Genomic DNA, 72089 nt, shown 5'->3' with positions numbered 1-72089 from the left:
AAAAGAAAAAACACTTGGTGCAGACAAATGTAGACCACTCACAGTACAAAATGGGCCAACAGAAAATGGAGAACAAGGAAATCGCTGAGCAATTAAATAGCTACATTAGTTCTTCACAGAAGAACATACAGAAAATTTACTAGAAATACTAAGACACATAAGAACCTAAAAACTAACAGCAGGAGTAGTCAGTTTAGTCTCTTGAGCCTGCTCCACCATTTAATATGATCATAGCTGAGCTCATCTCAACCTCAACTCCATTTCCTGCCGACTCTTCATAAACCTTCAATCCTTTACTAATGAACACCTGTCTTTATCTCCTCTTAAATTTATTCAATGTCCCCGCATCCATCGCACTCTGGGAGAGTGGATTCCACAGATTCATAATCCTTTGAGGGAAGTAATTTCTCCTCATTTCCATTTTAAATCTGCTACCCCTTATCCTAGAACTATGACCTCTCACTATAAGTTGCTCCACAGAAGGAAACATCATTTACACATCTACTTTGTCAATTTCCTTCAGCATCTTATGTATCTCAATTAGACCTCCTCTCATTTTTCTAATTTATGAGGGTATAGACCTAAACTGCTCAATCCCTCTTATCTCAGGAAGCAAGGGTCTACTGAGAAGGAGGAATACAACGTGGGTAAATGTGAAGTTGTCCACTTTGGTATGAAAAATAGAATGTAGGTTTTATTTAAATGCTAATAGATTGGGAGATGTGGTTGTACAAAGGGATCAGGGTGTTTTTGTACATCAGTCACTGAAAACAAACCTGCAGGATGGCAAGCAGGAAGGCAAATGGCTTATTGGTCTTTGTTGCAAGAGGGCTTGAGTACAGAATCAAGGAAGTTTTGCTGTATGGAGCCTTGGTGAGACTATTGCTAGAATATTGTGTGCATTTTTATCTCCTTACCTAAGAAATATACTTGCCCTGGAGAGAATGCAGACCGATTCCTGGAGTGACAGGGCTGATATATGAGGAGAGATTAGAATGGGTGGGTCTGTATTCACTGGAGTTTAGAATAATAAAGGCATCTCATTGAAACATATAAAATTCTGACAGATTGGACAGACTGGATGCAGGGAAAATGTTTCTCCTAGTCAGACATGTCCAGAATAGGAGATCACGTCTCAGGCTAAAGCATAGGCAGTTTAGACTGAATTGATGAGATCTTTCTTCTTGATCAAGTTGAATGGCATTGCAGGGCCAATAAGCCAAATGGCCCTAATCCTGCTACTATTATCTGTGTTTCTATCTTGGTCTGTACCACTATATTACCAGTTAAATACCTACTTTATACACAATCCCAATGAAATAACTCTATAGTCTGGTATGCCGGACTAGCACCAAGTTACCCTTTATTTACATATGGAGAGTCCTTGACACTGATCCAAGTCCCTCAGAGCTAATCCTGTTCTTATCTGTTGGCCAGAACCTCTATGAGGTCCACCTGGTTGACCTCATTACCTTACAATCATTAAACCCAGAGGCACCAGTAAGGATGTTATTTTCTTGTCTTACTTATATGCCAATGTTTTAATGCCAAGAGTGATTTTCTTGATTTTCCCATATTTTGGAATCATTTCTGCAGTTTCTGCTTAAGCTGTTTCATTTTCTATTTGTTGTCCCATGCCAAATTTGTCTATAACAATCCACTCTGTCTTAACTGCAAAAATTTGAGATCTCTTGTTCAGGTACCCACTGTAATTATCCTTTAGCATCTTTCTACCAATGTATACTATACCATACTCTGGTTCTTGAACTCATTTTATCTAATGCATCATAATTATTACAGCTTTCTCCCATCCAGTCAGTATCTATAGTCACATAAACTAACAATTTTCAACTTAAACATTTGATTGCATTTGACCCATATCATTCTAAACATTTCCTATTCATGTACCTGTCCAAATATCTTTAAAATGTTGTAATTGTACTTGCATTTACCAGTTCCTCTGGCAGTTCATTCCACACATGAATGTGAAAACATTGTCCCACAGTTCCTTTTAAATCTTTTTTCTCTCACGTTTAAAATTATGCCCTCTAGTTTTGAACTCTCCCTTTGTTATTTGCCTTTTCTCTATTTTATAATTTTATAAACTTCTACAAGATCACCCCTCAACCTCCTACGATCCAGGGAATAAAGTCACAGCTTATCCAGCCACTTCCTTATAACTCAAACCCTCCAGTCCCAGTAACATATTTGTAAATGTTTTCTTTCAAATTTCTATTCTTATTTGGAAAGACATGGATTAAGAGTTTTAATTTCAGATGCAAACTTGCATCCAAGTTTGAGGAAGGATTTCTGCTCATTTGATGGCAACAGTAGAGATTTAGTGCGTACATTTCAATCGAAATTCTAGTGAATTCAGACACATTTATCTTGTTAAATTCACTGAAACTGCAAAAAAACAAAAGAAAATTACACTTACTTAGCACCTTTCATGACCTTCAATGTACCGAAGAACTGCCGATTAAGCACATTTGAAGTATAACTACTGTTGTCATCTTGGAACTACATAGGCAATTTACACACAGCCAACTCCTGCAGACATCAATCATCAATTGTGATTTTTATTAGGTTGGTTGAAGGATAAATATCTATCAGGATTCCAAGTATACTGCTCATGCACTTCTTCGAAATACTGTAATTGCTTTTTTCATGTCTATCATAGATGGCAGATAAAATGTAAAACAATTTTTTAAATATAAAAAGACAACAAAGAACAGCTTGCCCCTATGTATATGCCACAATCTGTAAATGCTGAAGTTGTGGTTTAAATAATTTAAAAGTTGGCTTCCTTTTCCACACAGAGTCCCTGAATTGAGCACGCTATCAGAGAAAGGGAGCAGCTGAGAAACCCAAGTGCAAAATGAAATGGAAAACCAATTTGACAGCACTGTTACTTCTCAGATAAACATCCCCCATTCTATTCAGAAGCAGATCTGTGCCCCGGAGATTAGTGAGATTGAAGGTTAAAATAAAGTGACAGTTTCTAACGTAAAAATAATACAGATGGCAGATTTAATAATTTTTTCTTAAGTGTTTTGAATACACTATCAGTTTATCTAGTTAGTTAACACCACAATCTGAAAATTGGCTGTTAAAATAAGAACACTTTATACCAAATATGTTCTTGTTGTTCATCTGTTAAAGATAGGATAGAACTATGGAATATTTCCTAAAGACTTCATCTGTTCTGAATAAAGGAAGATCTGTTTCCAACCTCTATCACTCACTGTTGCACATCAAATGTGTTGGTGAAATAAAATGTAAAAGATAAAGTCACTATAATCCTGCTATCTCATTAGCGAGTAGTGACTGGTGGTGGTTTAACCTGAGGGTCACCATGCCTCAGTGAGGGGAGAGGTTTAGAAGGAAGGACCTTCATGGTAAACCTCAGCCAGTGCAAGAATTGAACCCAATCTGTTGGCATAACTCTGTGTAAATATTTTTCAAATATTTTCTGGGAAACATTAAATCCTCAGGGTCACAGGTCAGAGGATTGACTAAGCCTGAGAGTGAAAAACTGTTGAAATGCCATAACTGAAGAGATTGCTTTGAAGAATACTTAATGGAGAAGAATTGTTAATGTGATCAAAATTGTTAGTAGGAGTATAAAATGGATCTGACCCTGTTTCTCTGTTGTAACATTCAGCCATTTGTTCAAGAGCTCAGTAGTACTTCAAAGGCAGTTCTGATGAAATGTCAATGACCTGAAACATTGTTAGTACTGTTGTCTTGATGAGTTCCTCATGATACATTAGCATAAAATGTATGTAGATGTTAATCACAATTTCTACCTTCCTTGATTATTTAGTTCTGAGTTTGGTTTCCAAAATCTGTCAAAGGACTTTGTATTTAGATAGTGTTATTCCTAACATCAGACCACTCCCAAGCACTTTACTATCAATGAAGCACTAATCACACTGTTAATGTCCTGTAAAAATATGAGTCATACAACATCCCAGAAGTCATTTCCTAGGAAACAACTAGTGATTCTTCAGCATATCCAACCACCATGATGTGGGTAATTTTTGCCCACATAGTTTTAAATCTGTCATGAAAATTCCCATGTGTAAACCTAACCCTCTCTTATTAGTTTAATGGGCTACCAGAATTTACACATCAACACATTTGCTGCTGATAGTGCTTTGTTTAATTTATGCCCATCAGGTAAAAAAACTGAAAAAGCAGAACATGATGGAAATACACAGCAGGAACAGGCCCAAATGCAAAATGTAAGAGAAAAGGAAGTTTCCCTTTATAGAACAGTTCAATATATAATTTTGCTTACCACAAAGAAATATTAACTAAACAGCAAACTGTAAGTCCTCATTGTTCTTAGATCAGCAATTTTCTTTGCTGCCACTTGCCAGGTTAAGATTCAGCAACTGTCACTGCACAATAATCTAAAGCAAAGACTGACACACCTCTCCCCACAGAGTCAAGCAATAGAGGAATCAACCAGCTTGGTGCAGGTTAGGTATTGAACCCAGCTGCTACAATGCACTGCCTTTACAAACTGAAATTTTCTCTACAGATATTTTACAGACTACTGTGATTTAGTAATGGTATTAATAATTCTCGGTCACTAGAGGTATTCATTAACAAGTTTCACCATGCACAGATTAAACTTCATTATTCTGTCTCAGGAGTTGGATACTGCTTACATGACAAAATGAATTGCACATCCCTAACTGCCCTTGAAATGTTGATGATAAGCCATCTCCTTGAACCATAACATCATTTATTGAAAGTTTTAAAAGTATTTACTGGAGAAGACAGGGTATGTAAAGAAACTATTCCCACTGGTTGGGAATCTCACTTAGAATTAGGGCCTAACTGTTCAGGAGAGCTGTTAGGAAGCACTTCTATACTCAAAGGGTGATAGATGTTTGGAACTCTCTTCCATAAATGACGGTAGGTGCTGGACCAGTTCTAAATTTCAAATCTGAGATATATAAACTTTCATTAAGAAAAAGTACTAAGGATATGGAGCCAAAAGCAGATGAATGGAGTTAGGCCACAGATCAGCCATGATCTCATTGAATGGGGAACAGGTTCGAGGGGCTGAATAGCCTATTCCTGTTCCTATGTTCTTGTGTTCCTACGAAAGTCTTATGCATGCTATTCGAAGAGAGTTCAAGGATTTTGATCACTTTCTGGTCGTGTCTTTCTAGAAAGTGGAAGTTGCAATTTGGAAGGTAGAGGGAGTTTTAGCAATTTGCTGCAATGCATCTTGTGTACGGTACATAGTGCAGCCTTGTGCAATGATGGCAGAAGAGGTGAATGAGGTGAACATTGTGCTATTGTCGGTGATCATCTCCACTTCTGGCCATTGATGGAGTAGCACAATGAGGTTATGAAAGCAGCACTAAGTTACTTTCTTCCGAGATCTCAACCATATTCCTTTGTGTGCAGTAAGACTCCAATAAATGGAGAATGTATCCCTTGCTTCCCATTGACATTGGTTTTACTTGGGTTCCTTGAAGCTATTCTCAAGTGAAACACTGCCTTGATTGTCGGGCAGGCTGTAAAATTCTGTGACAAATTTCCTTCCATAGAAGACATTAGTGAATCCAGTGGGTTTTTCAAACAATCCAGCAGTTTCACCTTGACTATTACTGACGGAAGCATTTTATTCCAGACTAATTTAATTTCCTGAGTTCAAATGCTTCAGCTTCAATGGTGGGATTTGAACACATAGCTCCAGAATATTAGCCCAGGTTTCTGGATTGCCAGTCCTGTAACACAGTTATTTTACAATAGTCATAATATTCCTGCCTGTCACAAAGACAAATCATGACAAATAAGATATACTTCTGTCTAGTCTTGTTTACGTAACCAGCAAACATGTTCAGAAACCTTGATTTTCATGCTTGAGATAACCATTTACAGACAAATTGACCACAAGCAAATTCCTTAAGAATAGATGCTTACTGAAAATGATCAGCAGAGTTACACCCAAAGATTTACATTTCACTATGTACAAATACTTAGCTAAGAAAAGGACACAAAGTATCATTGACATCAAATTAGATTTGTAGTATTCTTGTTGCAGTAATTTCCTATATAATTGAATAATTACAAACCATGTGTATGGCAAAACTCCAATACCTATAGGTTTAAGTTATTAGTGACATAGAATCTGCACACTAACTGATTAATTTGTATGTACAACAAAAGAGACTCCAGTATCAGGAATAAGTGATCAGGTGGTATAGATAGCTTTCTTAAAAAAAAGTGTGTATATTTGAGGACCAGACAAAACTGTCATTTACACTTGTTTAAAAATACATATTGTCAGTGATTGTGTGCAAAAGGAGCAACATCTTGAGCCTGTTCTGACTTTCACTCAGATCATGTCTGTGCCTTAACACCAGTTGCCCAGCTTTGATAATATTCCTTGATAATGTTACCCACTAAAAATCTGTTTATCTCAATCTCAAAAATTTCTGTTGGAAAATGAATAACACGGTCAAGGACTTTGGAAGGAAAAAAGAGGTTAAAGATGTGACAATTGTTTGGAAGGACAAAGCAATTTGATTTTTATATTGTCCTATGAAAAAGTGTTTCCTGATTTGAACATTTCTGACTTTGGTCAGGGCTGTCTCACTGCTGTGGTTTGGGTGTAAACTCAATTAGGGAGGTTAAACCGCAGAGTGATGGGAATGATGGGCTCGGGGCTGGGAAGCAACATGTTCAAGGACTTCGAAGAAGAAAGGGAGGTTAAAGATAGAACAAGTGTTGGGAAGAACAATGCATTTGGATTTTTTTTCCAATGATAAGATATTTCCTGATTTCATTCCTGAAGAGACTAGCTCTAATTGCACTGGATTCCATAGCAGAAGAAATGGATTCTCCATATGCTGATTCCCACATTAAAGTGGAAGGTGGGTATTGGTGGGGATAAAATCATTATCTAGGACCTCCCTGCCAACAGGAAATATTGTTTTAAGATCATTTATCTGGACCAAGAAACATTGTGTCATCAACATTTGTTTACAATTTGGAGAATGTGTGTGTATTAATGAGGTCCACAGTTAAAATGATAGATGTTGGACCGAAGGGTCTGTTTCCATGCTATACATCTCTATGACTCTATGTGTCTCGATTGAATTATGGAGATGCATTTGTTAAATTATAAGTTAGGGGGCAGTCCTCTGGGCCTGACTGTATGACAGATTTTGTCGTGTTAAAAGTGTTAATATCTGGTGTTTGTCTTTTTCATCAAACATTTTCCCTATTGAATCAAGCAATTAGAGCCAAGAAGAAAAAGGAAGCATACGTAAGGTTTAGGAAACTGAAGACAGATAGAGCCCTCAAAGAATACAAAGATAATAGGAAAATACTCAAGCAAGAAATTAGGAGGGCTAAAAGGGACCATGAAATGTCTTTGGCAAACAGAATTAAGTAAGATCTCAAGACATCATGTACATATATAAGGAGCAAGCGGGTAATTTAGGAAACGGTAGGTCCACCCATGGATAAAGGAGGAAATTTATGTCAAGATTAAGTGGTGCTGGAGGAGCACAGCAGGTCAGGCAGCATCCGAGGAGCAAGGAAATCGACATTTCAAACAAAGGGTTTTTGCCCAAAATATTGATTTTCCTGCTTCTCAGATGCTGCCTGACCTGCCATGCTTTTCCAGCACCACCCTAATCTTGACTCTAATCTCCAGCATCTGCAGTACCCACTTTCGCTGAGGGAATTTATGTGTGGAGCTGGAAGAAGTAGTTGAGGTCCCTACTAAATACTTTGCATCAGTAATCTCAAAGGAGAAGGACATAGTGGATGGTGAGTCTCAGGAGAGGTCTATGAGGAGGCAAGTGAGGAAATTGCTGGGGCTTTGTATGAAATCTTTGTATCCTCTTTAGGCACAGGAGAGTTCCCAGAGGAATAACAAATAGCCAACATTGTTCCTTTGTTTAAAAAGGACAACAGAGATAATCCAAAAATCACAGGCCATTGAGCCTTACATCAATGGTAGGGAAATTATTGGAGAAGATTCTTCGGGATAGGATTTAATCACATTTGGAAAAATAGGGATTTATTATTAATAGGTAGCATGGCTTCGTGAAGGCAAGGTCGTGTCTCACAAATACGATTATGTTTTTTCAGGAAGTGACAATGATGATTGATAAGCGCAGGGCAGGAGATGTTGTCTATGTGGACATCAGCAAAGCTTTTGGCAAGGTCTCTAATCCAAAGAAAGCTGATGTAAGAGTGAAGTCACATGGGATCTATGGTGAGCTTGTAAGATGGATACAAACTAGCTTAGTTACAAAGAGTAGCAGTGGGAGAGTGTTTTGCTGACTGGAGATCTGTGACCAGTAGTGTTTAGGAGGCTTCAGTGCTGGCATCCCTGTTATTTGTAATATATATGGAAATTATTTGAAAGAGAAGGTTGTTGGCCTGGTTAATCATTTTCTGGATGACAAAATGATTGTGGAAGCTACGGATAATTAGAAAGATTGCCTAAGACAAAGCAGGATATAGATAGACTGGAGAATTGTGCAGAGAAATGGCAGATAGAGCTTAATGCAAACAAAAGCAAAGCAATGCATTTTGGAAGATCTAATTCAGGAGAAAAATATAGAGTAAATGGCAGAACCAATAGTAGCATCAACATTTGGAAGGTCTAGACATACAGGTCCACAATTTCCTGAAAGTGGTAACACAAGTGGATAAGGTGGTCAAGAAGGCACATAGCTTGCTTGCTATCATTGGGAAAGGCACAGAGTATAAAAATGGCAAGTCCTGTTACAGATGTATAGACCTTTAGTTAAACCACATCTAGAACATTGTGTTCGGTTCTAGTACCATACTGAAGGCTTTGGAGAAGCTACAGAAATAGTTTATCAGAATGTTGCCTGGTTTGGAGGGTATTAGTTATAAGGAGAGATTGGACAAACTTGGTTTGTTTTTATGAGAACATCAACAGTTGAAGAGTGAACTGATAGAAGTTGACAAAATTATGGATAGAATGGATAGTCAGTCTTTTTCCAGAATAAAAATGTTAATTACTAGGGGTCATAGGTTTAAGGTTAAACAGGATAAGTTTAAAGGAGATGTGAGAGGCAAGTTACTTATACAGAAATGGTAAGTGACTGGATAGCACTGCCAGAGGGAATGGTGGAGATAGATACAATAGCAACATTAAGAAGCATTTTGACAGACATAATGAAGACGCAGGAATAGAAGGATACAGACCCATATAAAGACAAAAAGGTTTTTAGTTTAGCAAGGCCCCATGTGTCAGCGCAAACTTTGTGGGCCAAAGGGCCTGTTCTTCTGCTGTACTGTACAGTTCTCTAAAGAATCTAAAATGGTCTATTCAATTATGTTGTCAAGATGGATATTTTAAACTTATTGCAACTGGTAATTCTTAATTGAAATAACGAAACAAAAGAAAAGTTGTATCTGAAAATGATGGGATTGAAAATAGCATAGAACGAGAATTCATATCACAGACCACTGCAAACCCCCGCCACCCATCATCTTTACTCCCCAGCCAATTTATTTGCACCAGGTGGAGTTAAAATCTCTCTTGGCCTCAAGTTAATTTTGCTTGACTTGCTTTTGTATTCTCAATCATTTTCTTACCAATGTGGATAATTAGAAATTGGTTTTCCCTGCTTGCTGAGTGACAATAGACAACATTGATGTCTTCTCATCACTTACATATTTAGACTCCACAAACAACAGTAGTTTGTCATTGGGTTCTGAAATCAACACATACATTGCAAAAACTCCAACTGTTATGCCCAACAGAGTAGGAACAACAGCAACTTGACTAAGGCCTGGAAGGGAGTTTCTCAAAATGGAGAACTATGACTGGTGGTGTTCCACAGGGATCCATGCTGGAACCACTGTTGTTTGCGATATACATAAATGATCTGGAGGAAGGTATAGGTAGTCTGATTGGCAAGTTTGCAGATGACATTAAGATTGGTGGAGTAGCAGATAGTGAAGGGGACTGTCAGAGAATGCAGCAGAATATAGATAGATTGGAGAGTTAGGCAGAAAAATGGCAAATGGAGTTCAATCCGGGCAAATGTGAGGTGATGCATCTTGGAAGATCTAATTCAGAGCGAACTCTACTGTAAATGGAAAAGTCCTAGGGGACATTGATGTACAGAGAGATCTGGGTGTTTAGATCCATTGTCCCCTCAAGGTGCCAACACAGATCAATAGAATGATCATGGAGTCATAGAGATGTACAGCATGGAAACAGACTCTTCTGTCCAACTTGTCCTTGCCGACCAGATATCCCAACCCAATCTAGACCCATTTGTCAGCATGTTGTCCATATCCCTCCAAACCCTTACTATTCATATACCCATCCAGATGCCTTTGAAATTGTACCAGCCTCCATCACTTCCTCTGGCAGCTTATTCCATACACGCACCACCCTGTGCGTGAAAAGGTTGCCTCTTAGGTCTCTTTTATATCTTTCCCCTCTCACTCTAAACCTATGCCCTCTAGTTCTGGACTCTCCCACCCCAGGGAAAAGATGTTGCCTCCTTATCCTATCCATGCCCCTCATGATTTTATTAACCTTTATAAGGTCACCTCTCAGCCTCTGATGCTCCAGGGAAAACAGCCCCAGCCTATTCAGCCTCTCTCTATAGCTTAAATCCTCAACCCTGGCAACATCCTTGTAAATCATTTCTGAACTCTTTCAAGTTTCACAACATCTTTCTGATAGGAAGGAGACCAGAACTTCACGTAATATTCCAACAGTGGCCTAACCAATGTCCTGTACAGTCACAACATGACCTCCCAATTCCTGTACTCAATATGCTGACCAATAAAGGAAAGCATACCAAATGCCTTCTTCACTATCCTATCTACCTGCGACTCTACTTTCAAGGAGCTATGAACCTGCACTCCAAGGTCTCTTTGTTCAGCAACACTGCCCAGGACCTTACCATTAAATGTACAAATCTTGCTATAAATTGCTTTTCTAAAATGCAGCACCTTGCATTTATCTAAATTAAACTCCATCTGCCACTCCTCAGCCCATTGGCCCATCTGATCAAGATCTTGTTGTACACTGAGGTAACCTTCTTCACTGTTCACAACAAGCCCAAGTTTGGTGTCATTTGCAAACTTACTAACTTAAGAAGGCATACGGCATGCTTTCCTCCATTGGATGGAGTATTGAGTACAAGAGTTGGCAAGTCATGTTACAGATATATAGGATTTTGGTTCGGCCACATTTGGAATACCGTATACAGTTCTGGTTGCCACATTACCAAAAGGATGTGGATGCTTTGGAGAGGGTGCAGAGGAGGTTCACCAGGATGTTGCCTGGTATGGAGGGTGATAGCTATGAAGAGAGGTTGAGTAGATTAGGATTATTTTCATTACAAGACAGAGGTTGGGGTGGGGGGGGGAAACCTGAATGAGGTCTACAAAATCATATAGACAGCGTGGATAGCAAGAAGCTTTTTCCCAGAGTGGAGGAACTCAATTACTAGGGCTCACGTGTTCAAGATGAGAGGGGAAACATTTAACGGAGATTTGCGTGGAAAGTTCTTTACGCAGAGGGTGGTGATTGCCTGGAACACGTTGCCAGTGGAGGTGGTCGAGGCGGGCACATTAGTGTCATTTAAGGTGTATCTAGACAGATACATGAATGGGCAGGGAGCAGAGGGATATAGATCCTTAGAAAATAAGCAACAGGTTTAGATAGAGGACGTGGATAGGTGCAGGTTTGAAGGGCCAAAGGGCCTGTTCCTGTGCTGTAATGTTCTTTGTTCTAAAACCACAGAGCACATGATTGTGACATGTCAGAAGACTCACTTATTTTGTGTGATGCCAGATAAATATAACATAATTGATTTAATAATTGTGTTGTCCAGCAATATCAATAGGATGACTTCATTCTTCTGTACCATTGGTGAGTAATCCAGGGAACTGTCTGCATATAGCTATCAGACCTCATCAGCATAAACATCTGTGCTAACCAGATTTTTCTTGCTTCAGTGTCTTTGTGAGAAACTAATTAAAGTTGGTAGATGGAATAACTCTTTTGAAATGTTAAAGATACATGTATTGACATGATCGTGAAACAGACCAGTCTGATTCCTTGATTTTCTGGCTCAGTAGGAGAAATGTTTGGAGAAAGAGACTAACAACCAGATATGAACACTTGCAACAAGGTGTGAAATCTGTCACGCTTCCAGTCTGTTTACATCAAGGAAATAACAATAGAGGCTCAAAAGAACAACAACTTGTATTGATATAGTGCCTCCTGGAAAAGTTCTGCAGGACTGGTAGCATCTATGAAGTAGGAAAGAGAATTAATATTTTGAGTAAGTCAAACTGAAAGAAGGACAGTCTTACTCATAAGATAATGAAAGGAAGACATTTCAAAGGAGGATTGATCAGCTGGCCAGGTCTAAGGCTGTAGCGATATTGTAAAGAACATGGAAAGATAGTACTCCAAGGTCAATCATAGAGATATCATTTGAACCTTCAGTGAGGACTGTTTTGGTTATGTAGCAGGGCAGAAACTTGATTGAGAAGTTTAACCATATAGTTATGGAAAAGAAGGGCTCAGACCTGGGAAGCAAGAACACAGTCCAGGATTTTTGAGAAGAAAGGTAGTTAAAGTTAGGATGATTTTTTTGGAAGGAAGAGGGATCCAGGGAGGATTTTTTTGAGGTGGAAAGGCAATGATCACAGATTTGAAAGGTTGCGAGCTGTAGCTGAGGAAAGGAACCACTACGATATCAGCTGGCATGGGGCCAGGAAAATAAGTTGAGTGGTCAGATTTTAATGGGAACAGGCTCAAGTGTGAGAATTCTAGGAACAGAAAGATGGGCTAAACAAAATGGTTGGTAGTGCAGAAAATAAGTTAGGGTTATTTTTTACATTTTAAGGTGCAAACCATAACAAAATTAAAAATCACACAACACCAGGTTATAGTCCAACAGGTTTAATTGGAAGCACTAGCTTTTGGAGCGCTGCTCCTTCATCACAACCACATAACTTTGTACATCCCAGTCCAACACCGGCGTCTCCAAATCATAAACCACAGCGTTAATTGTTGGGTTTGATTTCGGGTGGGTGTAAGTTTTAGGTTACAATTTAAACAGGAATCCCAATATTTATTTGAGATTTAAGCCAATAAAGCAACAGGAGGCAATCTGGTGCAATAACTCAGAAAACTCAGACAAAAAAAATACTTATCAAAGTGACATCACAGGCATACCATGGCTTTTGCATCAGCTTAGGGACAGGATCAAGACTCAGCCGATGGGCTCTCTCCAATACCTCTGGCATTTTCTAATTCTGTTTAAATAGCAAGTTCTATTAACTTCAGTTTCAAATTTGGTGCTAGCCTGGGTTTCCAAAAACTGCTGCTTTTTGATGATGTCCAAGCCACAACTCGCAGCCTAATCAGTCAGGTCATTTCATTATAGTTGGCTAGGTGAGGTGAGGCTCATTTCTAGGTGGTTTAAGGGCTGTGTGATTAATCTCTAAATGGCTCTTTTTTTTTTTACAATCATTGGTATTTATTTTAAATAATATTCATTGGCTAATATAACTTTTCCAAGTTATTTTTCAGTTTCAATGATAAATTCATACACTTTGATCTCTATTCTCTGGCAACATGATCTTCACTTCCCCCTTCATTATAACCTTCTTAGTTTCTTTGACAATACATGAAACAGCAATCCAAGCTATTCTAAATGGCTCTTAAGGGTGATAGTGGGAGGTGACATCAGTTAATGGCTATCTCCTGTCTCATTCCTTAAGGTGTCAATTAATCACGGGCCTATCCTCTTCATTATGGTTAGCTATTGTTTCTTTAATGACTTCTTGGGGTCTAAATAAGAGGTTTTTTAATCATTAATTTGCAATAGGGATATGGATGCTGTCAGGTCCCAAGTGATACTGAACTCACTGTCTCTGTTTTCATTATTTGGTAAGTTCCCATTAAATCAACCCCTTATCAGTAATGATTCGGAGATGCTGGCGTTGGACTGGGGTGTACAAAGTTAAAAATCACACAACACCAGGTTATAGTCCAACAGGTTTAATTGGAAGCACACTAGCTTTCGGAGCGACGCTCCTTCATCAGGTGAATCACCTGATGAAGGAGCATCGCTCCGAAAGCTAGTGTGCTTCCAATTAAACCTGTTGGACTATAACCTGGTGTTGTGTGATTTTTAACCTTATCAGTAAATGTTTGTTTTAGAAGCTAACTGCTTCTATCTGGGGTTATGGGTACCTGGATTGATTTTTTTAGTCAAACTTAAAAGATATAGGGGAAAACTTTAAAACCAAATTAAGCTAATACAGAAAATCACAAAGTATCAATATAAATAAATTGTTATACAGACTGTGTATAAAGAATGATGTAGTGAGATGTCCTTATACCATAAGACATAAGAAGCAAGGCCATTCAGTCTGTTGAGTCCACTCTGCCATTTGATCATGGCTGATGGGCATTTCAATTCCACTTACCCGCATTCTCCCTGTAACCCTTAATTCCTTGCGAGATCAAGAATTTATCAATCTCTGCCTTGAAGACACCCAACATCCTGGCCTCCACTATGCTCTGTGGCAATGAATTCCATAGGCCTACCACTCTCTGGCTGAAGATATATTCAGACAATGCATTGTCTTGAGTTTTAATATTCTGAAGGATTATATTACAATCTTAAAATCATTGTTATAAAGTTACAAATATTATGTTTAGTCAAATCTAGTTGCCCATACTACGACACTGTGGTTATTATGATTTTCATTCCTCTTTAACTTCCTCCTTGCCTTACATTGTTGTCCATTAAGGTTTTCATGTTAATTTGCATTATCCAACCTTGAAGATTGCACATTTGCACAATGTGACTCTGTGAAATCGAAATAAGCCAATCAGTAACTTCTGGCACATAATTATTTTCATTCTGTTCAAACTCCATTAATGCTTTTGTGTCAGGTGAGGATAAGCACAGTTACATGATAAAATCGACATTGGTGACAGTTAAGCAGAGTAACATTAGATCAATCAATGAGTATCCAATGAATATTAACAACTAAATTAACATGATTTGGAGGTGCCAGTGTTGGACTGGGGTGGACAAAGTTAAAAATCACTCAACACCAGGTTATAGTCCAAAGGTTTATTTGGAAGCACTCGCTTTTGGAGTGCTGTTCCTTCATCAGGTGGTTGTAGAGTATAAGATCATAGAATTTTAGCAAAAGTTTACAGTGTGCTTTAACTGAAATTATATATTGAAAATGACCTGGATTGTTTGGTAAATCTCTCATCTTTTAGAATGGGCATGTTGGTTTCAGTTCTTTCAAATGTAAACTCCAGAACTTTCTTAAAGTTACATTCTCAAGTGAACTTTAACAATGGTGGGAGGTGTCCCACCACGTATGTGGCAGGTGCTCATGTGACTCGGCCAACATTGTCTATCTCATACACTGCAGGCAAGGATGCCCTGAGGCATGAGACATTGGTGAGACCAAGCAGAGGCTAAGGCAATGGATGAATGGACAACCTGAACAATCAACAGTCAGGAGTGTTCCCTCTCAGTCAGAGAACACTTCAGCATTCTTGGACATTCGGCCTCAGACCTTCGGGTGACCGTCCTCCAAGGTGGACTTCAGGACAGGCAACAACGCAAAGTGGCTGAGCAGAGTCAAGTTCAGTACCCATGAGGATGGCCTCAATTGGGACCTTGGGTTCATGTCACACTATAGGTGACCCCACTGCACTACACTCACACTCACACACACACACACTCCGACAGAACCATACTCTCATGCAGACCCTCTCTCATACACAAGCTCTCTCTCATACACTCCCACACTAACACAAACACCCTCTCACAGACTTATACACCTTTACACTCACACTCGCGCACATACACACACTCTCTCACAGACACTGATACCCCCCGAGTACACATACACACACATATAAGTTTGTGAGGTGAATTTGTATTTGCAGAATTAAATTTTATTTTGCTCAAAACTGCTTAAATCCATATAAGATTTTGTAAATCCCATTTTTTAAATTATAATCAGTCTGAACTTTGGGGCACAGATAGCTTCACACAGGGCACCTCGCACCTTCAATGCATTATCTGGGCTAACATAGCATCTATTGTTAAAGTTCACTTGAGAATGTAGCTTTAAGAAAGTTCTGGAATTTACATATGAAAGAACTGAAACCAATATGCCCATTTTAAAAGATGAGAGACTTAACAAACAATCCAGGTTTTTTTTTCAATATGTAATTTCAGTTACATCACACTGTAAACTTTGCTATAAATTCTGTGTCCTACGATCTTATACTCTACAACCACCTGATGAAGGAGCAGCACTCCGAAAGCTAGTGCTCCCAAATAAACCCGTTGGACTATAACCTGGTGTTGTGTGATTTTTAACTAAATTAATAATGAAATATTAATTCCAATTGGTCTTATATAGGCAAACTCTGTTGCTGAATTAAGATTTGAAATTTTTATTTGTTCATGTGGGTATCACTGCGTGGGCTAGAATTTATGGCCAATTCCTAATTGCCCAGAGAACAGTTAAGATTCAATGACATTACTGTAGGCAACACCAGGTAAGAATGGCAAATTGCCTTCCCCAAAGGACATCTGTGATCCTTTTTTTGTGACAATCAACAGTGTCACCATTAAAGCTGGGTTTTTATTGAACTGCCAGAACTTTGGACCAAGATACTGGATTACTAATGCATTGACATTACAATCACACCATAATTGTGTGCATTCATGCATTAGGATGGTGTTAAAGTCGAATAAAAGACAAGATTTTTGTTTCGCCTCAAGATCCAACTGCTTTGTCATCATCAATAAGAAATTACTTTTTAAAAATAGTACAGTACGTTATTTTGGATTGATGGTAGATTATGGGGAGTGGATTTCTATAAAGGTTAGCCTCTGAATAATGACAAGTACATAAATGAACAGCCTAAGCACAATACTTTAAAGGGTTTCCTTGGTTTTTCCATCAGAATTACGACAGATTATTTTGCATCATTTCAGTGACTGACAGGAAATTTGGCTTACATTTATGTAGGACTTGATCTCTTCTCCCAGACATTCAAAAACATTACAGTCAGGATTACATTAATCATTTTACAAGGCACAAAACATTTTAGTTTTGGTAGTATCAGTTAAGAGATGAATATTGGCCATAACATCTGACAGCTTCAACTCTAGGTAGTTGCGTATGACCTATGCAGCCTCAGTGAAACAGATAGAACACTATTATATATATCACGTGAGTGGCACACCCTTGAAAATACAGCACCTACCAATTCTTCATTAGAAAACTATTTTGCAATATTACGTGTACATTTTTTTACTGGTTCATACACTACATGTGTAGACATGCAAATAATAGGGCACTTTTGAGTCAGCCTGCAGACAGAAACCAGTTCTTTATCAAGAACACAAAGCACAAGGTGTTGGAAGAGAGCCTAAAATGCACCAACAACTTCAAAGTAAGCCGACACATTGCACAATAATCCATGTCGCAAACTGGAAAATCTCTTTCACCAGGCTGTAGGAAGAGCTTGTGAGATCAGCTGTTAGTACAATGGTGCAGGAGAGAGAAATATTCCTTCCCCATCCCATATCAGCAACAATTTTCATAAGAAAATAATCAAATTTAAAGTTAATGTTTGCTTCAAAGAAGGACATTCATAAAAATTCTTAACTGTAGGCATTTCTCATTATTTTGAGCCAGCTATGGAACTGAATTTCACATACGGATGTGGTAAGCTGGAAAGACTTTCTAAGTACTGACACATTGGTGTTATAATCAAAACAGGCTCCCAACCTACATTGCCAGGATCTTTATGTATCAAGACTGATTTTTAAAAATTTTCCCCTCCAACCATCTGCCAATCTAATAGAGTGAGCATAGAAATGTCCCCTACAAGTTCATAACAATTATATTTATTCTGTTCCAATTTCAGAATATCGAAGGTAGAGTTGAAAACTTGCAAATAGAAAGCAGCAGGGAGTAGGAAGTGTGCATACTGGCATGTTTAATTTCCTCCACTGAGCAACGTTGGTGATTTAGGCAGTGCAAAGATTCTTGTGTTCACTCTAGGCAAGTGTAACTGTGTGAGGAACTCAGTTGTAACTTTGGGTAAAGATTGATAAAAGTGCCCTGTTGACTAACTTTTCAATCAGCATGACTACAAAAGCATCATCTCTCTTCCCATTTCTGGATTAGATGCAGTAACTGTTTCAGGATTACATTTGTCACCAAAAGCCACAATCCTCACAGGTGCATTAATTGACCACAGGAACTCTAACTGCATCATTCTTAAATATTTTAGAGTATGATTCCTTTCGTACATATATGGTGACATGCAAAAATATTGATGAAAATTTCTTCTGTTTGCTATTTCTAATGAAGTTGTAAACACATTGAAAAATATCTTTATTGATTCACTCCACATGGTTAAAACAGAGAGGCCTAAAAGCAGTTCCCATTTTTCAGCCATGCCTGACAATGGTTTCCTCATTAGTATATTAGTGGTCAGTGTTTTGTGGTCTTCCCGCTTACATTGCATGCAGTCAGTGCTGTGCCTGGAACATGCCTTAATTCAGGGACGATACAATTTCTCAGCCAGAATCCTTATAAATGTGTGATTGGCCACAAGAACTCCAACTACATCATCCCTGCTTGGCTGCATGCTCACCCATCCCATCACTTCCTGTTGAAATTCTTGCTGACGGGACTAAGACTGCTCTGATAACCAACAAGATTCTGATGCATTACCCCTCTTTATTCTCAATCTCTGCAAAATCCCAATCCTCCTCCACTACCTTGCTGCCATACCACTAGTCTCCAGCTGCAGCCAGCACATTGTTCCACTCAACATGATATACACTTTTGAGGCTACTGTCCAGTGATTCCCAGAGTGGAAGTAATCAAAGTAGACACACCCTGAGGTCAACTTGAGACTGTATGTTTGTGTGGAGATAATGAGGACTGCAGATGCTGGAAATTTGGAGACAATAAAACATGGTGCTGGAAAAAGCACAGCAGGTCAAGCAGCATCAGATGAGCAAGAGAGTCCACATTCCAGGCAGGACCCTTCATCAGGACTAATATTTACCTTGAAGTAAATTTGGGAGCAATTTTGGTTAATCGACAACCTGTCAGTCAGGGTTTTGTGCTTTGGGGAGGTAAATCTGTTGCAGATTTAGCAGTCATTTGGGGGCATAACCACCTTAAAAATCCCCTCCAAAGCATATACATCCTGATTTGGAAATGTATTGCTGTCTCCTCACTGACCCAAAGTCAATACCATGGAATTCCCTCTGTTACAGTATAGGTGGTCAACCTCCATTACATGGAGTTCAATAAATGAATAAGTTATTCATATTTACTGCCTTTTAAACATTAGCTAGGATGAAAATTGACAGGTATCCGCTCAATGCAAGTGTTTATATGCAGACACAAAAGCCAAATATTGCATTACAATGTGCTGGGTGGAAAAACAATACTACATGGTGCTTCCTGTATTTGCAACAACATGCATTTATAAAGCACCTTTAACAGTTTTAAGGAGTGTCTAAAAGGGACAAAAGGGGCATAGAGGCTTCGACAGAAACTTACAGATGAGTCTAGTGATGCAATTAACATCGGTGTTGCTCATCCAGCCCAGAAGAGAGGCTTGTTGAAAGACCAAATTTCACTAGACTGTGTCCCATTCTCTAGAAATTCTGGTCTGCAAAGAAAAATCACCTACATATTCCATAAACCTGTTGGCTATAACCTGGTGTTGTGTGATTTTTAACATCAGGTTTTAGTATAGATAATATCTAAATTTAACTTCAATTCTCTCCAAACAATACAGAACAGTTGCCAAAGCCAGCACCGTCCACTCCAGCCACCCTGGTTTGAAACTGTGTTCAGTGATAGAGGCAGTTTGACCTCCTTGTTCACTGATCTGTGTTGGGGCTAAACTCGACATTAATGCAGGCACCGCCCAGATCCACATTACACAGTGGGATGGAAGCCAGCTTTGCAAGAGATCGCTGTACAGACAGTTCATACTTAACAAGATCTACACAGCCCTTTCGTTTTGATGCCCACTGTTTCGAGTAAACGGCATCATTTCCGCCACCTCCCACTGAAACTGGGAGTGGGGGAATTCATTGGATCACGGATAGCCTCGGGTCGCTGCTTCCTTTTACCTGACACCAGCGACTGGCTTTACCCAAAATTGGACTCAAGCATCCGGCTGCCAGCCAATGAGAGAGAAACTCACCTGGAGACGTCACCTGGACTAGCGGCGATTGGCCTCCAGTCTTGGGCGAGTTGGTGAAGGATGGTGATCAGAGAGAAGGGGCAACTTATTGTGAACAAGGAGGTAGAATCGGGAGGTAACAGATACAACGTGCTTTGGAAACAGACTCGCAACCCAATGGGGAATTATAGTCTGCTGCTTGTGGGGCTAGTAACCCTCCTGCTCCAGGTGAGTGAGTTCTACTCTGACCAGGTTACACCCTGTACATCTCCAGAGCTCTGCTCAGGGACGGTTTCTAAGGTCCCCGGTTTAATGCCCTGATGCCCCCCTCTCTCCAAATCTTCAATTTCTTCTCAGTTTCCTCGTCGGCTGAGCTTTAATCCGAGTTAGTGTGAGTTATTCCCAGTTGCGGCGTATCCAACCCGCTTTGGGAGGGGATGTGCTGTAAACTGAGAGAAAGGATGGTTTTGTTTTCTTTACTGTATTTAATGTTAATTTGTCCGAATCCCCAGGTTTGGAGCGGTGAGGCATCGATGCAATGTAAAGGGTTCGACCCAAAGAGCTACACTTTCAGTGTGCCCTTGTTGGAGGTGGGACACGTTCTGGGCAGAGGTAAGGGTTCAGGAAAGTACCTGAGAATCGGTGGGGAATTCACAGGGAGAAATGCGGAAGCGAGACTGAGAATATTGGTGGGGAGGGAGGTTACTCAGAAAAGGGATCAAGCGGGATCGAGAATCATCCCGAATCCCTGAGTAAAATGGATCCCGTGAGGTGGAATTAAATCGTGTTTAAAAAGTGCGGTCGGATGTAGAGGATTCCGCGATCCCCCCCCCCCCCTCCCTCTTTTCACTGGGAGATTTGATGATTAAAATACATTAACAGAGATTGTCTGCTCCCTGTACTGAGGGCGGTGGCTAGACTTTCGATTCTCGCCTTTCGTTTAACTTTCTGTTCGAGCTGTGAAATGCAGGTGCGATACCTTTTATATCCCCAAATCCTCTGCACTCCTCCAGGAAAGTCCAGGTTTTGGCAATGAGTTGGGACCCCTGTTTGTTTCCCAGTGGATTATTTGTATTTTGAGTGCAGTGAAAGGAGGGAGAGATAGCTCTGTGTTTGGATACTGACACCCCTCCCTCCCCCTTGTCTAATTTAATATTAGACGCCGCAGGTTTCGAGTGTGTGACAGTCTGATTTTTTTTTTACTTCCCTACAGCTTTAACTAACTACGGTGTACAGTTACTCTGACCAGCGAACTGCTGTTGCTAACATCTAGTCAGTGCAGCTACTTTTGAGAAACAAGTTTTCAAAAATCACCCCAGGGACTGAACACAATTTAAACTTTTTTTTTCTCTCTGGGAAAAAGCCCCAGAACACTTTCAGCTTCCAAACAGCCCTAGCCAGATTATAATGCGTTTTATAAAGTAGACGCCTTCGTTTTAAACACCGAATTTTCCCTTTTTAATCGGCTGACCTATCTTTCAGTCTATAAATCCCTGCTAACTTCATTCATGGGAAATAAATAATTGATTCCATTGTTTGTTTTTGTGTTTTGTCTACTTGTTGAAAATCCCCTGTGTGATACTTTGGGTTTAATTTAACAAAATGGATGCTTTCCAAATTTCAAAAAAAACGTCCAGCTCACCTGAAAATGTCTCCCGCACCAGCAATACAGAGTGCTGCCTGTAGGTGAATGGGGCACTAAAACAGATGATTTCCGTTAAAGGTTTTCTGTGTGCTGGACTGAAATTATTTGGTCAGTCTTTGGAGAAACTGAGCTTTGAAGTCCTTGGATTTCAGTTGAGATTTGTTCTGCAAAGTTTGAGATCCCTTGGGAAACGTGCTTTATGATTTATATTGTAGATCCTGTCAAGAGATTTTCTAAAAAGCTTGTGTTGGCTGGAGGCTGGGGTTGCGGTGGGTGTAAGAGGTGACTACCATCATTAATGGATTTAATCTAGTGCAGATCTGATTTTGCACTCTCTCATTTGTAGAAGTCAAAATGAGCAATAAAAAAGACATTTGCACAGTCACTTGACATTAGAATGTAGCAACCACATTCAAATATAGAGTTTGTTCATGCCCTCCTTGCATTTTCAGGATAAATATAAATGAAACACCCATGTGATTCTGAAATATTATTCCAAAGAGGGAACACCAAGCAGCAGATGAAGTGGTTTATTGTGAATAGGGATTTGTTCAATGATGAGATTTGTAATTATGCATGAACTGGATAGTTCAAATGCTGTGAAGGTTTTCTGAACACATGACAAGATAATGTATTCAATCTTGTCTGTGTGCCTCCTGGCTGATTTGTTTTTTACTATGTTTGTCTCTATTCAAGTGCTCGTGATATTTGTTTATATTCATCATTTCATGGTGATCAGGATAACAAAGGTGTGGGAGTAGTATAACAAGGAAAATGATTCCTTCTCATTTACTTCAACTGTGGTCTTTTGGCTTTTAGATGTGTACCTTTTGTTTCAATACTTATATATGATACTCACTCATTGTAGGAAATGAAGAATTTTGCCAATTCATTTCATGTCATATGAGCCAAAACTTGAGTTTTGGCTGATTTTTGTCTGTGAAATACCTTGTCTCAAATACCTTCTGACAAGATGTCGAATTCATTGCTGCATAAAATATATAGGTCAAAGTCCAGCAGGGTTTCATGGGGAGTCATTTTTGGCTTAGGCACATTAAACCTTTACTGCTAAAACCTAGAATGCTGTTATTATTTTACAGCTTCATTTCTTTGAGTTGTAGCATGGCACGGTGGCACAGTGGCTAGCACTGCTGCCTCACAGCACCAGGGACCCAGGTTCAATTCCCACCTTGGGCAACTGTCTGTGTGGAGTTTGCACATTCTCCCCGTGTCTGTATGGGTTTCCTCCGGGTGCTCCGGTTTCCTCCCACAGTCCAAAGATATGCAGGTTAGGTGAATTGGCCATGCTAAATTGCCTGTAGTGTTAGGTGATGGGGTAAATGTAGGGGAATGGGTCTGGATGGGTTGCTCTTCGAAGGGTCGGTGTGGACTTGTTGGGCTGAAGGGCCTGTTTCCACACTGTAAGTAATCTAATGCTATATGACGCATGCATATTCAACATTTGAGTGATGAGCTGATGCTCTTTCCTAGAAATCCTTTCTAACTTGTAATTAAGTATACTTATTTAAATTTTGATGCATCCTCACTTTCTTGCAGACTGTGGTTATATTATTTGCCTTTGCTTTCAACTTCTTGTATTTATCACTATCCAAAGTCAATTTGTACGTTTTTGGTTTTGGCTTGGTGTTCCCCTTCCTGAGCTAGGTGGAATCTGCCATTTTTATCACTTGGACCACTGCTCTGATTGAGATTAGCTAACATAGTAGCTCGTACCAGGAATCCTTTGATCTCTTGGGTCTAGCTGTACAATGAAGACTTAAGATATCTTCTGTTCACTCTGAACTAATGCAATACCTGTTTCTAGCAAACAAATCTAATGAAAGAATAGGTAACAAGTAGTGTAGATTGAGATTAGCATGATTAGACAACCAGCAGAGCTTGCTGCTCTTTGAATTGTAACATGGATTTTTTTTTACGCCACTGGCGGATGGTGCAGGCTTTGCAGACCATTAAAGAGAGCACTTCAAGCTATTGAAGCTGTAAAATAATAATGGCATTCTAGGTTTTAGCAGTAAAGGTTTAACGTGCATAAGCCAAAAGTGACTCCCCATGAAACCCTGCTGGACTTTGACCTGTGTACTTTATGCAGTATTGAGTTCTACATCTTGTCAGAATAATGGGAGCTTAAAGCAGACATGATGCCTTTTCACCAGGGTACTGGTGTATGAGCAAATATGATTGATTTTTTTCACTTTTTTGTATTAGAACATTGCAGTTTATAAGGCAACATGATAAAGATGTTGAGATGATTGGAGATAGTGATCTGAATTAGAATTGTTGTTGTGTTACTGTGGTCTTGCCAGACTATAGGGGTAGCGCTCTCATTTAGAGAGAGAAGCGACTGGCAGTGATTTAACCTTTTGAGGAGGTGACCAAGCATGTGGATGAGGGTAGAGCAGTGGATGTAGTGTACATGGATTTTAGTAAGGCATTTGATAAGGTTCCCCATGGTAGGCTTATGCGGAAAGTCAGGAGGCATGGGATAGAGAGAAATTTGGCCAGTTGGATAGAAAACTGGCTAACCGGTCGAAGTCAGAGAGTGGTGATAGATGGTAAATATTCAGCCTGGAGCCCAGTTACAAGTGGAGTTCCGCAGTGATCAGTTCTGGGTCCTCTGCTGTTTGTAATTTTTATTAATGACTTGGAAGAGGGAGTCGAAGGGTGGGTCAGTAAATTTGCAGATGATACGAAGATTGGTGGAGTTGTGGATAGTGAGGAGGGCTGTTGTCAGCTGCAAAGGGACTTAGATATGATGCAGAGCTGGGCTGAGGAGTGGCAGATGGAGTTCAACCCTGTCAAGTGTGAGGTTGTCCATTTTGGAAGAACAAATAAGAATGCGGAATACAGGGTTAACGGTAGGGTTCTTCGTAAGGTGGAGGAGCAGAGGGATCTTGGGGTCTATGTTCATAGATCTTTGAAAGTTGCCACTCGGGTGGATAGAGTTTGTAAGAAGGCCTATGGTATATTAGCATTCATTAGAAGTGGGATTGAATTCAAGAGTCGTGAAGTGATGTTGCAGCTGTACAGGACCTTGGTTAGGCCACATTTGGAGTACTGTGTGCGGTTCTGGTCGTCTCACTTTTGGAAAGATGTGGAAGCTTTGGAGAGGGTGCAGAGAAGATTTACCAGGATGTTGCCTGGAATGGAGAATAGGTCGTACAAGGATAGGTTGAGAGTGCTAGGCCTTTTCTCATTGGAACGGCGAAGGATGAGGGGTGACTTGATAGAGGTTTATAAGATGATCAGAGGAATAGATAGAGTAGACAGTCAGAAACTTTTTCCCCGGGTACAACAGAGTGTTACAAGGGGACATAAATTTAAGGTGAAGGGTGGAAGGTATAGGGGGGGATGTCAGGGGTAGGTTCTTTACCCAGAGAGTGGTGGGGGCATGGAATGCGCAGAGTCAGAATCATTGGCGACCTTTAAGCGGCAATTGGATAGGTACATGGATGGGTGCTTAAGCTAGGACAAATGTTCGGCACAACATTGTGGGCCGAAGGGCATGTTCTGTGCTGTATTGTTCTATGTTCTAACCTGAGGGGCACCGATCTCAGGTGAGAGAAGAGGTTGAGAAGGAGAGTCCTTCATGGTAATCTCAAACCACACTGTTAGTATCACACTGCTCTGCAAACTGATAATCCAGCCAATTGAGCTAAACCCATTGTCCTGAATTAGATTATTCCATAGTTGAAAGGTTTTGGAATGAAGGAGATGGTTTAGTTGTTAGTCTTAAAATAGTGAGCAAGAGACCTATGTGCAAAACTGAACAGAATTTAACTTCTAGGGAAAGAGTTGAGACTGAAAATGTCAGCATTAGATTAACAGACTTGTGCTACGTTCCAGCTATCCTTTCTATCTCTAATCACTTAAAACGATTTAATCTCTGCTACCGCCTCACTTTCAGGATTGATAAATGTGATTAAACTATTTGCTCACTGGCTGAAAAAAAACTAACAACTGATTAGACTGGCTTGTTTCTGATGATTACTTTGCAAGTTTCTTTGTATTGGCTGGACTGTATTCTCAAAAACTAATTCAGAATTTGTTTGGCAAGTTGTTCGTTCATTTATGGAGATGAACAACCAAGATCCTGTCCTTTGCACTGTGGCAGGATGTTGTGACCTATTCTGATCGGAATCCAACGTCTGCACAAGTGACAATGGATGCTTAAAAATGCAAACACTATAACAGTTTGTTTGGGTAATAGTTACAGTTTAGCACATTTTTGTAATTATGATATCCTTAATGGTTGAATCTGCTTTTGGCATCTTGCATAAATATTTGCAACATACTTTAATGGGTCAGGTGTGATAAGAGAATGGTAGCAAGTTATCAAACAACAAACTTTTTGAAAGCTATCTGCTTGAATAAATTTTCACAAGATTGAGTATTTGACACCTTTTTTTAATGCAAAGTAATAGACAGAATCTTCCCAAAAAGTAACACACTATAGATGGGGTGGGAGCCGGCGGGGGTGGGAGGGGAAGGAGAAAAGGAACAAATACCCATAATTTTGAAGTTGCTAAGAAAAAAGTCAGTTCTTGTTTGAAGTTGTACCCATATCAAGGGGGGAGTGTTGAAAGGAACTATAATAACTGTCAAGAAGCACACATCCATTCTCTTTGTAAATTATAAGTTTAGAAGTTTTACCAAATTTAACAAGAGTCAGGTCTTTTTTTTTACCAATGCACAAGTTTTTTTACTAATTTATTTCAAGGGCTACACTCAGCAGGAAGACTTATAGTTAAGCTGTCTGTTTATAAATACCTGACTGCACTGATGCCATTCATTACCTATTGCCTGAAGCAAGTTGGAATAAAGTATGTTCCATCCCTAAATTTGAATGTAAATATAAGTCTGCTGAGAACAATGCCATTTTAGAGTCCCCACAATTTTGAAGGGAAACTGAAGACCAGCAAACAAAATGCAGGGAGGTGTATGTTTACTTTTTGTTTGTTTTAATTCCTTCTCTTCCATCCAGAGAAATCTGCTCCAGGTTTTATTCAGCCTCCCTGGGCTGAAGGGTGGGGACGAGAGGTAAACACCATGGTTCAATCCACATGAGGATCTGCCCTGCTTCAGAGATACAGGATAACCTGTAATTTACCTTTTGCGTGCTTAATTTACTAATGAGTACCCACAATGCTGAACTGACTTTAATTATTCTGTTGGCACAGGGAAGCAGAAGGTGAAGCTCGTGACTATCTTCGGCCTTTTGGAACCGTTGTCTTTTTTTAAAATGATTTTTTGGTCACCTGCTCAACAGATATATTTTTAAGCCATTTATTAAGATTAGATTCTCTACAGTGTGGAAACAGGCCCTTCGGCTCAACAAGTCCACACCATCCCTCCGAAGAGCAGCCCACCCAGACCCATTCCCCTACATTCACCCCTGACTAATGCACCTAACACTACGGGCAATTTAGCATGGCCAATTCACCTGACCTGCACTTTGCTCTGACAAAGTGGTCATAGCAGTAAAGCTAGTTGCCAGGCATGACTCAATTGTAGTATTCATTCCCCTGAAGCATGAGGCTTTCTATTCAAGTCCCATTCCAAGGCTTGAGTAGCAAAACTAAGGCTGCTACTGCGGTGAAGGACTGAGGGAACATCGTCAGATGTTAAACCAAAGCCTGCCTTTTCAGGAGGATGTAAAAGATCCCATGGCATTACTTTGAGGAAGAGCAGTGAAAGTTGACATTTGTGGCCTGCGGTTTTATCTTCAATGAGTAGATTTATCAGAAATATTAAAGATATGCATACCTTCAGGATACGACATTTGTCAGGCTGAGTGCTTAAGTCATTTTTGCAACCAGTTAACAGATCTTAGATGTCAAGACCTCAGTTGATATATGCAAGAGTCTTTTTTGTTTTAAAAAAAGCTCTGCTATTTCTGACATGGCAGAGAAAGCACCAGTCTTGCTTCACCTGGGAACCTCAATGGCTAGCAACTAAAGATTAGTAACTTAGCCTCCTCCTGTATAAAATTCTGATTTTATTTGACCCATCATATGTGTACTGGTTCTCAAAGGAGCCACTCAGCTCATCCTATTCACCTGCCCTATCTCTGTATAGCACTCTTAAGTTTGCCACCTTCCTATACCCAGCTCTTTTGAAATCTCTATGGAATCTGCCACCACCAGCATATTCCAAATCCTAACAACTGAGCAAAGAAGTTTCTCCTCTCTTCACTCCTAGCTCTCTCTCAGCAAATCTTGAAACTGTGGCCCTGAGTTACTGATATACATCGAAATTAGATTCTGTAACAACATGTCATCTGTATTATGGAAAGAAGAGCTCAACGAATGTCTGCAGCTGGTGTAGTTGCCTTGCTCCATTCTCTCCTCCACCTCTTACCCCAAAAAAACTGCATTCAAGTTATTGTGGTAAAAGGGCCAACATTAACTCACCTCAATACAGGAATAGGTACTGTCTGAATTGCAAGAGGAAATTTGGTTGGTGTAACCTCTAAGAAAGTCACAAGATAAATGAGCTGGGGTAGGCCATAGAGCCTGTTGAGCCTCCTCGTTTCCAGTCAGACTTGACCTGGCCTGATTATGGCCTTCACTTAATTTTCCTCTTCACCCACCAAACTTGACTTGTAGCCTCTCTCACAAGTAAGCCCCGCCCCCACCTCCATGCATCCTGTTCCCAGAATAATGGGAAGTTCCATCCACTTTCTATTTGTCTCCACGGAAACTGCCTAGCCTGAGAATTTAATTGCTTATTTTATATTTCAGCTCTGCCTTGTAATATTGTCTTCTCAATGAGGAAAGCTAGGGTAAATTCCCAAGGAAAATGCATGCTTTGAGTTTTTCTTATTCTTCTGTATATCTCTGTCAAACAGCACTGTTGGCCCTGGCTCCCAATCCTAAAAGGGTTTGGAAAAGGTTCTCGTAGCCATTCGGCATCAGTTAATGTCCAGTACATGGGACTTGGAACAAGAATACATAAGGAACTGAGACAGCTAAAGTGAGCTGTGAGCTTCTGGATGAACTGGCCACCATCTGTCCAAAACTACACACTAGGCTCCAGAGTCTGGACCCCCTCTTAGGATCCTGTGCTACAATTTGAGCCACCTTGTGGAAATTTATGCCCTTCAGAGCAGCGCAGAGGATATTCCTATTTGGGCTGTTACTGCACCCTTTTCACTTCCTTACCTCTGTCCACAGCCTGAATACGCTTTAGTGTAATGGTTAGATTAGATTCCCTACAGTGTGGAAACAGGCCCTTCAGTCCAACAAGTCCACAGTGACACTCTGAAGACTAACCCACCCTGACCTATTTCTCTCTGCCTATATTGTTAGGTGCATTAGTCAATGTAGCATGGCCAATTCACCTAACCTGCTCATCTTTGGACTGTGGGAGGAAACTGGAGCACCTGGAGGAAACCCACGCAGACATGGGGAGAATGTGCAAACTCCACACAGTCGCCTGAGGCTGGAATCGAACCTGGGTCCCTGGTGCTGTGAGGCAGCAGTGCTAACCACTGAGCCACCATGCCACCCTAATGCCCTACATTCCCCAATGGATAGCTGTCAAAGCGGGCCTTTCCTGTTTCCATTGGGGATCTAGGCTGAAGAGTATTAAATGCAGCATTCCCATGGGGTAACCGTTTAAGTATGTTCACTCAGTGTCAGATTGCATGTAATTGTGTGGCCTGGAGGAAATAGTTTGTGTTTTTTTTTAGTTCCACTTATGTTTAAATTTTCTTTTTGAAGCAGCTGTTCTTAAATGTTTATCGCAATTCACTCTGCTGTCAAGATCTATAAGTACCCTGCAGAAGGAGGAGCGCAGAGAAGGAAAGGTGGTGGCTAGGTTAGAGGACTTCCTTGTGGGCCTTCCTTAAGTTGCCATTAACAGGTCCAGGCAATGAATCATGAAGGGTGTGGTGGAGCTGGACTGTCTGCCCTTTACATGCTCAGCTCTCTCGGAGGGAGTATGCACTGTCCATAGGTGCAACAGAGGTCTTTTCACTGCTGCAAAATTCATTGCACATGCTTTGACCTGTTGCACCCTTTTCTCGCTCTCCTGCTCACAGCCTCACTTAAAAAAAGCAGATACAGTAAGTGATAACTTTGTCAACAACAGTAACATGCAATTCCTCATACACGGTGACTAAATGTTCCCAAACCTTGACTCTGGCTTTGCAGTTCAACCATATAGCAATGGCATCTGATAAATAACTTTGAGAGTTGTGAAATAAGCACATCCTTCTGTCTAGCAAAATGTCAGCTTTTGCTTCAGATACCTGTAATCCTTGGGCTTGCCTGGACTGGAATGTCGTGCTGTGTAAACAGAACGCCTGGGGTTGAAAAACCAGTTTCAGTTGTAACTTAGGGTGAGGCAAAATAATTGCTATCCTTGTACATTTGTGCCTACAGGTTTAATAACTATGGGTGTGGGAAGAAAAGGAGAGAGGATTTAACTTTAAAGGCCTTGCTGCAATGCTGTTGAGTTGCAAATTGATGAATAGGTTCTATTGATTCCTTTCTGTTCAGTGAATGCTTTTTCAGGTTTCACAACATTAGTGCACACAGCCCTTCAACAAATGAAGGAGCAGAGCTTTGGGTTTTCTACCTAGCTTTAATTCACGCTTATCACTACTAAATTCTCTGCTTTCTTTTGTCACTTGTTCTTTTTGCTTGTTCGTGCTCTTACTGTCTCAATTAGACAGCATGAGATTCAAATCAGAAAGCAGTTTTAACTATTTCCATCTACATTATTCAATCTTCAGGTCGAATCAACCACCATTTTAAAATTTCTGCATATTATTCTCAAACTCTTCTTCCCCTGGCCTTTTACATATTGAACAAATTAATTTTATTAATCTTTGATTTTCAAAACCTGAACAACAAGCATTTTAATTAAACAAAAATCTATAAAACAAGTCCTGAAATTTGCATCCTGATAGACTTTATTCTTTGTTTGAAATTTTCAATATTGATACTATTGAGTCCTTGGCGGTAACCTCTGAAAAAGCCAGACTATAATTTTTCCTTCATGTTTATAGTCCATCTGGTGCTGATGCATTATTTGTAGGTGGCAATGTTGGTTTGTTCCTTTGGTCCCTTTTTAGCTTTTGAGTGCTGAATCTACTGCAATGTTTTTAAAATCCTGTCTCCTGGCACAGACCAGATTTGGGGTAGGATGGGTGGGACATGGGGATAAAATTTAGTTGACATCTTTCCCTTTTTTGTCGGTGACTTTATAATTAACTTGTCACACATTGCGATGCTCAGAAGTAGCACTAGTAGTTAGGCTGCCACTAACTCTTCCTCAGAGGACCATTGCAGTGTATAACACAGTATCTTTTTTTTTAAATTCTATAAGATTGGGCTCTAATGTTGCAAGCAGGGTTGGAAATGATGACAAAACCACACTATAACTGTTCCTCATGGATTGGAAGGAGCAAGAGATCTTCTCAAAAGCAAACCTAAGGCTTCCATTGACACCTGCACTAATCAACCCCACTGCCCCGTGGCCGGACATTTCAACCAGTTTCCTCATTCTGCTCCACGTTCCCCCCCCCCCCCCCCCGCCCCCACTTTACCTCAGTTCCAATTTTCCAGCTCAGCACCTTTTCCCCATGACCTCTCCCACCTGTCAATCTTCCTTCTCACCTATCCGCTCCACCCCCCCCTCCGATCTATCGCCATTAACCCCACCTCCATCCACCTATTGCACTCTCAGCTACCTTCTCCCGAGCTGCGCGCACGCACACACACACACACTTCTCCACTCCCGAGGCTCCCAGCATCATTCCTGATGAGGGGCTTTTGCCCGAAATGTCAATTTTTTTTCTTTCTGCTCCTCCGAGCCTGACCTGCTGTGCTTTTCCAGCACCACTCTAATTTTGGACTCCCTAATCTCCTCCAGCATCTGAATTTTTAAAAACAGGTTGGTTGTTAAAAAGACCCAAACTGCTGGCTGCTGCTGCTAGAACTAGCATTACTCACTTGGGAGTAAGAGGTTGAAGCTAACTGTATATGTTTAACGATCTTTTCCATTCACTTTTAATGAATTTCAAAATACATGAGGGAGTGCGCTTCGTTACCAGTATTTTAATCAAATTGTTGTGAAAACAGTTTTATACACAGTAGTAATGGAAGCCAGTTACACCACCTTTTTCAAACATACTTCAGTTTTACAATGTGAATGAGCTGGCTTTTTGTCAGCATCTTTTTGTTGTACTCTGATCCGTGGAAAGTGTGCAGTGAGAATACTTTGTTGATCTAATTAGCAGCCATTCAGAGACTGACAGAATACCAGTATTTCTTTGTGACTGATCTTGGTGCAGAATTGATGCCAGCTTGGTTTTATAATGGCATAAGTGTTGTCTGGAATAGGAGGTCATGTTGAACAAAGGTAGCTGTGATCTATGAAACAGTTTGAAAGGGGTTTTGAGACAAAAGCATGGTCATGTGAGACATTGATCACTATCAGATGTAGCAACATTGTCCAAATGCAAATAAAACAAAATTGATTTGTTCATTTTTTTTAAACTGATGGAATGTAGGTGACCATAGTAAGGCAGTATTTATTACCCATCTTTGGGAGTACAATTACAAGTAGGCCAGACAAGATGGAGATAGAAAGGCATAAATAAAATATTGAGATAATCTAGCAGGTTTCATGATCATTTTTTGTGGGTGTGCATTATCAGCAAACTTTTTCTAATTATTTACCAATGTTCTCTAATTTGCTAGCAGAGGACCCTAACCATTAGGCTACCATAGCCATTTGTTATTGAGTTGAGCACCATCTAGTTTTGTAACTAAGATCTCATAGGCAGTTTACTTGATGTAAGATAATTGAAACACTGAACAAAAAGTTGTTTACCATATCCTTCCCTTAGCCGTTCAGGCATTACTACAGATGGCAGCTTGGCTAAGTGGTGCCATTATTTAAGAAAGGTGGTAAGGATAAGCAAGGGAACTATAGACCGGTGAGCCTGACGGTGGTGGTAGGCAAGTTGTTGGAGGGAATCCTGAAGGACAGGATTTACATGTATTTGGAAAGGCTAGGACTAATTAGGGATAGTCAGCATGGCTTTGTGTGGCAAATCATGTCTCTCAAACTTGATAGAGTTTTTTGAAAAAGTAAAAGGATAATTTGAGGGCAGAGCGCTGAATGTGATCTATGAGACTTCAGTAAGGTGTTTGACAAGGTTCCCCATGGGAGACTGGTTAGCAAAGTTAGATCTCATGGAATATAGGGAGAACTAGTCATTTGGATACAGAACTGGCTCAAAGAAGACAGTAGAAGATAGCACTGATCCTTGTGGCACTCTGAGTCCTCTGCTTTTCATCATATTATATAAATGATTTGGATATGAACATAGGTATAATTAGTAAGATTGCAGATGACGCCAAAATTGGAGGTGTAGTGGACAGCAAAGAAGGTTACCTGTGATTACAATAGGATCTTGATCAGATGGGCCAACGGGCTGAGAAGTGGCAGATGGAGTTTAATTTGGATAAATGTGAGCTGCTGCATTTAGGGAAAGCAAATCTTAGCAGGACCTATACCCTTAATGGTATGGTCAGAGACAGTGTTGCTGAACAGAGACCATAGGAGTGCAGGTTCATAGTTCCTTGAAAGTAGAGTTGCAGGTAGATAGGATAGTGAAGAAGGCATTTAGTATGCTTTTCTTTATTGGTCAGAGTATTGAGTACAGGAGTTGACGTTATGTTATGGCTGTACAGGACATTGGTTGGGCAACTTTTGAAATATTGCGTGCAATTCTGGTCTCATTCCTATCAGAAAGATGTTGTGAAACTTGAAAGAGTTCAGAAAAGACTTTCAAAGATGTTGCCAGGGTTGGAGAATTTGAGCTATAGGGAGAGGTTGAATATGCTGAGGCTGTTTTCCCTGGAGTGTTGGAGGTTGAGGGGTGATCTCATAGAGGTTTATAAAATCATGAGGGGCATGGATAGGGTAAAGAGACAAGGTCTTTTCTCTGGTGTGGAGGAATTCAGAACTGGAGGGCATAGGTTTAGAGTGAGAGGGGAAAGATCTAAAAGGGACCTAAGGTGCAACATTCTCATGCAGAGCGTGGTGCATACATAGAATGAGCTACCAGAGGAGATAGTAGAGGCTGGTACAATTGCAACACTTAAGGCATCTGGATGTGTATATGAATAGGAAGGGTTTAGAAGGATATGGGTCAAATGCTGGCAAATGGGACTAGATTAAGTAGGGATATCTGGTCGGCATGGACGAGTTGGACTGAAAAGTTTGTTTCCATATTGTACTTCTCTTTGACTTTTAGTTTATGATGAATTGCTGTTGTTACCTGGATGTCACTGGCTCCAAAGTGAGTCCTGGCCATCAACCATACAATTAGCATATGCTATTGTCTTGCCAGTCACCTAGTATGGCATCATTGAGCATTTTAACCTGATTTTTCAGTTTGTTTACTAAAGTAGAAAAGCTGACCATTACGTCACGTGAAACTAGATAATCAGTGCTGTTGTTACCAAAACAAGTGACATCAAAAGTGCTTCATTTTTGTTATTGCAACCACTGCCAACTATCGGTTGAAAAAAAAGTTAATAGTTTCATGCTCTATAGGTAAGAGTTTTTTTTATTGACTTTTTTTTTTGGACAAAATATCCACACAAACTCAGAGTTTATACTTTGAGTTTCTACAACTTCTATAGAGAACTTACAAAGGAACGTTCAATCAGTAATTTTTTTGGGGGGGGGGGGGAGAAAAGATAACTAAGTTAGCAAAAGGTTACTCTGCAGGTGCAGACTTTTCAATGTTTTCAACATTCCTTGATTTGTGTTTGGACTTTGTTTGAGTTTCATATTACACTCCTGCAATTAGTTCTCTCTTTTGTACTTGTCCTGTGGCCCTGGGTTAAACAAGATTTCAAAAGACGTTTGCCTTTTAAAGTTTTGAAGATTCTCTCTTATCAAGCTTTTTTTTGAGGGGCATGGATAGGGCATGGATATCTGTAATAACTGCATAAGCAACTTTTGAGGCTGGAGCCTGTGGTTTATAATGTCTCTTATGAATTGTTATTGCTTTCAAAATCATTCAATTGTAGCTTTTTAATCCATTCGTGAACGGTATTTTGATGTAATTCACATCTTACCTTTGACATTTCCACGTATGCTTTTTATGTTTTCTACTAGTTCTTGAGTATTCTAAATAATTTTGTGTTACTTAGAAATCTCCCTGCTATTCACTGGTGAAACCTGATAGTGTATATCTAAACCAGTGAACTTAGACTGCAAGGATTAAATCCACTATAATCATTCTAATTCTGCAACAAAATAGCTCATTCCCTTGCTTTTCTAGCTAAAGCTGCATACAATCCACCAAATATATTGCATTTCAATCTCTGTCCAAATTTTCCAGACACCTAAAGTCATGATCTCAAAATGGGAACAGAGTGAGCCCAATGAACAATTCTAGTACGCAACTTCTGTTTGAAATTGTCTTCAATAATGCTGCCTTCTCTGTAACCTTCAGTAGCTAACATCTAAATCAGAATAATTGTTATCCAGAAGTAAGTCAGATGAAATTGGGGAAAGTTGTCCCTGGAAGGATTCTGAATCCATCTTTGGGTGGTGTCAGTACCAATCTTAATATTTAAAAGTCCAAATCAACTACTTCATTTTATAGAAATTCAGTGCCTATTTGAATGCATGTGGAGATGCTGCTGTTGGACTAGGATGGACAAAGTTTAATAGTCTCTCAACACAGGTTATAGTCCAACAGATTTATTTGGAAACACTAGCTTTCAGGGCACTGCTCCTTCATTAGATTGTGAAAGAGCAATGCTCTGAAAGCTACTGCTTCCAAATAAATCTGATGGACTATAACCTGGTGTTATTTGAATACGTGCTGTAGTTGATTTTAAATATTATGACTTTGACAGCTTCAACTACTGGATTTAGCTGTGCAATAAGTGAAGGTATTGCATGAAGTGTTGGTTGCAGTAATGTTTTTGATTTGATTCTGGTTGTAAAGGCTTAGTTAAGACAAATAACTAAGGTACATTTGAAGACAAGTGGTACATATATTGAAAATTCCTAACTTCCTTAATATCCATGTGTTTTTCAAAAACTTGTAGAGGACTTGCTGCACTGGTGCAGGGACAATCAATGGGATGGATGCCCAATTTGCCCTGTAAATTCTCATAACATAACTCAACAGATGTGTTTAAGGTTTGGGAATAACAAGCTTTCTCTAACTCCATGGATGAATTTTGAATTAATTAAATCCTGACTCCTCATTGAATTGGAAAAGAAAATGATCCATTAGAGCTGTTCTAATTTTCTAATTTCTTAAGTATCTTGTTAAACCACAGAAACTGTGGTGTTAAATCAAGTCCTTTTTGAATTGAGGTAATTCCACATCAAGAAGAATTGTTCATGAGCTGTTTCACAGTGGGGAAGGAATAGCATTAACCATTCATTATGCCTATGCTGTCCGTAGACCTTTAGTGAATCATTGAGAGATAAATTAGAACTTTTCTAGAGTTTCTTCTCTGCTTACATCTCCTTCTAAAGGAGGTCTGTTGTGAGTGAACAAAAAAAGCCATTGTGGCTTTTTCATTGTCATGTTGAAGATTTCTTACCAAGACGCTGTCAAACCAGGAGGTATAAATTACAGTATTGCATTTAATTTAGAATGAAGTACAAAAAGCAAGAAGTTATAGAAGTAGAAAATTATTTTCCATTTTTTAAAATTCAACAATCATGAAATTCTGAAGAAATGATTGTCTGCATGAGTTTCTTAGCCAGTAAAGTTGCTTGGCCAGTAAAGTTGCTTGGCAGTAATTAAGACTGTGTTCATACTTTTATAAATTTATATACACCTGAATAACTTAAACAACAACACACAACCTAATGTTCTTCATGTTGCAATGCCAAACATTTCTGATGTTTCACAATCATGAGACTTTTGGAGGAACGGAAAATCAGACTAAGACTTCTGAATTTCCGTATTTAATGCTAACCGGTTGGTTATTAGCTGAGAAATGGAGATAGAAAGTTTTTAAATGATCCCTGTTGTTAATTTGGAGAGACATGCTGCAGTCTTTAATTTTAATTTTCAGATTTCCTGCTAGCCTCAAATTTCCTTCCCCGGACATTAGTGGTGCGTCTTTGCAAAAACTGCAGTGAAAAGTACACCCCCCCATTTGCAGAAACTTTCAGGGAAACACGATTTGTTATTTTTCTTTTGGTTGTGTATTAGTGATGGGGAGCAATTTTTTAACTACATTTAAAGCTCTATCCATTTCTTTGTACAATGTAGATTTAAGTTTGAGTGTTTTGCCTTTCATTCTACCAATATAAAGAAGCAAGTCTGTTTTTCCAATGGCTTATCCAATTTAAATCTGTCGTGAGGAAAATAGATTTATGGTTCAATACCTTGTCCACTCAGTGACTGATCTCATCCTAGATAGAGATGGGTCTCTTCATTTGATCTCTGTTCCTGTTGAATTGAAAGTTAAAAGGCACCTTGTGTTCTTCTGATAACTCTGTTGCAATTCATTTTCCATGTACACACGTGTTGACATGTGACAGTAGCAACAGGCTTACCTTTGTCTCCTACAGTTGAGCAGTCTGTTGATACTGACTATCCAAACACTCCAATGTGAATTACCGCTTTGGTACAATAATGGAGGTTGTCTACAAAATGTGCTCCAAGTACTGACAACTTCACAAGGACTGATGAAAAACTTGGGAGACCAATAATGTAACTAAAAGTTAAATGTGGTATGAAATTAAGTGCTGGACAAGAAGATTCTTGGGTGACCTTCCTGACTGACTACCAATTAAGGTCATACATGGCCTATTCATGGCCACTTAAGGGCTTCCTCACACCACTAACTCGAACACACTCCTTTCTGCTGTAAAAGCTATTGGACTCAGTATTCACTCTGATTTCCTCTCCTTAGATGCTGCTAGATATGCTGGGCCTCTCTAGCACTTCCTGTTTTTTATTTCAGATCTCCAACATCCAAAGTACTTTGCTTTTAATTGGGAAGGGTGGTTGTTTCCCAGTTTGGGGGAAAAATACTGACCACTTTGCTGGGTTGAGGGGTGTGGAGGGTTGGTGGCTCCATTCAGAAGCTAATGGGGGCATGAATGTGGCTGCTGAAGGTTAGCCCTTGCCTCCAATCCTCTTGAATCTTACCTCTTGGCAAGACTTGCCTTTTCATCCCTTAAAAGCTTTGCCCTATATTGGCAAATGGTGGATATGGAAAGCAACTTCTGGCAGGTGGCACTTCTTCAATATAAAAACTTACGATTTGCTGAGAAATTTGCCAGCCAGTTCTAAAGTGGCTGATTGAAGCTTGCCTTCATGAGACAAGAATCCATCGCCACTGAAGACTCTCACTCCCACTCCCAGTGCACGGACGACTATATCTTGGCCGTAGTCTGTGTCAGGTTAATCTCACGTGACAGGGGGTTGCAATTGATCAGCAATGGGGATTTTGATTACTTGTGTCTCAATTTCAGGCAATGACAGGATCACCATTTTGACTTGCATTTCCTTTATTTATTATAATTGCTTCATGCCTAGGCTCTAAGCTCTCTCATTCCTTCGGTGTATCTCTCCACCTTGCTAGTCCCCATAAGACAGCCCTGAAAACATACCCCTCTGATCAAGCTTTTGGTCATCTGACCTAATCTGGTTTAGTGTCACACTTCATTCTCTAAGGCTCCCGTGAACCACATGGACATTTTCATTGTATTAGTGGTGCTACATATACACCAGTTTCTTAATACTCCGATGACACTCCCTCATTAGTATTACTCATTTAGGTGTGTATCTATGGCATGTGTCCGTGATTGGAATTAGAATCCAACAAATTGTCACTACTGCCACAAGTTAAGGAGAGAAACAAAACAAAGCGCAAAGATTTAAAACTGTAGGAATGTATGTTCTACTGGGAATATTAAACCCATGGTGAGAATTCGGTTGTATTTCATGATAGGTAATAGCAGTGCAAAGTCCACCTAAAAGGAACATTGACTTTGGAATGGCAGTCGTAAATAAAATTTATGATGTGTACCTCAACTGATTTGTTCACTGCTGGTGGGTTGGTCTGAAAAATTTATTTCTTTCAATTTTTATTTTAATAGTTCACTTTGACTGCAGTGGACAGAAAAATGTGACTTTTGAAATTCATGATCCACGCTTCAAAATATACAACGATGGAACCGTGTCTGTTAAAAAGCTGATGTCCCCAGAAAGCCATGCAAGTTTTCTTGTTACTGCACGTAGTGAGGATGAGGAATGGGATGCTACTGTTACTGTTCTAATAAATAGAGAAAAGGTAAATTTTTGTTTTTCATGGAAGTGAATATCTTCCGTCACTTTAGTGCTGTGAACACATTACAGCCACATCTTCAGAGAAGAGCTATGACTACTATAATTTTCATGCGATTTTCTCAGCAAACATACCCTTTAGACTGGGAATCATCCAGATATAACCCCATTTCATTTTATTTTAGCAATTGTAGCAAATTGTTAATATTTTATTCTAAATTTAATTCTTTAACGTTTAAATGTATTCATTCTTTTTGGTTTTTGAGAGAGCCTTTGTATTTTACCCAAATGTTGAGTTCACTGTCAAATGCCCTGATTTTGTATTTTAGCAGAAAAACTCTGGGAAAGTCCTGATTATGCGGTCTCAACGTTCGTCAGGTGCATCCCTGAGAAGGAAGAAGCGAGAATGGATAATTCCTACTATCAATTTTCCAGAAAATGAGAGAGGAGACTACCCAAAATTTGTTATACAGGTTTGTTTTTACCTTTCATAAATGTGATACAGGAATCCCAGCTGTCCGAAAGTAGAGCTTTCCTATGAAACTTTTTGTAAGCTGAAGTGGCACAAAGCAAAAAAGCACTAATTTATATGGAGGAAAATTTCACCTTTTCTCGTAAAAGTGAAAATCCTCTTTTGCTAACTTCAGTTAGCAAAAACCGGTACTGATGTAGGTCTTTTGTAAAAGCAAAGTGGTGGAGAGTGAACTTTCGAAGGCAGAGGATACCTGTATATCAATGTTTCTGCAGCAACACAGAGTAACTGCACCAATCATTCACAGATTGACCCCTTGAAGATGTGCATGCACAGATGTACAAAGCAAATTTAAGGTAAAAACAGGCTGCACACAATGAGGAGAGAAATGATGTTACTCTACTATTTTCTAAACTTTAACTCAGTCAAAGTTGTTTCTTGTTCAATGCGTTGCCATCTCTCTGGTTATTTCAGACTTCCGATAACAATTCTGAACTGAAAAGGGAGGGTATACAAATAAAACAGGAAAACCATGATAGAGAAAACAAAACTGAAGGCTTGTCCAGCAACCAACTCTGATTGACCAGTTGGAAGAACCTGTCAATGAAACATAGGAGACCATTAAATTTTGCAAGCATTTTTAGTTTTCAATTGCCTTTCTCAGCTGGTCTTCTATGAAATCAAAACAGGATTTCCAACATGTTTTTGAACTACATGTTTTATGACTTTTATAACCACCTGACTGAAACATTTTACTGTCTACATGCAGTGGGGAGACCTATAAGCTTGTAGCTTGATATTTTCCAAAACTGTCAGACTAATTTAAGTTTAATCTTTGCAATGCGTCTCGAAGCGGCTACTTTCCTCCACTAATGATTTGTCACTGTCACTGTTTCCTCATTATATAAGTAGATTACACACATTGCAATCTTGTTTTTTTTTTTGGAAAATTCCAAAAGTTTCTTCACACGAGAAAGATGTGCAAATATTGGTAGCAATATTTCCAAGCTGTTCTTAGTTTTTTGAAAAAAATTACTAGAAAATGTGGCTGAACTTTTTCCATTTAAGCATTATATCAACTGATGACTTCTTTATAGTCGTAGATGTACAGCACGGAAACAGACCCTTCAGTCCAACGCGTCCATGCCAACCAGATATCCCAACCCAATCTAATCCCACCTGCCAGCACCCAGCCCATATCCCTCCAAACCCTTCCTATTCATATACCCATCCAGATGCCTTTTTGAATGTTGCAATTGTACCAGCCTCCACCGCTTCCTCTGGCAGCTCGTTCCACACACGTACCACCCTCTGCATGAAAAAGTTGCCCCTTAGGTCTCTTTTATATCTTTCCCTTCTCACCCTAAACCTATCCCTCTAGTTCTGGACTACCCTACCCCAGGGAAGAGACTTAGTCTCTTTGTCCTATCCGTGCCCCTCATTATCTTAAACCTCTATAAGGTCACTCCTCAGCCTCCGACGCTCCAGGGAAAACAGTCCTCAGCTTGTTCAGCCTCTCCCTATTGCTCAAATCCTCCAAACCTGGCAACATCCTTGTAAATCTTTTCTGAACCCTTTCAAGTTTCACAACATCTTTACGATAGGAAGGAGACCAGAATTGCACACCATGTTCTAAAAGTGGCCTAACCAATGTCCTGTTCGGCTGCAACATGACCTCCCAACTCCTGTACTCAATACTCTGACCAATAAAGGAAAGCACACCAAATGCCTCCTTCACTATTAATAGTACTGGGAGGATGAATCTTGATGTAGTAGAATATTTTTCAAGCTAAAGTTTCTCTTATTCATCATTTCAATGCCAAATCCACTAGCCCTGATAAAATTGTGACTTGGGACTAAGGGCTGTCAAAATGACATACTCAGAATTTAATTTTTTTTTTTGCAGATAAAGTCCAGTCGGCAAAAAGAAATCACTTTACAGTATTTTATCAAAGGACCTGGTGCTGATGAGCCACCTCGGGGCTTGTTTACGATAAAGAGTGATGATGGTTCAATTAGTGTGCATTCACCTCTAGACAGAGAGCAAAAAGATTCATACAAAGTGAGTTTCATTTCTTCAAATTTTCGAGGTTGTGCTGTCTTTATTGCAATTATCTTCGCTACTTTCAGTTATTGCTTTGCATTAAGCCAGTAATCAGTCCTGTACGCTGAATATATCGTTCTCGCTTCATATGCTGGGGCTACTCCATTTAACTGGAATATTATAATTGTGGGAGAAGTTCAAAGCCTGTGTAACAGCACTATTAAACACAATCACTGGTAATGTATTTCTGCATACAATCCAATTTATAATCTAGCAAAGGTTGACAAAACCAGCTTCAAACCAAAGCCTGACTGCTCCAGATAAAAGTGCATATGCTAGATTGAGCCATTTCATTGTCTTTGAGACTTTGGGAATATCAGATTTTTATGCACTGGAGAAGAAACTAGTTTTGAGAGGATTTATAGCTCAGGTTGAGATTCTGGATGTAGGTTTGCTCGCTGAGCTGGCAGGTCCGTTTTCTGATGTTTCGTCATCAAACAGTGAGCCTCTGAATGAAGCACTGGTGGTGTAGCCCACTTTCTAGTCATATGCTTGAGTTTCCTTGGGTTGGTGATGTCATTTACAGTCGTGACATCACTTCCTGTTTTCCTCTGAGCGTTGTAAATGGAATCCAAATCAGTGTTTGTTGATAGAGTTCGGTTGGAATGCCATGCTCCTTGGAATTCTGGAACATGCCTCTGTTTGGCTCGTCCTAGGATGGATGTGTTGGCCCAGTCAAAGTGGTGTCCTTCCTCAACCATATGCAAGGATACTAGTGAGAGATACTGTCACTAGTAGCTTTACATACGGATGATGAAAGACACCTCTTCGACTGGGACAACACATGCTTCCTAGGACAAGCCAAACAGACACACAACTTCCTAGAGTTCTGGTTGGAATGCCATGCTTCTATCAACAAACACATTGACTTGGATCCCATTTACCACCTCCTGAGAAAAAGAACAGAAAATGACATCAACATAGGAAAAGATGTCACCGCAGGAAATGACATCACCAACCCATGGAAGCTCAAACATATGACTAGAAAGTGGACAACAATACCAGTGCTTCATTTGGAGGCTCACTGAAGATGTTGCCTAGTATGGTGACAATGTCTGAAAATGAACCTTCCAGCTCAGTGAGCAAACCTACATCCTGGAGAAGGAACAATCCTTTTAAAAGGAATAAAACAAATGACAAAATGATTCTGTGAGTGATAGGGTCATGGGTGACTATTAGTCTTATGATGCCAGAGGATATTGAATATTTAGTTAAGAACAATTGTGTATTATGTTTAAGCACATTTGATTATCACTTAACCCTTTTCTAGTAATGTATGATCCCTTTAAGAAAGTTAAATCACCAAAGCACGAAGTTATACTCCTACAGGTTTATGGAAGCACTAGCTTTTGGAGCGCTGCTCTTTCATTAGGTGGTTAAGGAGCTCTGAAAACTAGTGCTTCCAAATAAACCTGTTGGACTCTCACCTGGTGTTGTGATTTTTAACTTTGTCCACCCCCAGTCCAACACCAGCTCCTCAAAATCATGACAACCCTTTAGGAAAGTGTGCCACATAGTTTAGATAGATGGAATGCAGTACTGATCCAGGTATAAAAAGCATTTTGGAAGCTTGTATCTTTAAATGTTAGCAGAACTTTTCTTTTAATGTTTATGAGCAGCAGTGCACACTTTTTTAAAATTCTGGGTATATTTAATTACAATTATATTCCCTATTCCTAGTTGTAATATGCGATAACCTATTCAGATGTTGAGAAAATGATGCTTTGATGCTAGCTAATTTCTTTGTTAAAAATTATTTTAATATCATCACTCTCCAACGCAATTGTCCTGAATGTTTTTAAGTATCTTTTTTCCTTTTCTAAATTTTATCTTGTAGCAGTTTTATTTACATTGTTCAATTATTTAATGTGTGAGCCATATTGTGTTGGACATGGCGCTTTAATTTGTTGCAGACCTCTCCAATTCGTGCTAATGATACATGAATGGCTGCTTTACAAATTTAAGTATAAGTAAATTCTGTAACTGATACTGTAAAGTGTGAAGCAAAGCTTTTCAAGTTTCTTCTAATTTTATTCTCCCAATATCATCCACTTTGGTCTAAGAAGAATATCTTCTCATTGTTCACAAATACTTGATGATCAAAATATCTATTTGCTTCATTGCACTTAAACTATCTCAGGCAGGGGAGTGTACAGATTTACTAACCCTCAAGACAAAATCTACAAGGCCTGGATGTTCTGATGGTCAGATAATCATTTCTGAAGCACATTAGGAGTTGCACACGGGGACCCTGCGGATTCTCTATCCTTGTAGATTGAAGGAATTTCTTGGGAAATTGAAGATTCCACTCAGCAACGCCTGGAACCATTTTTTAAAAATCAGTTTTAAATTGGAGGTCTATATTAGTGAAGGAAATAACTACTGAGAAAAAGTTTGAGTCTTTGAAAAATGGTGATGTAGATTTTGAGGAACAAATCAAATGACCCCAACTTATCACCTCCATCCCAAACAATATCCCCAACCACATGATCACCTCCCCTTTCATCCCCAGCACAGTCCTGTTGTCAGACACAACCCACCTGTCCCACTTCCCGTCCAACCTAAGCATGCCAGCACTTATGCTGCTTCCTTGCCACCTTGCAGTCTTCTGTTATGAATCATAGTGGCACTCGGAGTTCACCATTTCTTGGAAGAAGTGAGTCAGCTGACAAAACCATATGCTCTACAGAATTTTCATGGCATTTTTGGTGTTGAAGTTGTTTTGCAATTTTTTTTCCCAGTTATTCTAATAGTTTTATTTCTATCACTTATGTATAGCTGACAGCTATTGCAAAAGATTTGCAAGGAGTAATTGTTGAACAACCTGTAGACATAACGATCAAGGTAATTGACCAGAATGATAACAGGCCCGAATTTACCTCTTCAACATTCTATGGGTATATCGCAGAAGGAGCTACACCAGGTAAATGGGCAATTTCAGTTTTCTTATTCCAGAATACACTAGCTGGCATATTATTTTATACTGATACCTCAGTCTAAACTATATTAACTGATGCATTTTAACCTATGTTTATTAGAATTCCAACATGTTTATATAATTGAAATATAGTTTTGAATGACGATTGTAGACAAAAATCTCATTGAAATTTTGCCTGAGTGAAGAGTTTGCCATCACTCTTATTTTAAATGTTCAGATTTTGTTTTGTTTCCATGTAGCTACGATATATGTTGCTTTTTCAGAGCTGTTGTATGAAAATTTAATTACCTATTTATTCTGAACCTTTTTGCCTTCTGTATGTATATTTCTCATAGCCCCTGTGTAAATTGCACGTTAGACTGACATTTCATTTGGAACCCATTTTTAGAATTTTCCATGGGCCTACAGCCATATGAATTAAAATATATTTCTGGGACAAAAGTTTCATGTCCTGCAATCGTCAGCTGTCTGTCAATTCAAAGATGCTGTTTACATTGCATTGAAAATTTTTGCCATGGGTGGTCTTGTGGCCGTTCGGGCTGACTTCTGATCTAGGAGTCTCTTGACACTTGAGACAGACATCCCTTAAGTAGAATGATCAAGAATGTAAGATTTGCTTCCTTTTACTTTTCTTTTCTGCTGCCACTCTGCCTCATTAAGTATTTGGACGGTAAATGTAATGCTGCTTGATTGCCAAGTTATCACCATTCTGGACAATTGATAGCAAGCTCCTCTCCAGTCTGAAGGGCTTTTGCCCGAAACGTCGATTTCGAAGCTCCTTGGATGCTGCCTGAACTGCTGTGCTCTTCCAGCACCACTAATCCAGAATGTAAGGAACAATAGCAAGACTAGGCTGTTCAGCCCTTCAAAACTACTACAGATGTCAGTGCTGCCACACTCCATGGAAAGCTTCAGTGTATAAGTTCCGTAATGTGGTACAGTTAACAAGAGTTGAACATTCCATGCGATGTAATGCATTTAATCAGTTTTGTCTTGGGCTCAGCATCATTCTGCGGTGATCTTTCTTGATCTGCACCTTTTTGTTTTGGAGGAAACTTTAAAAGGAATAATGTCCATTGCTTGATCTAATCCAGTTATGGCTGATTATCCCCATGCTCCTATGAGACATGACAAAGTTAAATGGCTATAAACTCTACCCAAACTTTTAGTTATCCTAATTACCTTCTCAAATTACTTTTAGGGGGTAACTTCATTAAAATGTTATGTAATATATTGGTCTGCCTTCAACACATGTTTTCATGCTCTGAAGAAAGCAAAAACCATCTGTATAGGGAATTCTGCATTGAGGTCTATGAAGTCTTTCTCCTCACTGAAACTACCTAACTTGGTTCATTTTTAAAACTGTTGCTTTCAGCATTCTGCCTCTTGTGTACCAAATAAAATAGCACCCCATCTAATTTTTGATAAAATGCAGCCTTTTATTACTATAATCAGTAAGGGCAGTGCTGCAGGCTGAAACAAAGTACCATATTAACATTTTTTGTAATCTTTTAGGAACATGGGTGCATGGTATACAAGAGCAAAAAGAGCCATTTGGCTTTTGAAACTTGCTCTAACATTCAATAAGAATATGACTGATATGGTTCTGGCCTCATCTGCCAAAGTGTATGTATCTTTGCTTTCCTCCTTTTTTTGACCAGCATCCATGCTCCCATTTGTACCACTTCCACGCCTGACTCTGATTTTTGGTTTCAAGTCTCACTCCAGAGACTTGAACTCCAAGTAGACTGAAACTTTAGTGACTCAGAGGGAGAGTTGCCCAATTGAATGAAAGCTTTAAACAAAGCTGCATTCACCTTATCAGATGGACTTGAAACATCTCACAGCACTATTTCCAAGGAGAGCAGTGAATCACTATTTGGCAATGATCAATATGTCAGGTTTTATGTAACTGATGTAAGTTAACATTTGTTTTGGTAGGTACCTCCTTCATGAATGTAACAGCTACAGACAAAGACCAACCAGATACTTTGAATGGGATAATTAGGTACTCTATTGTGTCTCAAACACCGGAGTTGCCCAGCTCTCAAATGTTTACAATTAGTTCAGAAACAGGATTAATATCTGTGCAAAGTGGTGGACTTGACAGAGAGGTAAGTGATCGTAGATAAATAAGCCTCTTGTGCAGTGATGAAGAGCTGATCACTAAAATGTTAAGCATCTTGTTGAGATGTAATGATCCCTCACTTGATGTGGTCTAATACTATAGCATAGGAGGTTCGGAGCATGGTGGAAATTGCATCATGGCCTTTTTTTTTTGTTTTGAAGAAACTTTTTTGGATCCCTTCTAACTATATTTGAGTTTTTTGAAGTAACAGAGGATTGAGGACAGAGCAGTGGATGTGATCTATATGGACTTCAAGTTGTTTGACAAGGCTTTTCATGGTGGAATGGTTAGCAAGGTTAGATCACATGGAGTATAGGGAGAACTAGACATTAGAATACAGAACTGGTTTAAAGGTAGAAGGCAGAGGGTGGTGGAGGGTTGTCTTTCAGACTGGAGGCCTTTAACCAGTGGTGTGCCTCAAGGGTCGGTGCTGGGTCCACTGCTTTTCATCACTTTTATATTAACAATTTGGATGTGAACATAGGGGCAGACTTAGTAAGTTTTCAGATGACACCACAACTGGAGGAGAAAATGAGGGCTGGAGACACAGGAAGGCCTTTTGCCCGAAACATTGATTCTACTCTTCCTCAGATACTGCCTGACTTGCTGTGCTTTTCCAGCACCACACTCTTGATCAAAATTGAAGATGTAGTGGACAGCAAAGAAGCTTAGAGTACAATGGGATCTTGATCAGGTCAGCCAATGGAATAAGGAATGGAGTTTAATTTAGATAAATGTGAGGTGCTGCATTTTGGAAAGACAAATCTTAGCAGGACTTATACACTTTATCGTAAGGTCCTAGTCCTGGGGAGTGTTGCTGTACAAAGACTTTGGAGTACAGGTTCATAGCTCCTTGAAAGTGGAGTCACAGGTAAGACCATAAGACATAGGAGTGGAAGTAAGGCCATTCGGCCCATCGAGTCCACTCCACCATTCAATCATGGCTGATGCGCATTTCAGCTCCACTTACCAGCATTCTCCCCATAGCCCTTAATTCCTCTAGACCACAAGAATCTATCAATCTCGGCCTTGAAGACATTTAGCGTCCCGGCTTCCACTGCACTCCATGGCAATGAATTCCACAGGCCCACCACTCTCTGGCTGAAGAAATGTCTCCGCATTTCTGTTCTGAAATGACCCCCCCTAATTCTAAGGCTGTGTCCACGGGTCCTAGTCTCCTCGTCTAATGGAAACAATTTCCTAGCATCCACCTTTTCCAAGCCATGTATTATTTTGTACGTCTCTATTAAGTCTCCCCTTAATCTTCTAAACTCCAACGAATACAATCCCAGTATCCTCAGCCGTTCCTCATATGTTAGACCTGTCATTCCAGGGATCATCCGTGTGAATCTCCGTTGGACACGTTCCAGTGCCAGTATGTCCTTCCTGAGGTGTGGGGACCAAAACTGGACACAGTACTCCAAATGGGGCCTAACCAGAGCTTTATAAAGTCTTAGTAGTACATCTCTGCTTTTATATTTCAACCCTCTTGAGATAAGAGACAACATTGCATTCGCTTTCTTAATCACGGACTCAACCTGCATGTTTACCTTTAGAGAATCCTCGACTAGCACTCCCAGAGTGCTTTGGCTTTATTAATTTTCTCACCATTTAGAAAGTCGTCTATGCTTTTATTCTTTTTGCCAAAGTGCAAGACCTCGCACTTGTTCACGTTAAATTCCATCAGCCATTTCCTGGACCCACTCTCCCAACCTGTCTAGATCCTTCTGTAGCCTCCCCACTTCCTCAGTACTACCTGCCTGTCCACCTAACTTCGTATCATCGGCAAACTTCGCTAGAATGCCCCCGGTTCCCTCATCCAAATCATTAATATATAATGCGAACAGCTGTGGCCCCAGCACCGAACCCTGCGGGACACCGCTCGTCACTGGCTGCCATTCTGAAAAAGAACCTTTTATCCCAACTCTCTGCCTTCTGTTAGACAGCCAATCCTCAATCCATCCCAGCAGCTCACCTCGAACACCATGGGTCCTCACCTTGCTCAGCAGCCTCCCGTGTGGCACCTTATCAAAGGCCTTTTGAAAGTCTAGATAGACCACATCCACTGGGTTTCCCTGGTCTAACCTACTTGTTACCTCTTCAAAAAATTCCAACAGGTTTGTCAGGCATGACCTCCCTTTACTAAATCCATGTTGACTTGTTCTAATCAGACTCTGCTCTTCCAAGAATTTAGAAACCTCATCCTTAATGATGGATTCTAGAATTTTACCAACAACCGAGGTTAAGCTGATTGGCCTATAATTTTCCATCTTTTGCCTTGATCCTTTCTTGAACAAGGGGGTTACAACAGCCATCTTCCAATCATCCGGGACCTTTCCTGACTCTAGTGACTCTTGAAAGATCTCAACCAATGCCTCTGCTATTTCCTCAGCCACCTCTCTCAGAACTCTAGGGTGTATCCCATCGGGGCCAGGAGATTTATCAATTTTAAGACTTTTTAACTTTTTCTAGCACTATCTCTTTTGTAATGGCAACCATACTCAACTCAGCCCCGTGACACCCTTTAATTTTTGGGATATTACTCATGTCTTCCACTGTGAAAACTGACGCAAAGTACTTGTTAAGTTCTCCTGCTATTTCCTTATCTCCCATCACTAGGCTTCCTGCATCAGTTTGAAGTGGCCCAATGTCTACTTTTGCCTGTCGTTTGTTTCTTATGTACTGAAAGAAACTTTTACTATTATTTCTAATATTACTGGCTAGCCTACCTTCATATTTGATCCTCTCATTTCTTATTACACTCTTTGTTATCCTCTGTTTGCTTTTGTATCCTTCCCAATCTTCTGATTTCCCACTGTTCTTAGCCACTTTATAGGATCTCTCTTTTTCTTTAATACATTTCCTGACTTCCTTTGTCAGCCAAGGTTGTCTAATCCCTCCCCGGTTAATCTTTCTTTTCTTGGGAATGAACCTCTGTACAGTGTCCTCAATTATACCTACAAACTCCTGCCATTTTTGCTCTACTGTCTTCCCGGTTAGCCTCTGCTTCCAGTCTATTTTAGTCAGTTCCTCTCTCATGCCCTCATAATTACCTTTATTCAACTGTAACACCATTACATCCGATTTTGCCTTCTCCCTTTCAAACTCCAGACTGAACTCTACCATATTATGGTCGCTACTTCCTAAGGGTTCCCTTTAAGGTTTTTTATAGAGTCTGGTTCATTGCAAAGCACTAGGTCCAGAATAGCCTGCTCTCTTGTGGGCTCCATGACAAGCTGTTCCAAAAAGCCATCCTGTAAGCATTCCATGAATTCCCTTTCTTTAGATCCACTAGCAACATTATTTAGCCAGTCCACCTGCATATTGAAGTCTCCCGTGATCAATGTAACCTTGCCTTTCTGACATGCCTTCTCTATTTCCCGGTACATGTTGCGTCCCTGGTCCTGACCACTGTTAGGAGGTCTATACACAACTCCAATTATGTTTTTTTTGCCTTTGTGGTTCCTCAATTCCACCCACACAGACTCCACATCATCCGACGCTATGTCATTCAATACCATAGATTTAATTTTGTTCTTAACTAACAAGGCAACCCCACCCCCTTTGCCCACCTCTGTCTTTTCGATAAGTTGAAAAACCATGGAGGTTTAACTGCCAGTCCTGACCCCCCTGTAACCAAGTCTCTGTGATGCCTACTACATCATAATCATTTACTATTATCTGTGCCATTAGTTCATCGGCTTTGTTATGAATGCTACGAGCATTCAGGTAAAGTGCCTTAATGCTAACTTCCTTATCATTAGAGATGTTGGAAGTCATATGTCCTAAGTTATCCTTGCTTTTTACTGTATTCTCAGTCTGCCTCAATTTTAAATCCGCCTGGAAACATGCTATCCTGCTGCTTATCTTGCCATTTACCTCCATACTCCCTGTCGCTTTCACTTCCCCTCCCCCAACTCAGAAGTTTAAAGTCCTACTGACCACCCTATTTATCCTCTTCGCTAGAACATTGGTACCTGATCAGTTCAGGTGGAGACCGTCCCAACGGTACAGATCCCCCCCGTTCCAAAACTGATGCCAATGCCCCATGAAGTGGAATCCCTCTTTCCCACACCAATCCCTTAGCCACGTGTTTACTTGCCTAATTTTCTTGTCCCTATGCCAATTGTCACGTGGCTCGGGCAGTAATCCGGAGATTATGACCCTTGAGGACCTGTGCTTCAATTTCCTGCCTAGTGCTTCGTAATGCCCAAACAGGTCCTCCACCCTAGTCTTGCCTATGTTGTTGGTACCAATGTGGACCACAACAACTGGATCCTCCCCCTCCCGCTCCAATATCCTTTCAAGACGGTCGGAGATGTCTCGCACCCTGGCACCGGGCAGGCAACACACCATGCGAGACTCCCGATCCGGCTTGCAAAGGATACTATCTGTCCCCCTAATTATAGAATCCCCTATAACCACTACTTGTCTATTAGCTCCCCCCTCTTGAATGGCCTTCTGCACCATGGTGCCTTGGTCAGCTGGCTCATCCTGTCCAGAGCCCTTTTCCTCATCCGAACAGGGAGCAAGAATCTCGTACCTGTTGGACAAGGTCGAGGGCTGAGGCTCCTCCACTCCTGAACTCCGGTTCCCCCTACCTGCCTCACTTACAGTCACACTCTTTTGTGCCTGATCACTAGCTGAATGTGAATTACTTAATCTCCCAGGTGTGACTGCCTCCTGAAACAAAGCATCCAGGTAACTCTCCCCCTCCCGGATGTGCCGCAGTGTTTGAAGCTCAGATTCCAGATCATCAACTCTGATCCGGAGTTCTTCCAGCAACCAACACTTGCTGCAGATGTGGTCACTGCCATTCACAATGGGATCAGCCAGCTCCCACATCATACAGCAACAGCACATCACCTGCCCAGCCAGCTCTGCTTAGGTAGACAAGATAGTGAAGAAGGCGTTTAATATGCTTTCATTTATTGCTCAGAGCATTGAGTATCGGGATTGGGAGGTCATGTTCTGGCTGTACAGAATGTTGGTTAGGCCACTTTTGTAATATTGTGTGCAATTCTGGTCTTCCTCCTATATGAAGGATGTTTTGAAACTTGAAAGGGTTCGCAAAAGATTTACAAGGATGTTGCCAGGATTAGAGGCTGAATAGGCAGGGGCTATTTTCCCTGGAGTGTCGAAGGCTGAGGGTTAACCTTCGAGATTTGTAAAATCATAAAAGCTTTGGATAGAGTAGATAGACAAGGTCTTTTCCCCAGGGTGGGGGAGTCCAGAACTAGAGGGAATAGGGGTTTAGAGTGAGAGGGGAAAGATTAAAAAGGGACCTAAGGGGCAACTTTTTCACAGAGGGTGGTACATGTATGGAATGATCTGCCAGAGCAAGTGGTGGAGGCTAATACAATTGCAGCATTTAAAAGGCATCTGGAAGGGTATATGAATAGGAAGGGTTTAGAGGGATATAGACCAAGTGCTGGTAAATGGGACTAAATTAGTTTAGGCTCTCTGGTCAGCATGGACACGTACCGAAGGGTCTGGTTTGTGCTGTGCACCTCTGACTCTATAATTGCTTTGCAATGATCACTAGTCCATTGGAAATGTTCTAAATTGGATGGCATGAATGTATGAAGGAAAACTTAGCTAAATATAAAAATCTGAAAATAAGACCAATAATTTTCTAAAAATGACTATCCTAAGGACTGGAGCCCACACTTTCCTACCTCCAGCCTTGTTTGACAGAAACCATTTGGCAGGGGAAGAGGGTTTGAATAGCTGGGACTTCAAGAATTCCCACCCCTCTTCCTGATACCCTTAATTTCAGTTGGTGCAGAATATGATGTGAATAGTGAGACAGCGCCAAGCCAGCTTCATTACGAGCTAGGCAACTCCTAGCCAGCCACAGTTCCTGCAGAGCCTGACAGGTTTCACCAGAATTCCTGATGCATGGCCCTTCAAAGAAGTCATGAGTCAGTTTGGATGCTAAAAGTGGATCTAAATGCTTGATAATGGGGATACTCGAGCCATCATTGTGATTGGGGTTTGGAGGATCCAGTAGGAAGAATGTGGAGCTCTGGTTTATTTAGGGGGTGTGGTCAGGAGTACAGTCGAGTCAGGTGGGAGGTGCAGAGCATGAAGATTTGACTTCAGGCTGAACTGAGTTGAGTAGTTGATGTGGGACCTATCAAACTGAGCCAGGAAAAGGATCTTGGAAATTATGTTTATAGCAAGTAATTAGGTTATTTTTCATGTCGTTGATTTACTCAGACTCAGCCAGCACTCAAGCTAACTATTACAGGGCACACCAAAATTGCAACAAGGACTGGAAATGTTTGCTGTTTTTATTTTGAAATGGATTAACAGCTGCTTCAAATGTGGGTAAAAATTCCTTTGTCCTTTTAACAAGATAGTGTCTGACGTGATTGTCAAATTATGCACATACACATCCAAGGGTGCACATATGTAGCAACCTCTACCCATTCCAATGTCATTTTTAACCATTGTTTGTCAAACTGCTAGTAGCTGGAAATACAGGCATTAAGAGCTGAGATTACTTTGAGGATGATTTTTGACTGAGTGTATTATGTACTTACAAATTTGTTTTTTTGTTCTTTTTTATTTCTCTCCTGTCAGTTGGTGAATAAATATACACTTACAATTCGAGCAGCTGATATGGAAGGGGACGGCATGTTTACCGACGCTAACGCAATAATCACCGTTATGGACACAAATGATAATGCTCCACAATTTGAGACTAAAGAGGTATTTGTTTTATTTAATGGGTTTGAGCTGTTTGCCTGAATGTAGTGATGGGTGGATTTGCCTGTTGCCTGTGAATTTTGGATTCTAATCAAGATGTCCCAGATCATAATCCTGTACCCTTTGCTGCTAATGACTGAGATCAAGGTAGAATTGTCTGCTGTACTGCTCAAGGGACAATAGGCTCCCACATGATGAACAGTCATTTGAACAAAATGTTGAAGGTTGGACCTGGGAAGAATTCTCCAGTATTTTTTCCTTTAGGAGTGAAGGTGGATTTTGGATCTGAAATAGGAATTGCTAACGGTTGTAAGGAGGGAGTAATTATCCCAGCAAACTATGCTGAACTTGATCTTTTTGTTAGGGAATTTTGCTAAGCTGCTTCTCCCCCATGACTTCTATCTTTCTGACTTGCAGGTTGTTGTAGATGTTCGTGAAAATGAAAATGACTATGATGTAACAACTCTCTCGATAACTGACGAAGATGAGTTTAATTCACCTGGTTGGAAAGCAAACTATAGCATCGTTTTTGGAAACGAGAGACAGCAGTTTGCGATGGAGACAGATTTGCACAATAATGGAGTCCTTAAGTTAGTTAAGGTAGAGCTTTCCATTTTGTTTGTTAACACCATACAGTTAGTTTGCAGACAATTAAAAGTAATCTACATTTTGGAAATTAATTCAAACTGGCTGATTTTAGGTGATGCTTCTCATACAGCTGTGTACCCTGACTCCTGCAGAATGTTCTGCCCATGCATACTTTGTGAACCACCTGGCCAAAAAACTTGAATTTTCTCAACAAGAGGACATTTAAACTAACATGTGCAAGTAATCCACAAAGTCCTTCCGTCATCACACTTTTGATACCCCAACCACATACACAAGATGCATTCTTGGGGAGAAAATTGCACAAGAGCATGATCAATATGCATGCAGAGAGCAGGACAAAGGATCAGTTTGAAATCATCTTATGAATGCATGGTTTCATCAAAAAATGATATTTTTTCTTTTACCCATCCCAGATAAAGCCACGAGCATTCCAGTTCCATCGTGACAAAGAATGGTCAGATTCTTTGGGGCAATGGGCAACATTGTTTTGTATGTGACCAACTGTCTGTTATACTTGGCATTATTAGAATCCTCTTGTGCTATACCAAACCATCATGTGTCCCTAACTCATCATACATATTTATCCATGTTTGAAGCGCACTGCAGAGTGAAGCTACATAATTAGGTCATAATGACAGATCCAGTCATATTATACATCCACCAGCGTATTAATTTTATGCATTAAGATACTAGCATGCATCTATTCTTCAAAGGGGAAAATGGATGAGATTGTATTTTTTCTGTACTATTAAGACTGTTAGATGACATTTAATGCTCTGTGTATGAGGCCTCCATCTTGTTTCTGTATATTTCAATCTGATGGTGAGCAGCCAGCCAGCTGGTCTGATAGTCAACAGAAGTTTCAGATTAATTTTTGATAGTTAATTGTTGTAAATATTGTCTCATTACAATCCTGGCTCTACATATGTTACACAAGTTAATATAGAAAATCACAATTTCATCAGATGTCATAAAAACTGAGAAGGGCAAGGTCCTAACCTCATAACGATCCCAGCCAGGTACAAAGTGACACCGTGCAGGCTAGCAACCAGCACCAGGCTGCACCTTTTATCGCATACTAATACAAATTGGGGGAATTGGTCCTGCTTTTTTGTTTTTACAAGGTCTGCAGAACTCTGAAAGTTCTGCAGTGGCGTTTGGTGGTGATATGAGTCTGACATCTTTGGGGAAAGTGTCTCACCCACCCAAACCTGTTGAAAATAGAGCTGTGCCGTTCTGTTAATTTTCTGCTTTTACATTGAAATAATGCTTCTTTAGTATTGCATGCATGCGTTAATTCAACCTTTTTCTCTATCCAGCCCTTGGATTATGAGAGGAGCAAACAGCATCGGGTGATCGTTGAAGTGAGGAATCAAATACCTTTGACCTCAACCATGCCACTTTCCTCTGCTACAGTCATCATCAATGTACTAGATGTAAATGAAGCACCAATATTTGATCCAGAAACTAAGAGAGACACAAAGCCTGAGAATCTACCAGTAGAAAGTACAGTAACCTCGTGCTCAGCAAAGGATCCTGACAATGCTCAAGACCAAATAGTTAGGTATGAAGTGGATTTTTAGGACATTTTTTTTCATGTAGTGGTAACTTTCTATTTGCAAATGTCAGGTAGATATGTCTTGTCCTTGTTAAATAGTATTACTAATGCAAAAAGGTTCTAGCAGCCCATGGAACAACGTAATTGGTCAACGTTGAGTTATTCATGGCCTTCGCGTGGTTGCTTGCTACCTGTTTTTGGAAACGTTTTTGCCTCATTCACTTATTACAAAAGTGTCCTGAATTGACTAAGATTTGGTCGCTTTGCAACCACTGATCTATCTTTCACAAGCGTTCACGATTTTAAAATTTATTTTATTTTCTCTTAGTCCTCCCTTAATCCTATATGCACGTGCCAATTTTTGTATAGAGATAAAAATAATTAAATTGACAATTTGATCTCCATTTTTCTGTCTTTAAAATTTTGCAATCTGGCTTGCACTTTTGCTCAGCCCCACTATGGTGTCTTTTGCTGCTGAGCACAAAATTCAGGCTTTTGTATTTTACTTCTGCTTGGTGTTGCATGAAGTTTAATTCCATTAAATTACAATGCAGCTTTAGCCAATGATTGAGTCCTTATGCTTAATCTATAAGCGACTTCATCTTCCATATTTGTCATGACTGGAGAGGCCAGTGCAAGATCAGCAAGAATGTGTCTAAGGAACTGGCAGTTCATGTCATGGTCAGTCTTTTGATGTGGATGATCATCAAAACACATTGAATCAGATTTGCTTCCATGTGGCCTGTCAGCTGCAGTGTTTTCACACAACAAATCCTCTGTGGTACAAACATTTTGAAAGGCTTGAGCCATCAAGTCTGCGTGCACCTTTTATACATGTTGATTGGAGATTAAGATCTCTGTATACTCTGGCATCATTCTTCTATCGTATTATTTCTATCCACCTGTGTATTGTTACCTCTTTTGTATAATCTTTAATTATGAAAGGGGGGGAAATAAAGTACAGACAAAACTGTAGGTATCTCAAAGCTTCGGTGGGTTGAAGATGACTAATAGCAGTTTCTTTTTCTGTACATTTTTTCCCCCTATTTTCTTAACCTGAGTACTATGGAATTCCTTGCCCCTTTTAGCATCCCACCTCGTTACTTGGCAAACATCACTGAATTGTGGTGGGATTTTAAATCCCAAACTTGGCTTTATTTCTTGGTACTACACAACCTTTAATGCCCTGCATGATGGACTAATCTTAATCTAACCATTGTTATCTGATTGCTTGTTTTAAAAGAAAAACCTATGCTGAATTAAGTTGTCCCAAAAGTACATTTTCAGACATGATTACCCAGTTTTGTACCCTGCTGCATGAATTGTAATTCCATACTGAAGTATTTGACTGCTCCACTATGGTGAATTGGAATGAATGTATGTAGAGTTCAACAGGAAACTGTGCTTTGCCCTTTTTTTTCTCTTATTTTTTTAAATTTGGATTTGTGGTAACTTTTTTTTTCAATTTTATTTTCCAGTTATCGAATGGGAAGTGACCCAGCAAAATGGTTTGAAATTGAGTCAGATACTGGTATAATTAAACTAGTTAAAGAAATGGACAGAGAGTCTCCGTTTGTTGAGGACAGCAAATATACTGCAACAATACTTGCTTATGATAATGGTAAGTATAACTTTTTTTTTGTGAGCAACCCCCATAATTTGTGTCTTTAATAACCTGGCAAACTTCGATGGTGACTGCTGCAATATTTCTCTACCTTTATGACATAACCAGGAGGAATTATGCAAATTATCTTGGCTGATTTGAAAATTCTGTTTTTAAAAATGCATTTTAACACGCTGTTGCTTTTGTGCACTATCTCCAACTTCAGGCACCTTTTTTAGGTCTGGCCAGCTGACCAGAAAATATCTCATGTCATCTTTAAAATCTTCTCTCAAATAGATGGTTCTGGCAGACCTGCAAACATTAGATGGGACAGTCAAATACACAAAAACACTGGAAAAAATTTAATTTTCTCACCTTGCTTCTAAATCTCACTGCTTGTCATGGAATATGTAGCGCATTTAAAATTTATCTCCAATGAAACCATATTGTCATAATGCCTACATAATTTTGGGTTGGAAATATCCAACACTGAAGTCCAAATTAAATTTACAACTGTGATCAGCAAGCCTTTGGGAAGGAATAATAATGGAGGAATATAGGCAATTGTGGCCTCCTTTCTTGAGTAACTTTAATGACCTAAGGAAGTATTAACTTTTTGCCACCTCCATTGCTTTCCAAAATAGGAACTTTTCTGTTTCCAGTTTTGTTCATCCGTCTTCAATTTAAGGCAGTTAGACCATTTTTTTTTTGGTCGATCCAGTGGGAAATGCATGACTAGTTTTTAATCTGCTTTATGCAAGTTGTACTACCCTCTGTGTGACAAGACATTTTAAAAAGTGTAAATGATGCCCATTATTTTGAAAGTTTGAATTTTATGACTTACAGCAAAAACAGTTGCGGTGGAAACCTTTTGGCACAATTTGTAACAGAACGTTGCGTATAAGCAAAAAGGTGAAATGGAAGTCAAAATACCATAACTGCAGAGTTCCAGTAACCGTATTTGGTTTCTCATTGTTATAGTGGACCACAGTAATATAACCACTCAGTGCGAACATGGACATTCCCTTGGGTTTTGGTGAATTATGTACATAGAAATACCCCCTTGATGCACTTGACCTCTTGATATTTATGTTGTTTCGTATAAGAAAATAGAAGCTTCAGTTTTCAGTCTTTAAAAGATTGCAACTGAAGTGGAAGTGTGGCAAACTTCTAATGGAAGAGAGAAATCCAGCGCATCCACATTGATAGCAGTTCGAGGAAGCAGGGGTTTGGTCTGGGGAAAATCTTCAAGTTCTTTTCTCGTATGTGGGATAGGATAAGCAGCAGAAGCAACAAAGAGTCATTTAACACAAATCTGATGCTGTGATGGATGAGACTTTTTTGGGGCCCTTCTTGCATAAGATGGGTTGAATGATTGATTGTGCAACCACTATGGATGATATAAAAGACTCATCAAGTGATTTAGTTGAGTATTGAACTTTTTACCAAGTTTTGCTTTAGGATTCAGAATTCCATTTGTTTCCACAGGTTCTCCATCTGCTACTGGTACTGGGACCCTCATTCTGCAGCTTGAAGATGTCAATGACAATCCCCCAATTGCTATTGCTTCTACAAACCTTGTGTGCAATCATAATCCACTTCCTATCAATGTAACCATTATGGACAAAGACATCCCACCCAACACTTTTCCTTACATTGTGCAGCCAACTCATGGAGCTGAGAGTAACTGGACAATCAAACCCACGGAAAATAGTAAGCAGCTTATATTCAAAAGGATAACCTTATCCAAAAAATGATTTATTTTTTAAATTTTTTTTTTTCTTTCTCAAACAATTTTTTTCCCTCTTTCAAATTTTTTTCTTTCCATCTGAATGTGTCGACAGCTTGTGGTACATCCCCTTGAGTTTCTGTTGGGATTTGCTTGAGAATGATTAGCAGAAGTGATTATTTGGGCTCCCTAAATCTTTACTCCCATATCCATGTGCACTTAATGCCTTTGACCTTACGAAGCATCTCAGATGCTTGACAAATGGGCACATGGAATTAATGTTAAGCTGAGAACAGACAGAATGAGAGAAATGATTGAGAATTGGATCAAACACCTTTTTTTTTATATAGTGCTATGCAGAGGTGTTCCTTGTGGCTTTTTCTGCAAACATAATGTGAGAGGAGGAGAGACTTAGAGCTAATGTTGGAGAAATCATGTTTGAATGTTTTGATTGCAGAAATTGTAAAAATTGAATAATCAGAAAAGGATTCCTAACTGACCTGCCAATCTCAATCATTCTAAATTGAACTTGATCGTTCAACAGAAAATCTACCATCTGTATCTGTACCTTTTTGGTTTGTGAATGCAATTAAATTGCCAATCAAGAACTTTTGACTTTGGGAGATGAGATTTAAGGAACGCCTAAATGCTAAATTAATATGGACAGCAGATGGGATTGCACTGCTCAGTTTTTCTCTGGAAACTTTGCAAACCAAGACTTGATTCCTTTCTAATTTAATGTCTGACTGGAAGCGGTGGTTGAATGCAAAAATCCAATTTCTCCTGCATGGTCCTAAGCTGGTAATAATGAGTTGCACATGGAGGATACGCAACTATACATTGTCCGCACAAATTTCTGAAGGACTGGGTACCACAGCATTCTAGCCGACTTTTTAATTTTAAGGATTAACTTATTGCAGTACTGTTTAAAATCCCCTGGACAACAACTAATGCTATTTTATACAGTGTGCCTGAATAAGATGACAACATTTGAGAGTGGCATCCTGCCTGAAATGGGAGAAGACAGTGGTGTAGTGACAATGTCATTCAACTACTAGTCCAAATACCATGTGCTGTATGGGCAAAGCAGCTTAAATTTAAATTAATAAATCAGAATTTGAAGTCTAGTCTCTGCGTTGGCAGCCAAAGGCCGATCATTGATTGTATCAGTTGGATTTTTATGACCATGTCCATTTTGTTGTAGGGAAGGAAATCTGTCATCCTTGCCTGGCCTACATGTAACTCCAGATCCATGACTGGTTGGCTCTGAACTGCCCTCTGAAATGGCCTAGAAAACTACTCAGTTCAAGGGTTATTAGATGTGGGCAATAAATGCATAGCTTGAAAAGAACATTCTTTAAAAAAGACAGTGAGCTTGTTTTCAGGATTGTTTAAAGTACATCAGATTTTTTAACGTTTTTATCCCTTTTTAGATGAAGTGGTAATGTTACTACTGCAGAAAACTCTGGAGCCTGGCCGATATGAAGTTCCTTTAAAAATAACAGACAGTGGAAAGCCACAGCTGTCTCAACTCACAGGACTGCCGATAGAAGTTTGTGACTGTCATGAGAATGGAGGATGTAAAGAGAGGATAGCTGGTGCTGCATTTGGAATCTCTGGCATTTTGGCTATTCTGGGTGCCATTTTAGCATTGCTGCGTGAGTATTGTTCACATACAGATTAAATTTTTTGTATCTCAAAAGTTAGCTTAATAATCTGCACTCTTAAGTTTTCAACAATCGATGCTTTAGAGTAATTCTAATTTGTTGCTATTGGATTTTCCTTTTTGTCCCGTAAGTACTCCATAATTCAAAAACTTTGATACAACTATATTAAATTAGTGCCTGTAAGTGCTAAAGGTTCGAGGAATCTCAGGATGTTACAGCACAGACTGAAGCCATACCATAGTGTTCCTATACTGGCTCGTTGAAAGAAATAACAAGTTTGTCTATTTTTCAATAACTTTCTGCAGAGCTCTGCAATTATTTCCTTGCACTTCGCTGCCATCTCCACATGTACTCATTTGATGTCCTTTTGACAGTTGTTATGGAGTCTGCTCCCACCTTCATGCCCCACCCTCCATCCACCACCTTTAGCCAATATATTCCAGACCATAATATTTTGCTGCTTGAAGCAAGGGAGGGGTGGGGAATTTTCCTAATTATCTGAATGTGATGACGTCTGGCTACCAAATGTCTTGCCATTCAAGTTTCCTGTTATTACAATATTGATACCCTTCATGGTTTTGAACATCAATTAAATCTCCCGTTGCTACCCTCTGTTTTAAAGAGGTCATCTCAAGATTTATTTAAGAATGGCTGTAAGGAAAAGCCTGGGATCTGTAGACCTAATGAGTCTGGTATCACTGGTGGATAAGTACTTGGTGATTCTGGAAGATATGATGTTCATGCAAGTGGAGAGGCCAGGAATGATTACAAATAGTCAGCATGGTTTTGTGCAAAAGAAATCATGTCTCTCAAACTTGAGTTTTATTTTTGAGGAAGTAAGAAAAAGAATTATCTACTGCTCTGCCCTTAATGTTTAGTTGGACTTTAGTAAAGCCTTTTGAGATTCTGCATATTTGACTAATTAATAAAGTTAAATCACTTGGGTTTGCCAATTGAATACAAATTTGGCCAAACAGTATGAGCGTGGTGGTGGAGGCTTGTTTTTCAGACTGGAGGCTGGTGATCAGCAGTGTTCCACCAGGATTAGTACAAGTTTGCTTGTGATTTATATAAAATTACTTGGATGAGAATATAGAAGGCATGGTTATAAGTTTGTGGATGACACTAAGACTGGTAGTATAGTGGACAGTGAAGAAGGTTATCTAAAGATTACAAATAAATATTGATTACTTGAATCATTGGGCTGAGGAGTGGCAGATGGAGTCTATCCAAATTAAATTGGACAAATGCAAGATATATTTTGGTAAAACAAACAAGGGCAGGATTTCGGAGATCCAAAACAAGTATTCTGCTATTCTTTACATGTCCTCTTTAAAATGCAACCAGCATTCCTGAATAATTACGATGACATGCTGTGCAGCTGTGGGCCAGCTTTACTATGGAATGAGCAGAGTTTAGATGGAGATTGTTGCCTTGCATGCTACAAGTGGTAATTATGGAAAATGTTCGAAAGAATCTTTGGAGCGGGGTCTCTGTCAGCCACAAATTCAAACCCGATCTATGTAGACTTTGGTCTACACTGATATTAGTGAGAACAGCATTGACATTGATTGTCATCTATTTGACAGAAGGACAAATAGAACTTATGCTTTTGAGGTGTTTTCTATGATTTGGGGCTTAAAGTGCTTGACACCCAATAATGAATTTGTTGAAATGAGCTCTGTAAATTAACATTGGAAGTAAATTGGCCAATTTTTTCACATGGAGAAAGTGAGGACAGCAGATGCTGGAGATCAGAGCTGAAAATGTGTTGCTGGAAAAGCGCAGCAGGTCAGGCAGCATCCAAGGAGCAGGAGAATCGACGTTTCGGGCATGAGCCCTTCTTCAGGAATGAGGAAAGTGTGCTAAGCAGGCTAAGATAAAAGGTAGGGAGGAGGGACTTGGGGGAGGGGCGTTGGCAATGTGATAGGTGGAAGGAGGTTAAGGTGAGGGTGATAGGCCGGAGTGGGGGTGGGGGCAGAGAGGTCAGGAAGAAGATTGCAGGTTAGGAAGGTGATGCTGAGTTTGAGGGTTGGGACTGAGACAAGGTGGGGGGAGGGGAAATGAGGAAACTGGAGAAATTGAGTTCATCCCTTGTGGTTTACTATAAACCGACCGACTCCCACAGCTACCTAGACTATACCTCCTCCCACCCTGTCCCCTGTAAAAACGCCATCCCATATTCCCAATTCCTTCGTCTCCAGTGCATCTGCTCCCAGGAGGACCAGTTCCAAGACTGTGTACAACCCAGATGGCCTCCTTCTTCAAAGACCACAATTTCCCCCCAGATATGATTGATGATGCTCTCCACTGCATCTCCTCCACTTCCTGCTCCTCTGCCCTTGAGCCCCACCCCTCCAATCACCACCAGGACAGAACCCCACTGGTCCTCACCTACCACCACACCAACCTCCATATACATCGTATCATCTGTCGGCATTTCCGCCACCTCCAAACGGATCCCACCACCAGGGATATATTTCCCTCCCCTCCCCTATCCGAAAAGAGCACTCCCTCCGTGACTCCCTCGTCAGGTCCACACCCTCCACTCCCGGCACCTTCTTCTGCAACCGCAAGAAATGCAAAACTTGTGCCCACACCTCCCCCCTTCCCTCCAAGGCCCCAAGGGATCCTTCCATATCCATCACAAATTCACCTGCACCTCCACACACATCATTTACTGCATCCGCTGCACTCGATGTGGCCTCCTCTATATTGGGGAGACAGGCTGCCTACTTGCGGAACGTTTCAGAGAACACCTCCTGGGACACCCGGACCAACCACCCAGTGGCTCAACACTTCAACTCCCCCTCCCACTCCACCAAGGACATGTAGGTCCTTGGACGACTCCATCGCCAGACCATAGCAACAAGATGGCTGGAGGAAGAGCGTCTCGTCTTCTGCCTAGGAACCCTCCAACTACAAGGGATGAACTCAGATTTCTCCAGTTTCCTCATTTTCCCCTCCCCCCACCTTGTCTCAGTCCCAACCCTTGAACTCAGCACAGTCTTCCTAACCTGCAATCTTCTTCCTGACCTTTCCGCGCCCACCCCCACTCCGGCCTATCACCCTCCCCTTAACCTCCTTCCACCTATCGCATTTCCAACTCCCATCACCCAAGTCCCTCCTCCCTACCTTTTATCTTAGCCTGCTCGTCACACTTTCCTCATTCCTGAAGAAGGGCTCATGCCCGAAACGTCGATTCTCCTGCTTCTTGGATGCTGCCTGACCTGCGCTTTTCCAGCAACACATTTTCAGCAATTTTTTCACATGCATATACTGCCTGAAAGGAATGTTCGGGACAACATTTCCTATTATTGAAGGAGGTGGTGGTGAAGAAGACCAAGTTAGTGTCAGGGTTTAAAGTTTATAGCTTTTAAAGATCTGCTTATTGACTTGATTCCAGTGACTGTGTGCAGAATATATTTTCTACAAAGGGTTCACTTATGTCTATTGTAATATGATATAATATATCTAGTGTAAATGCCAAAGGCATTTCCTTATTGAATTCAACATTTGGTGGGGATGTGGAAGATCACCTATTCTAATCGGTGCTTTTTTTTTCTTCTTCGTTTGGTTTCTACATAGTAATTCAATTTGACAAGTAGCCAATGATTTCATGCGTGAGGTTTGGTAGTATAGTTGATATGTGCATTGGGCCGCTGAAATGCTGTTGTATTCTTGAGCATTTAAGCCTTTTAGATGTCTGTGTTTCTGATGTCAAATGCAGGATCTGAGTTTTTGTGTTTTTAAATTCTGATATTTTTTTCTTTCAGTCTTGGTGCTGCTGCTTCTGCTATTTGTGAAAAGGAGGCGGAATGTCAAAAAGGAGCCTCTACTGCCTGAAGAGGATGTTCGGGACAACATTTACTATTACGATGAAGAAGGTGGTGGTGAAGAAGACCAAGTAAGTGTCAGGGTTTAAAGTTTATAGCTTTTAAAGATCTGCTTATTGATTTTACTCTGCACACTCGCAGTGGGATCTACTTTCTACAAAGGGTTCACTTATGTCTAGTGTAATATGATTGCATTAATTCATACATTTGTTAGACACTGGACCTACTATTCACAGCTGACCTGTGCTCCTCCAAATAGAACTGCATTATTAAATGCGAATCTTGTCATGAAAGATGGTAATATGGATGTACCCTGTGAGAATGTAAATGTCCCATCTATAAAAGGAGGAATCTAAGCCACTTGAGCTGGACTAAATGAACCACATTTTCAAAAGGGTCTGACTAATGTACTGTCAATTCTATACTAAGTTATAAATCACTACGAAAGTTGAAACTTGAATGGCAATCAAACGTGGAAAAAGTGCAAATTCAAAAACTTGAGTGTAGTAATGGGAGGGAAAGACTGAAGTCTTTGATCTATGGAAACAAATTAATTGGAACAAGTTCTTTTTTACAATAATTTTTTAAATGTTCAAAATCCAGACTCAGGAATTTAATTGAAGTGTAGAATTGTTTGAATGTCACATTCAGATTAGCTGTTCTTTTTTTTTATAAGTTTTGTGAAGATAGTTTGAAATGGCCACTTCCTCCTGAAGAAATTGTCAGTGACTTTTTTTTCATCTAGAATGAGTAGAAGACACTCTACATGCAATACAAACTATTTGAAGATCTCTCGGACGAGTAGCTCGTAAATGTTTGGGGCATCACGGTTGTTCAGTCAAAACCATTGTACTTTGATAGCACACTTGCAGTATAGCTTGTGACATGCCTAAGTGGTGTTCCAGCATTGTTGGTACTGCACCAGTAGCCTTCAGTTTAGAACTATAACAGATTCCAACATTCAATTCCATAGATTTGTAAAGAAACATTGCTGAAAATATCGGGTCAGACAGTGTCTGTGGAAGCAAATGGAATTTTTCAGATCATCAGGATACAAAATGCCACAAAGTTGGATTGAATCCTTGAAACATTTGAACATTGTATCTCAACCTGGACAATAGTTTATTTTTTGTCAGTCTTGTTCAAAAGTAACATGTGAAATTAACAACTATCCAAGCACACCATCTGGTATTCTAGGATAATAAATTTGAATTGGTAAGCTTTTTTGTAATCCAGATTTGTTTTTCATAAATTGATAAAGCAATCACCAAAAAAAGCTGTTTTTAAACTACACTTTTCTTGAAACTATCTATTTTTGTTTTGGAATGTGAGCTATCAGTCATATGGGAATGACTAAATAAAATTCTGTGGTTTGGATATTAAATGGGAAGGTATGTTTTAGAACTCAATTTTGGGTTTTGACTATTAAATATCTAAACTTATTGAATCCAAATTATCCAATATTCCACATCTAGGATTATCAATTTAGATTTAGAAGCATTGATTTTTTTTTTTTCATCTTGTTATTACACCGGTGTTTCTACCAGTTATCAGATTAGGCACCAGTGAAAATAAAATAGTGTCTGCTAGTCCTATTAATTTGCAATGGCTTTTGTGTACATTGATTTCTGAATAGGCTTGTGTCCTTGTGGCCAAATTTGCATCAAGTTTCAAATGAATCTCTGAGATAGAGAACATTGTTGCAGAAGGTCCTCAGGGACTCTAGGTCCAGATACTTCATATTGGACTTCCCATCAATTCAAGGCCATTAGTGAGATTTTTTCTAATTGCATACTGTTTAGTACATTCACAGCCTCTTCTCCTGAGGCAGTCTGTGCTCATATGTAGCAAGACTGAGTGACATTTCAGGCATGGGATGTTGAGTGGCAAGTTGCACTCATTGCATGCACACCAGGCAATCACCATTTCCAAGGGAGAATATATAACCAGGTTTTAATTTTTGTTTCTCTATATGGTATTAACAACTCTGAATGCCCATGATTATCCAAAAATAAAAGTTGCTGGAAAAGCTCAGTAGGTCTGGTAGCATCTGTGAAGAGAAATCAGAGTTAACATTTCTGGTCTGGTGACCCTTCCTCAGAACTGGTCATCCTGATAGTCATCCCTGTGGATCACCATTGAATAGTGCATTCATGTTCTTATGAACAGTAGCTAAAGGGATAGTGTAGGATAATAGACAATAGGTGCAGGAGTAGGCCATTCTGCCCTTCGAGCCTGCACCACCATTCAATATGATCATGGCTGATCATCCTCAATCAGTATCCTGTTCCTGCCTTATCTCCATAACCCTTGATTCCACTATCCTTGAGAGCTCTATCCAACTCTTCCTTAAATGAATCCAGAGACTGGGCCTCCACTACCTTCTGGGGCAGAGCATTCCACACAGCCACCACTCTCTGGGTGAAGAAGTTTCTCCTCATCTCTGTCCTAAATGGCCTACCCCTTATTTTTAAGCTGTGTCCTCTGGTTTGGGACTCGCCCATCAGCGGAAACATACTTCCTGCCTCCAGAGTGTCCAATCCTTTTAATAGTCTTAGGAGGGAATACTTTAGGTTTTTGGGCTATTGGGGCCACTTGTTGGATACATGGGACCTGTACAACCTGGGCAGTTGACCCTTCTTGCTGGAAGGCTTGCTCGTGCTGCAGAGGAGGTTTTAAGTTAATTTTTCAAGGGGTTGGAGCACAGAGGAGATGTAAAATTGGAAGTAAGGTATTATCAGAAATGGAAGGACTACTAGGACAATCCAAATTATGGCGAAGATATGGGCAGGATACTGCACACTGGGAGGTCCAGGAAAATTAAATTGTAGCTATTTTAGTGCAACAAGTCTGACAAGTAACGCAGATAACTTTGAGCAGTGACCAGTGTGTGGGAATGTGATATTGTTGCAGTCAGTTGAGTACAGTTGAAGGAAAGCCAGGACTAGTAGCTCAATATTCCAGGGCATCAAAATTTCAGATGGGATTGGGGGGATTGTAAGGGAGGTAGGGGCATTGTATTATTGATAATGGAAACCATCACTGCAATAATGAGGAAGGATCCTTTTAATGGGCTCTTCAGATGTGGTCATGTGGGTAGAGGTATGTCATCTAGTTTTGAACTCACCAACACTAGAAAAAGACCTTTTGCTATTCCCAGGGCCTTTATTTATGCCCCTCATGATTTTATAAACCTCTGAGGTATTCCCTCAGCCTCTTTTATATTCTTACAGAAACACATAAGACATTCAGCCCTTCAAATCTGCTCCACCATTCAGCAAAATCTGATCATCCAACCTTGTACCCCATTCCTGCTTTCACCCCATACCTCTTGATGTCTTCAGTCCCAAGAACTATTTCTAATTTCTTCTTAAAAACATTTTGGCTCTTAACCACTTCCTGTAACAGAATTGCAAAAGTTCACTGCTATTGCTGTTTCTTCATTGTTTACTATACACCATTCAGGCTCTGTGCTGGGTCCACTGCTTTTCATCATTTTATATAAATGACTTGGATGTGAATTTAGGAGATATAGTTAGTAAGTTTGCAGATGACACCAAAATTGGAGGTGAAGTGCACAGTGAAGAAGGTTACCCTGCAGTACAATGGGATCCTGATCAGATGGGCCAAGGAGTGGCAGATGGAGTTTAATTTAGATACATGTGAGGTGCTGCATTTTGGAAAGGCAAATCAGGGCAGGACTTGTACACTTAATGGCAAGGTCCTAGGGAGTATTGCTGGATAAAGTTACCTTGAAGTGCAAGTTCATATTTCCTTGAAAGACAGCGAAGGAGGAGTTTAGCATGCCTGTCTTTATTAGTCAGAGCATTTGGGTATAGGAGTGGGAGGTCATATTGCAGCTGTACAGGACATTGGTTAGGCCACTTTTAGAATACTGTGTGCAATTCTGGTCTCCGCACCCCCCCCCCCCCCCCCCCATTAAAAGGGTGTTGTGAAACTTGAAAGGGTTCAGAAAAGATTTACAAGATGTTACCAGGGTTGGAGATTGGATAGGCTGGAGTTATTTCCCTGAAGCTTCGGCGGCTGATGGATGACCTTTATAGAGGTTTATAAAATCATGGATAGGGTAAATAGATGAGGTCTTTTCCCCGGGGGGGGGGGGTATTTCAAAACTGGAGGACATAGGTTTAAGATGAGCAAGGAAAGATTTAAAAGTGACTTGACGGGCCTCTTTTTTTTTTCCACAGAGGGTGGTGCGTGTATTGAATGAGCTGCCAGCGGAAGTGGTGGTGGCTGGTACAATTACAACATTTCAAAGGCATCTGGATGGGTATATGAATAGGAAGTGTTTAGAAGGATATGGGCCAAGTGCTGGCAAATAGGGCTAGATTTATTTAGGATAACTAGTCAGCGTGGACTAGTTGGACCAAAGGGTCTGTTTCCATGCTGTACAACTGAGTCAAAGTAGAGATTTTCAAGGAGGCAGCTCACCATCACTTCCCTGAGTTCAACTAAGATGGATATTAGTAGTAAAGCTCCTATGCCATATATGGGTGGAAAAATAAATTAGACTAGCTTTTTCTCAGCTGACCATCAGCCATGCCAACTACTGCCAATGTATTCTAAGTGGTAAAGGCTGGCTTGCCTAATGAAAGATTCTTGGCAGAGAAATTTGGATAAACCTTTGGATGCATTGTCCTGAATTATTTATTAGTTTCCCACCTCCAATAGGTTTGAAAGATTGCACGTCTGTCATTGGTCATTCTGCATGTAATATCTCTTTTCTATCTCAAGCAAACTGCAGCTCTGTGTTTGACCACTTAATTTCTCATCTTTAAACAGGGTGGCTGCCAATTGGGAGCATTTTATGTTGGCATTGTCTCTACTGCCAATCATGTGGGTTCTTCACTGTGTCGTTCTTTGGCATTTGACATGCATGTCAAACCCATACTGCTCACAGGGGCACATCATGCTCAGTTCCCACCTTTAAGAGTGAACATGCAAAAAAAAAACTCCATACTAATGTTGTGATATAACTGTTTCACTTGTTTAACAGGATTATGATCTCAGTCAACTGCACAGAGGTCTAGATGCAAGGCCAGAAGTTGTTCGTAATGATGTGGCCCCCTTACTCTTGGCACCACAGTATCGGCCACGCCCAGCAAACCCAGATGAGATTGGCAACTTCATTGATGAGGTAAGGCACCACTATTATTAAAGTGTGAACATTAAGTGAATTGTATGATCATAAAATGCTTTTGTGCAGTGATAGGAATTGGATTTATTTTCTTTTTTTTCTCCATTATAGAATTTGAAGACCGCAGATAATGATCCAACTGCTCCTCCTTATGACTCTCTCTTGGTGTTTGATTATGAAGGTGGTGGATCTGAAGCCGAATCTTTGAGCTCCGTGAACTCATCCACCAACTCTGATTTAGATCAGGATTATGACCACTTAAACAATTGGGGACCACGCTTCAGAAAACTAGCTGAGATGTATGGCGGTGGGGAAGAATGAGCAGATGGCATTAATCAGCCATTTTAGAGACAACTTTTTTAATCACTGTAAATGCTTAAAAGACATGAGTGCAGCAGATGCTAGAAAATGGATATATGGCAGGATGGGGTCAACTCTAATTACATTCCAACCAATCTTGCATCAGTGTTTGAAAGCTGGTTACTAAATTGCCATTAAAATTTAGGTGAATAACAAATTTATCTAAGCTAACCAGCATGGATTATCCCTGAAGAGCTTTATTTCCAATAGTCCATAACTCGTGCAGTTGGATTTTCCCAAAGTTTAAATGAGCCAAAGGTTATTCAGTTTGATGTCACCCTTAGTAGGTTTGCTTCCTCTTCCAATATATTACTACTGAACTGATTGCAACATTATTTTATTTTTCTGAGCAAAAAACATAATGTGAAGAATTTGGAAATACTGCATTAAATTTTAAGGTAGTGTTATTTTAGTTAAATGTATATTACTTACGGTAGATTTAAGAAAATACTGTTTAGTTGGTTTCCTTCATTTATTACTATCTGTTGTCATGTGTGTACTCTTTTTGTAAAGCATTTTTCTAGCTACTAGCCAAAACGCAGTGAGTTTCCAGCACATGCGTTCTCAGGAAATGTTCATTTATGAGCTTTTAAGAAAAGCAAAACTTTTAAGAAAAGGTATTATATCCCCCAAATTATGCACTAACCTCTTGGGTTGAATAATTAAAAGCAAAGGAATAAAATTATTTTATATTAAGGTCTGATGCATGACTTTGTGACTGGCAGGTAGACTTTGAGTTGCTTGACTGATTAAAATGCATGATTTCAATTCCAAGTAGATAATTTAACTATTGTGTAATTTTACACTGGATGGAAACAAATGCAATGTATACACATTTGGGCAGCAATGTTTTTGTGCTGCATAAATTGTTTTAAATTCTATTGCCTAATAATAAATTTGTGTTGTAGTCTTCTGTGTTGTACTCCCAGAATGATAACAAAATAGAAAGGAGATGGGATAAATTTGGAACAAAAATTTGGGATGTAAAATTTTTAGAATCTTTCAACTGAAAGAGACCTGAGCCAGAAACTTGCTGTGGTTGTGCATTATCCCTTTTTGCCCATTTTCTCCATTATTTTGCCAACCCTTTTCCCACTTTGGTCATGAAGAATCTTGGTAGGAAATGTAAAGTAAAGTCTGTCAAAGTTTGAAGACGTGCATCCATTTATATTTCAATAGCAATTTGAACATGAATCAATATTATTTCCCTTCTCTTACTGCACCCCACATTTTAGGCCAGGTCAGTTTCAAATTTGGGTCTGAATTTTAAACCAACAAGCAACTGAGCACTTTGTGGTCAATACATGTTAAGGTGTGTCATCCTGGCAGACTGAACGATTTGTTCTTCATTCTTGGAACTCTGAGCAGAGTATTCATCTGAAACAATCTATTTTTCCTTACTATGAATTCTATAACTCTTGCTCATTTCTATTTTTTAGTTCAAAGTATAATTTGTATGATATTAATTCTAATGTAGAAATTTAGAGTACAATTTTAGGAACACTTGAATTTGTTGTTTCTATCTGTTCAGTTTATACATTAAGCATGATCTAGTGGTCAAAGGAAGATAATTTCTGACAACCAACAATAGTGCCTTTTTAATGTTCACAATAGTCTGCCTAATGTACTGAGCAAATTTTGACATCTGTTTTCCTAAGTGACCTTTTTTAATTTGTTTTGCATTGAATAAAGTAGTAGTGTGTGTTTTTTTAAATAAATGTTTATAACAGTTTAGATTTGTTTCTTTAGAGGTTTCCTGAGCTTGAACTTCCTACTTGCAATTTGTTCTCCTATGTTGGGATTTTTAAGGAGTTCTTTCATCTATTTCTAAATAACACTTGAGAGCAAATACTCAAAAGCAAAGGGGCAACATTCATTGGTGACATTGTTGAAAACTGTTCAAAGGCTTAGCAAATTCTCCAGTGTTACTTTTTCCGCCTTGTTCTGTTATGGCTTTTCTTTTGGTG

The 72089-nt window shown here is 39.9% G+C and overlaps 1 protein-coding gene across 3 annotated transcripts; it reads left to right on the top strand.

Moving 5' to 3' along the window:
- Nucleotides 1-20153: 20153 nt before the first annotated feature.
- cdh31 (cadherin 31) lies at nt 20154-71854 on the top strand. 3 transcript variants are annotated; one of them, XM_043706766.2, is made up of 16 exons: nt 20154-20506; nt 20791-20890; nt 39060-39253; nt 39579-39719; nt 41625-41780; nt 44601-44745; nt 46702-46874; nt 53477-53605; nt 54020-54202; nt 55531-55775; nt 57248-57390; nt 58861-59085; nt 60535-60759; nt 64545-64675; nt 69622-69762; nt 69874-71854. In XM_043706766.2, exons 1-16 carry the CDS (start codon nt 20360-20362, stop codon nt 70081-70083), a joined length of 2688 nt encoding a protein of 895 aa, XP_043562701.2. In that variant the 5' UTR covers nt 20154-20359; the 3' UTR covers nt 70084-71854. The 3 variants fall into 3 exon arrangements, with proteins under 3 accessions (XP_043562701.2, XP_043562699.2, XP_043562702.2); XM_043706764.2 differs by having other exon boundaries at nt 20157-20506; nt 39576-39719; XM_043706767.2 differs by lacking the exon at nt 20791-20890 and having other exon boundaries at nt 20368-20506; nt 39576-39719.
- The last annotated feature ends 235 nt before the right edge of the window (nt 71855-72089 follow it).

Source organism: Chiloscyllium plagiosum, unplaced genomic scaffold (genome assembly GCF_037043375.1).
Source record: "Chiloscyllium plagiosum isolate Xiang-an unplaced genomic scaffold, Cpla_swu_hap1 HiC_scaffold_17, whole genome shotgun sequence".
Classification (NCBI taxonomy): Eukaryota; Metazoa; Chordata; class Chondrichthyes; order Orectolobiformes; family Hemiscylliidae; genus Chiloscyllium; species Chiloscyllium plagiosum.
Note: the sequence above shows the minus strand (reverse complement) of the source record. Positions and strands in the feature narration are given on the sequence as shown.

Bases quoted from the DNA above. Each gene is read 5' to 3' on its own strand.
- cdh31 (XM_043706764.2), top strand. From the start codon at position 20,360: ATGGTGATCAGAGAGAAGGGGCAACTTATTGTGAACAAGGAGGTAGAA. The intron at 54,203-55,530 runs GTAGAGCTTTCC...TTCTCTATCCAG, and splicing joins GAGTCCTTAAGTTAGTTAAG to CCCTTGGATTATGAGAGGAG. The intron at 69,763-69,873 runs GTAAGGCACCAC...TCTCCATTATAG, and splicing joins TTGGCAACTTCATTGATGAG to AATTTGAAGACCGCAGATAA.